The sequence below is a fragment of the Meles meles genome, chromosome 6 (assembly GCF_922984935.1).
Source record: "Meles meles chromosome 6, mMelMel3.1 paternal haplotype, whole genome shotgun sequence".
NCBI classification, from domain to species: Eukaryota; Metazoa; Chordata; class Mammalia; order Carnivora; family Mustelidae; genus Meles; species Meles meles.
This window is the reverse complement of record NC_060071.1, coordinates 55,488,710-55,560,798: the sequence shown is the minus strand read 5'-3', so window position 1 is coordinate 55,560,798 and position 72,089 is coordinate 55,488,710. Positions and strand designations below refer to the sequence as shown.

The 72,089-nt window shown below is 37.0% G+C and overlaps 1 protein-coding gene and 3 pseudogenes across 1 annotated transcript; 1 reads left to right on the top strand and 3 right to left on the bottom strand.

The window, feature by feature from the left end:
* Positions 1–2,220: 2,220 nt before the first annotated feature.
* Positions 2,221–3,253, bottom strand: LOC123944624 (annotated as a pseudogene).
* A 17,319-nt stretch (positions 3,254–20,572) lies between these two features.
* On the bottom strand, positions 20,573–21,514 carry LOC123944303 (olfactory receptor 4L1-like). Its single transcript, XM_046009272.1, has one exon. It carries the CDS (start codon positions 21,509–21,511, stop codon positions 20,573–20,575), a length of 939 nt encoding a protein of 312 aa, XP_045865228.1. The 5' UTR covers positions 21,512–21,514.
* A 9,873-nt stretch (positions 21,515–31,387) lies between these two features.
* Positions 31,388–33,823, bottom strand: LOC123943557 (annotated as a pseudogene).
* A 1,098-nt stretch (positions 33,824–34,921) lies between these two features.
* On the top strand, positions 34,922–35,561 carry LOC123944696 (annotated as a pseudogene).
* Positions 35,562–72,089: the final 36,528 nt, after the last annotated feature.

The following is a 72,089-nucleotide window of genomic DNA, read 5'->3' as shown; positions in this document are numbered from 1 at the left end:
AAATCCAGTATTGGTCTCACTGTGATACAGTCAGGTGGTTTGCAGGACAATGTTCCTTACTGGAAGCTTTGGGTCAGAAACTGCTCCCAGACTCTTGTTGGCTATGGACCAACTTTCATTCCAGGTGGTTGCAGAATAACATCTCTATTTCCTTGCTGATATTTAGTCTGGGGTTATTCTTGTTGTTTAGGCATTGCCCGTATTCACTGGTCATGTCTTCTTCCTCTTCAAAGCCAGAAACAGTGCATTAAAGCCTCAAGTCTTATCCTTCCTGTATTCTTTTTGCTTTCTCTGAATCCCTGAAAAGTTCAATGCTTTTAAATACTCATGCATTAGATTAGTCCACCCAGATTATCCAGGATAATCTCCCCATCTGAAGATTTATGAACAATCATATCTGCAAAGGTCTTTTTGCATGTAAGGTAACATATTCAAAAGTGTCCTAAGGGTGTGGACTTCTTTGGGAGACCATTATTCTGGTTATAACAGCTAATATGCAAGAGTCAGAAGTGCTGTGGCCCATTTCCCTAGGAAAACTAGAGCCATGGAAGTGTAGCTAAGTTTCAGAGTGAGCCACAGAATTACTGAAGATGTCTGGGCTAAGGCGTGTGAGTGTGTGTGTGAGTATGTGTGTGTATATTCTTTTTTGCCCTTTGCTCCTACCTCATGTTAATCTAACAGTGACACTCATTTGTAAGCATCTGGAGGTCAAGTGACCCAGAGTCCTGGAAATGCAGTCTTCATGGATTAGGTAGCCTATGATACAGAGCATATTTTTTTAGAAATGAAAAGAATGGATTGGAAGGAAAATGGACATATGATGGCACACATCATTTCATTATTCAGTCTTTCTGGAATACAAGTGTGGTGTGTGGAATTTCTACAGGCATTTTGTGGCAAATTATTTAAAAAAGAGCATACACACAGGTTTTGGAGTCTCTGGTGAAACCGTGGTACTACTATATCAACATTAGACTAAGATACTATGATTTGTTTTACACTAGAAAATAACCCTCTATCTAATTTAACCATAACACTGTAATCATGGTTGATTACTAGCAGACCAACAATGAGACATAATGAGCACAAAAACCTCATTCTTTGAAGTGGCAGGGTCCTGCCACATTTGTAAAGTATGCTGAGACATCAGCTTAAAAGTTAAAGTATTGCATCTTGTACCTCAATCACTATACCACTAAGAAGAAAACATAATGTCTGGTAGTTCTCTCCAGGTTCTAGAGGCTGTGTATTCTAATGTGTAAATATTACTGACACGAGAGTTCTAGTTTTTGTGAACATAGTTCTGGAAAGGCATGTTAGTAGATATGGTACAGAGTGAAAAGAGCCTTACTACTTAGGGCCATATGTCTGGGTAACTCCTACAGTATTAAAGTCTTACTACCTTTATCAATCAAACCAAAAGAAAGCAGAAAATGTGAAACAACATAAACAAATATAAAACATTTGATAAGAAAACAGACTTTAATGCAATCATATCAATAATCCTGTTACATGTTCCTCATTTTACAGGACCACTGTCATGCATTTACACACACATATATATACACATATGTGTATATATAGATACATGTATGACAGAGGTCCTGTAAAATAAGCAACATATGTACATATACATATATACATGTATATGTATGTGTGTGTGTGTGTAACAAGACATCATAGTATTTTTTGTACTCAGTATTTATATATATCAACATATTTGACAAGCTACTACATTCTTTTTGTGGTCTAGAAACGTACCAGTTTATAAGGTCTTTGTACCCTTATACTGGTCATCCTCTCTTTCTAGAATTTTCTGTCCGCATGTAATGCCATGGCTGTGTCTTTCAAGTTGTCTGGATATCAGCTAACCACTGCTCTAAAAGACCTTGCTTAACAACCGAAAGCAAAGCAACTAGCATCTCCCAGTCAAACTCTATCATAACACTATTTTTTTATTTTCTTCAGAGCATTATCTCTCTTGGATATTATGGCTTGTTTTGAATTTAATAGTTTAAACTATGTTTATCTACCTGAATATAACCCCAAGAGACCTGGAATATTACTGCCTTATTCACATAGCTAGAACAGTGCCTGAAAATTGCAAGTAATAAATATAGTATTTGCTAAAATGCCTGAATGATTCAGTGCATTAATGAATAAGTGATTTAATCAATTCCAGCTGGATTTTCTCTTTTTTGTCCCATTCTTCTATTTCATTCAGCAAACCATATGACGATTCAATAACCTCCTCATGGAAGCTTTCACTTCCTTATTGTGAAAAGCAGAAATCACAGGGTTCATCAGAGGAAAGATGACCATGTGAAAGAGAGAAACAACTTGGTCAGCTGGGAAGCCTCTGAATAGGTGAATATAGATGAAGATGGCAGGTCCAAACATCAGAAACACAATGATAATGTGTGTGGTACATGTGGAAAGAGGCTTATTCTTCCCTTCAGAGGAATCCCTGCGCACAGCAGAGGATGACTGCATAGGAGGCCAGAAGTCCCAGGATATACAGCAGCATGAGCAGGCAACTGCTGGAGACCATCAGGAGCTCGACCACAAAAGTGTCTGTGCAGGCCAGGTCGATGACTTGTGGCACATCACAGAAGAAGTTATCCAGCTTGTTTGGACCACAGAAGGGTAAGTGGAGAATAAGGGCTAATTGTACAATGGAATGAGTGAAACCCCCAAGCCACAGAGCCAACAGCAAGGCATAGTAGACTCTAGGGTTCATGACCGTGGAATAGTGCAAAGGATGATAGGTGGCGATGTCTTGGTCAAAGGTCATCACAAGAAGGAACATTTCCCCCACCCCCAGGAAATGCAAGAAAAAGAGCTGAGTGATGCAGCCTTTGTAGGAGATTATTTTCTTCTTAGAGTGGAAGTCCTCCAGCATCCTCGGAGCCACAGTGAAGGAATAGGATGCATCAAGGAAAGCCATATTGCCCAGAAAGGAAGCAGAGTGGTGCTGTGAGGCCAGGGTCTGATCTGATGGTGATGATCATGAGGAAATTTCCGGGGAGGATGATGAGTTAGAAAACTAAGAGTAACACGACGACTAGGAGTTGAGCCTGTTGAAACTGGGTTAGACTGAGGAGGATGAATTCTGTCACCATTGTGCTGTTCTCCCTCTCCATCTCTCCTCTGTCTGCAGAATAACAAAGTATTATCTGTTATAACCACCTTTTCATCTTTTCCATAGCTCTTCTCCAGGTAAATACATTTACCATATCCAACACTTGTATAGTTGAAAAAAAATGCATGTCCCATAAGTGTCTTGTGTTTTGAGTTGACCCTTCCACTCTCCATTTCTTGATCTATCCCTAAGATTTTTTTTTTTCATAAATCTCATACTCTCATTCCCATTTAACCATGTGCTTTTATATAATTGTGCTCCTCTAGGACTCTGGGCTACTTTGCTTGAAGATAGTGGAAATTTCCTGATGAAAACAGAACTTAACCATTATTAAATTTGTTAGGTGTGTTGTTTTCTCAGCTAGCTGTGGTGCATTGTCTCTAATGTTTAGGTTTGTTGCTGGGTTTTGTTGCTTTTCTTCATTTCCATAGAGTAAAGTACTTTTGCAAGTGCTTCTTTTTTTTTTTTTGGCTCCTCTAGAATCCCTAGTTCTTGTTTGGTATCTCTATGTCTTGTTTTCTAAGTGTGTGCCTTATTTGTTCCTATCATATTGTTCTGTTTTGGTGCCCTTGTGCGCCTTTGTTCCAAACTGGTTTAGGGTCTGTAACAAAAATCTTGTATTCTCCTCACATAGAGGTATTCCCCTAGGTACACCCTTGTTTGGGTCCCAATCCTGAATCTGCTGTACACCCTGTTCTTAATCACTAATGAATACTAATACACTTTTATTTGTTTGCCATGTATCCATAACCTACTTTTCCCTTAGATCTCAGAATGATAGCCAGATGATATCCTGTCCACAAATATTTCCATGTAAAACTTATCAGAATGTATAAAGTATTTTAAATATCTTGACTAATCAAAGCATGGTAGAGCCGAAACTGATCATGTAAAACATACAGTATGACATACTCATTTGACAGATAAGAAAAATAAAGCAACTGCATTTCAGATTCTTAGCTTTGAAATGAGATTTTTTAAATTGTCATTCACAAGTGGTAAGAAAAAATAAGAGGTGTGTATTCTTCATTTTAAACCAATTAGGATATTAATAATCAGCATCCATCCATTGGTGTAATTTTATTTAGATGCTTAAATAGTCATAATATTATTTGCATAAATATTTCCCCTTTTGAGGCTGTAATCTGGTCTGAGGAAGAATTCTACTTAGAATTATATTTGTAGTTATGTTATTGTTTGTTACTATATTACTATATGTGTATTTGTATATTCTTATAATTTAGAGGCATTTTATAAATAAATATTCATATTGTGATACTTGTTCATGTTTGACTATTGGCATGAATTATTTAAAAAATGAAAGATTGCTTATCGTAATGCAGTACTGTAATGGAACATATAACTGTATTTCTCTTTATTTTTAATTACTTACAATAGTTTTTTTTTTAAGCACTATGGATATAATGGAATACAGTCTGGCAGTAAAAAGGAATGACATGTTGTGACATGCTACAAGACGGTTGAACTCAAACATTATTCTATGTGAAAGCAGCCAGTCACAAAGGACCATATCCTGTACAATTCAGTTTATGAAAATCTGTAGACAAGGCAAACTGATAGAGATGAGAAGTAGAAGAGTGAGTGCCTAGGGCTGTAGGTGGAATGGGGAATGACTATAATATGAGTTTTCTTTTTGGGGAATATGAAAATGCTTTAAAATTTATTATGGTAATGTTTATCTATCCCTGAACATACACTTAAAACCCTTGAGCTATATATTTAAAATGGTAAATTTTATATGTTGATTATATTTCAATAAATCTTTTTTTAAAAATTTATTTATTAGAGAGAGATAGAGCAAGGGGAGGGGCAGAGGGAGAGGGAGAATCTCAAGCAGACTCTGTGCTGAGTGTGGAGCCCAATGTGGGGCTTCTTACAACGCTGAGATCATGACCTGAGCCGAAATCAAGAGTCAGACACTTAAAAGACTGAGCAATCCAGGACCCCCAATTTTTTTTTAGTGCCACTAAAAGTGATATGGAAGGGGGCAATTGGGTGGCCAAATCAGTTAAGCTTATGACACTTGATTTCAGCTCAGGTCATAATATCAGGGTCTTGGGATTAAGCCTTAAGTTGAGCTCCCTGCTCAGCAGGGCGTCTCCTTGTCTTGCTCTCCCTCTGCCCCTCTTCCTGCTCGTACTCTCTCTCTCACACACACACATATAAATAAACCTCAAAAGTGACATGGTATAGACACTCTGGAAATGGTATGTAGGTTCCTCAAGAAGATAAAAATAGAGCTACACTATAACCCAGCAATTGCACTACTAGGTATTTACCCTAAAGATACAAATGTAGTGATCCGAAGTGGAACCTGCACCCAGTGTTCATAGCAACAATGTCCACAATAGCCAAACTGTGGAAGGAGCTGGATGTCCATGGACAGATGAATAGGTAAAGAAGATGTAGTATATATATACAATGGAATATTATTCAGCCATCAGAAAGGATGAATACTGACAATTTACATTGATGTGGATGGAATTGGAGATTCCTTTTCTGAGCAAAATAAGTCAGTCAGAGAAAGACAATTATATGGCTTCCCTCATATATGGAACATCAGACCTAGGACAGAGGATCAGAGGGTAGTGGAGGGAAAACTGAAGGGTAAGTCATCAGAGGGAGACAAACCATAAGAGACTCTTTAATAAACAGTAAGGCTTTCTGGAAGGGAAATGAGTGGGGGAGTGGAGTAATTGGGTGATGGGCATTAAGGAGGGCAAGTGATGTGATGAGCACTGGATATTATATATAACTGATAAATTATTGAACACTACACCTGAAGCTAATGTATTATATATTGGCTAATTGAATTTAAATAAAGAAAAAAAAGTGATGTGGAAAACTGGAGAAAGAAAACTTCCAGGTAGACATTTGGCAGAAATTTTTAATAGCATTCCTAGGAGGAGAAGGTAGGAAGAGAAGAAAAAAAAAAAAAAGGAAGACTAAAGAAAAACCAATCTTAAAAAGTCTATAAGAAAACTCATGGGAATTTTAGGCAATATGCTGGTGTTTTAGGGCACACTTATCAGGAAACATCAGAACATATGTTCTGGGGCACCTGGGTGGTTCAGTGGGTTAAGTCTCTGCCTTCTGCTCGGGTCATGATCTCAGGGGATTGAGCCCCGCTTCAGGCTCTCTGCTCAGCAGGGAGCCTGCTTCCCCCTCTCTCTCTACCTGCTTCTCTGCCTACCTGTGGTCTCTCTCTCTCTGTCAAATAAATAAATAAAACATATGTTCTATGTGATTAGTAACATTTGTAACTAGCACCCAAATGTTATGCAAAAGGAATTTATAACACATGGCATATATTTGTGCATGGGGATACTTACTCACATATGTATAAACACACAGATAGTGAGTCTAAGCAAGTTGAAATAGGAAAAATAAATATCTTGAATGCCCTTCAGATTAACTTAGGAGTTTGTTTCTGTCTTTTATCCACAGAGATACTGTTAGGGCCAATTTAATGTTAAATCCTGTTTAACTATTAGGGCCTGCTTAGCCCGAGCAACTCCATACTGCCTAGGTAGCCATATTGTTGTTTACATCCACGGACTTCATTCCGGGAATAAACGCCCCAGTAGTTCCTGGTATGGTTCCAGGCATCGATTCCAGGAGTAAATGCCTTAACAATAGAAGCCACGTACCTTGGGTCTGTGGTTATGCCCTATAAAAACAGCCTGTGAGATCAGGAGGGGGTCGCTCTCTTCCGGCCCTGGCCGGTCAGTCTGACTTCTAACGCTTGGCATAGAATAAAGCTCTACATAACTTTCACTTTGTCTCAGTCTCGTTCCCCTGGCCAGTCAGTCTGACTTCTAATGCTTGGCATAGAATAAGGCTTTGCATAACTTTCACTTTGTCTCAGTCTCATTCCTTTGATAATGGACCCCAACAGATACCTATTGGCCTCTGCATTTCTTTCTTACTCTTCCTATAGAAACCTGCTCTTAGGAAAGAGTCAGTAGCTCATTCTGCCTAATTTTAGGTTTGTTTGTTTTGTTTTGTTTTGTTTTGTTTGTTTTTTTTTGCTTTTTGGGTGCTCACTTACAGTTATTTCATGCTTCTCTGGGTTGACAATTTTAAGCCTCAGGGAGCATTCTGAAAGTTATAGTCTCCTACTCTTCCTCTGCTTTTATTTTTCCAGATCTACCTCTATTCCCTGTTAGTAACAGATGGAGTTACATACCATTCTTTAATCCACTTTCTTCTGTTCTCATTTATATACCTTCTGTTCCTGTGATTCTCAAATTGTGCTCATCACAGAGACTGAGGACAGACATGCATCAGAGGAACATTACTCTGCATAAAATGAATTCCTGGGGAAAAGAACCCCAAAACAATGACTCTCACAGAGACCAGCATTTTGCTTTTGTCACGGCAAAGAAGTATTGTCAATGGCGGCCCAGATCGAGACCTGAATGTTTTCATCATCCCTAACCTTCTTTGTTATGTCAACTGATAGAAAAACACATCTGGCATTGAAGATGCACAGGTGGAGAGGGGGCTCATATCCTCCCCTCTTTCTCAGAGTGCAGACAAATCATCCACAAGGCCACACTGAGGATGCCTAGATTCCAGCTGCCATCAGATCAGCTCCTGGAACCGGGTGTTTAGGGACTGATCACCTTCCTGGTATCTCCTCCTTCATCTCTCCCCATTCATTTCCTCTTGCTTCTTTTTTATTTTTCCCGTTTGCCCATCCTCTTCCTGCTAGTTCTATTTTACACACTCATTTTCTCAGTTACTTTTTACACTTGCTTATCTTTTATTCCTTTATTTTCCTTGCAGCTTCTCTCCAATGACCTTTTGCTTTAACTTCGTCATTGCTCTCCTGCTTGTCATTCTCTCTTTCTCTCATTTACCCACATTCTTTGAGTCTGAATTCATTTTCACTCCGTTTTGTGCATGTATTCTATCATTATATTCAATGCCCATCTTTCCATCAATTCTGAAACAATAGATTGTTTTTCTCCTAGATGAGGAAGCATGGTATGTGCTTCCTAGGTGTTCCATTCTAATGGATTTCTTTAAAACTCAATTAGCCAATTTATAGTGCACATTAATTTCAGCTCTAGAGTTCAGTAATTCATCAGTTCTGTATAACACCCAGTGCAAATGGATTCTTCTACAGATTGGAAAGCATGACTTGCTCTTCACTACTAAGAATTTGTCCTGAACATTACCTTTTTGAAATTTACTTAGTCTCACCTATTCATTAGTTAATTCACATTCTCAAATATTTTGTTTAACTCATATGATAAATATTAAGTGACTTATCTTTGTGCTGAAAAGTAAATCTTAAAACCACCCCTGATGACATGAATCTGTTTAATGAAATTTTGAAAATAAGCATGGTTTCTGATATGATATTGATTCTCCTGTTTTAATTATTAAAATATATTCTTGTCCATTACTATGAGTTTTGAAAATGTGGGTTAAGCTAAAGAACGTAAAAAAAAATTTAATTGATACTACAGTTGAGATCATACACAACTTTATTCACCTATACAAAATTTCACCCAGACAACTAGTTATCAATTCAGTGGAATAGCTAAATTGGATGATGGGAACCTCTATTGTCCTTTAATATTTTACAATTTTGGAAAGTATCATGAATGTTACAGGAAGAACCCTTCTTTGGGAATCATTCCATCTTACTGAAGTCACAGTTCTGCAATTTGTTGTTTAATAAGTGGTTAAGTAGTGTGACAATCTCAGTGATACATGTTAACATCTGTATATTTTGGCTGCAAAAGAGTTAGGTAGAAAGAAAGCATATTATGCTCAAAAAAAGATTTTCAGGAATAACTTTCCTTAAATAGGAGAATTTTAGGGTGTCTTAGAGACTACTTCTTTTAGGGAAGTGCCCTTTGAAAGAAGAAATACTCTATTTGATCTTGATATTTATAGTAACTCACTTTTTTGATATGTAATTCCTGTGTTCTGCCATAGCAAAATAAACGTCTTTCTCTTTTTCAACTAAAGAATATTACATAAAGAAAAAATACTTAGTCATACAAAAATCCATTTAATTTACTTTCTTTGTTATACATTAAAAGGGAAGATGGGATCAATTTGAGTCATAGTAAAATCAAGGTAACAAACAAATTTTACAAAAGAAATACAACATAAAAGTCAAATATACTTCCATTCAAATATGCCCAGTTCAGCCAGAGGTGTAGCAGAAAATGATGAAAATTGAAGAGGTAAATGGATGGAGATAATATTGTTTGCCATTCTCTAGAAGGATATCTCAAATATTCTAAGGAATATGAAAGAAAAATAGAAAAGAGACACAAATCAAATGCTCTCTGGCAGCTAAGTGTTCTTAGATAAGGTGAACAAATCTGTAAGATTCTTGGAGATCCTTTTTTTCAGCCAAGAGTCTACCAGGTATTGTCTCTAGTGTTTCTGAAGATTTGCCAAAGGGGCTTGGAGCCACATCATTGATTTATTCTTTATTCTGAAGTTATTTCTTTCATGAAGTTTCTTCTGTTTTTGCCAGTTGGAGGAACTGGACTTGACCATCCATATTTTCTCTAAAATCTTTTTTTTAAGATTTTGTTTATTTGATAGAGACAGAGAAAAAGAAGGAACATAAGCAGTGTGAGTATGAGAGAGAGCAGGCTTCCTGCTGAGCAGGGGGCCCCATGTGGGGCTAGATCTCAGGACTCTGCAATCATGACCAGAGCCGAAGGCAGATACTTAACGACTGAGCCACAAAGTCATCCCTAAAATCTTTGAAAAGAGATATAAGTATTTCTTCTTAGGATCTCTCTGTCTTCCTGTACTTTAAAATAATCATCTGGTGCTGTCAACATTTTGTCTGCAATATTCTTGAGCCTTAATTTTAAGGAAATTTATACATTTTCCATACTTATTCTAAGGACACTTAAGCAAACATGCATTATATGCAAGGCCCTTCTCTTTTCCATACTTCAGTGTCAAATTCCTCACTTGATACTCTGGCCCCTCTAACTATCTCCTTGCTGACATTCAAAATTCTTTGCTGGTCCCAAAGCTGCTGCCTCATGTTTTGGGTTTGCAGTATCCCAATACAGGTACCTATCCCCATTTGTTACTTATAACTGCAAAAAGATTACTCCATAACCTAGTAGTTTAAAACAATAATTTATTGTTTATTCATGATTCTGGAAATCAGGCTGTGTTTCAGCAGTGTTAACCAAGTCTTCTCCATGTCGTGTTGACTGGATTGGTCAACTGGGCACAAATGATCTAAGATGACTTCAGCCATGTCTTCCATAACAGCTGGTGTATGACTGGGCTTCTTACTCCATGTGCCCTTTCAAACTTCAGGACCTCTCTTTTCATATGACCTCTCATTTCAATGAAGGCTGCATGGGCTTCTGTGCAGCTTGGTGTTCTTGAATGTCTGAGGACATGAAGAACTAGTTTCAGTGACCTTAAGCTTAGAAATTCCAGAATGGTGGTTCCATCACATTCAGTTAATCAAATCAGTCCCAAAGGCAGCCAAACTTCAAGGGAAGGGAGAAATAGAATGCACCTTTTGAATATATACTCCATTGCAAAGAAGCATTCATATAGATGAGAGAAATTTGTAGTACAAAATATTTCTGTTGCATTCCATTGTTCTAATGAAAACATAAAAGCATACTCTACCTTTATGGAAATAGCTTCAAAGAAATGTAGCCATTTTTCCAACTTACTGCAGTTAAATATAGTTTATTCTTGATCTAAAATATTCCTTAGAAAGAATATATAATTGAGTTATTCCACGTTATTTATAATTATTTGTCTTAAGTCTTTTTATTTGGGTGGCAGTTTTCCCAGATATGAAATCTTTGGGTTATGTTTTCTTGCCTAACGTATTCTTTAAGGTTTTATTCCACTGCCATCTGCTATCTGGTTTTCTGGACCAATGCATGAGTAAGCAACTAGATTGCTACCCACTGGGAACTGTGAATCCTAATAATGAAAAACCCCTTTCGCTAGGATCATTTTATTATCTTTTTTCATGTTTTCAACCTTAGTAAAACAAACTACTTAAGTCTGAAATTTAAAAAAAAATGATATCTCAGTTTTGAAAAATAAACTATCTCAATTTTTACAAGATGTAATAGCAAACAGTCTGTCTTTTATCTTCAGTTAACAAAAAGGAATGACTTGATAATGAGATTGTAATATTTTCGGCAAGTCGTAGAGGTCTTGATAGTGTTAAGTCACAGGTTGTGACTTAAAATCTTTTTTTTTTTCAATTTTTTATTTCTTTGACAGAGAGAAATCACAACTAGGCAGAGAGGCAGGCAGAGAGAGAGGAGGAAGCAGGCTCCCTGCCAAGCAGAGGGCCCGATGCGGGGCTCGATCCCAGGACCCTGGGACCATGACCTGAGCTGAAGGCAGAGGCTTTAACCCACTGAGCCACCCAGGCGCCCCAAAATCTTTTTTTTTAAATCATAAATTGCTCATAATGAAAACAGAAGAAATCAATAACTTAGAAAAAAGAAAAAGAGAAGGAGGGAAGAAATCCAAAAAGATTTAAAAAGGCGTCAGAGGAGGCAGGTGAGTTGGTTGGTATGTTTGGTGTTTCACTGGCAGGTTTAGTGGCTGGAGTGGAGGCTTTTACAGGAATATTACAGGAATAGCTTGAGGTTGTTCTCTGATACTGTTTCCCCTAGGTTACTCTACCCTATTAAAACTTCTACTCCAGCCATATCCTCCATGTTTGAGACTTGCTCTCTTCTTTCTAATGTTCCAGGAGTTACCTTCTTTCTTCTATTTTAGCTCCTGAATCCATGTTATTTTGAACTTAGTAATACTTCATTACTTTATAGTTAGGTTTGTTTTTGTTTAGTCCACATGAAAACTTTTAAGAAAATACCCCTGTGTAATACCAGTGCACTGCTTTCAAAAATCATTTCAAGGAATGGTCTCTTTCTAGTAACTTTAACCCTAGTTATATTAAATATAGGGTGATAAAATAAGTAGAAGTCAAGCTTGCTTCAATACAGAGATTTGATGTTAAGGTAACAGGACAAAAATAGATATCATCATTTTATTATTCATGTATATATATTTTTTCTTCTTTTCTCTCCCCTTCCTTCCTTTCTTCCTCTCTTCCTCCCTTCCTCCCTTTCTTTCTTCCTTCCTTTTTATTATATGGATTTTTTTTTAAGATTTTATTTATTTATTTGACAGAGAGAGAGATCACAAGTAGGCAGAGAGGCAGGCAGAGAGAGAGGAGGAAGCAGGCTCCCTGCGGAGCAGAGAGCCCTATTATATGGATGTTTGATCCTATGGAGAAGTCAATTGTTTTATCATTTCTAGGCAAAGAGGAGTCAATTCAAAATTCAGAAATCATAACTTAAAATCAGCCTTCAAGTTCTTGAAATAAAAGCCACTTTGTTATTAAGGAAAGGAACAGATCATCATAGGAGATGATTTAATATAAAAGAAAGAATGCTTTGCATTCCACATTGCACCTTGGGAGGAAAACTAACTTCTCAATTAAAAAATAGAATACTTTTAGATGATTAAGACCTCTGGAATACTTCTTAATAGTCTTCAACTTTATTTCTAATAAAACTACGACAGTAGACAGTAATCTATTTTCCTCAAAATTTTGACACATTACCTTGTCATATAAGACCAAAGCTCTATCTAGTCATGTGAAATGACCTATAACTTTGATGACTGTGTTTCTCAGTTTGAACTGATAAGTTGATATATACACTTAATAGAAAAATGTAGACTAAAAGTCAAATGTTCTAAACTACATTTCTATTTCTAAACTACGGTCGTCTATGCAGGTGTTAGTGCCAGGGAAAAAGAGCTTAGTTAATAAAGAATTTACTAGTAAATCAGATTATTTTGCTGAAAGGACCATATAAACTGGAAGATACTGTTAATTATAGTGTATTGCAAGTTCAATTTTAACACATGAGGTAAAATTAGAAACAAATAGGCCACAAAAATTCAAAAGACTAATTAAAAAATAACAACAACAATGAACAAATAGCAGGATATCTGTTAAGCCCAGCCAACCTAAAATTCCTTTCCCCCAGGCCTACTTTTACCTTGGAGCGTGTAATTAGACATTGGCTATAAGAACTTAACAGTCTGCTAGAGACCCCTCATGGGAGAAAAAAAAAGAGGTTTCCAATAAAGAAACAAAGAAAGATATTGCTCTATAATAATTAATATTATTTCCACAATGTGTCAAAACATTTTCTTTTATTGCTAGTACTGTTGAAAGGATAGCATCCCAATAACTGTTAAATCACATTTTTCATTGTTTTGTTGTTTTTTTTTCTAACATGTTTTTAATTACCTTTATGATATGAGGAATATCTTACAGATAGTAAGATGAACTTACCTTAAATGTATAAATTGAAATTTTTTCCTATGCAAAAATTTATGAAACTACTTCACTTACAAAATTACAAAACATTTATCACACAAAAATTTCCCTTGGGCCCCTTTGCAGTAAGTATTCACTATCAGAGCTAATGACTGTTCTCATTTCCAGGACTACATATCAGTTTTGTCTATTTTTAAATTTTGTTTAAATAAAATCTCACTTTGGGATAAATACCCAGCAGTGTAATTGCAGGGTTATAGGGAAGCTCTATTCTTAATTTCTTGAGGAATCTCCACACTGTTCTCCAAAGTGGCTGTACTAACTTGCATTCCCACCAATAGTGTAAGAGGGTTCCCCTTTCTCCACAACCTCTCCAACACATGTTGTTTCCTGTCTTGCTAATTTTGGCCATTCTAACTGGTGTCAGGTGGTATCTCAATGTAGTTTTAATTTGAATCTCCGTGATGGCTAGTGATGATGAACATTTTTTCATGTGTCTGATAGTCATTTGTATGTCTTCACTGGAGGAGGGTCTGTTCAAATCTTCCCATTTTTTGATATGATTATCTGTTTTGTGTGTGTTGAGTTTGAGGAGTTCTTTATAGATCCTGGATATCAACCTTTTGTCTGTACTGTCATTTGCAAATATCTTCTCCCATTCCGTGGGTTGCCTTTTTGTTTTGTTGACTGTTTCCTTTGCTGTGCAGAAGCTTTTGATCTTGATGAAGCCCCAAAAGTTCATTTTCGCTTTTGTTTCCTTGGCCTTTGGAGACATATCTTGAAAGAAGTTGCTGTGGCTGATATCGAAGAGGTTACTGCCTATGTTCGCCTCTAGGATTCTGATGGATTCCTGTCTCACATTGAGGTCTTTTATCCATTTTGAGTTTATCTTTGTGTATGGTGTAAGAGAATGGTTGAGTTTCATTCTTACCCCAAAGATACAGATGTAGTGAAAGGAAGAGCCATCTGTACCCCAATGTTTATTGCAGCAATGGCCACAGTCGCCAAACTGTGGAAAGAACCAAGATGCCCTTCAACGGATGAATGGATAAGGAAGATGTGGTACATATATACACAATGGAGTATCATGCCTCCATCAGAAAGAATGAATACCCAACTTTTGTAGCAACATGGACAGGACTGGAAGAGATTATGCTGAGTGAAATAAGTCAAGCAGAGAGAGTCAAGTATCATATGGTCTCACTTATTTGTGGAGCATAACAAAGAACACGGAGGACATGGGGAGATGGAGAGGAGAGGGAGTTGAGGGAAACTGGAAGGGGAGATGAACCATGAGAGACTATGGACTCTGAAAAACAACCAGAGGGTTTTGAAGGGGTGGGGGGGGGGTGGGAGGTTTAGGAACCAGGTGGTGGGTAATAGGGAGGGCACATACTGCATGGAGCACTGGGTGTGGTGCAAAAACAATGAACACTGTTACGCTGAAAATAAGCAAATAAAAATATTAAAAAAATAAAATAAAATCTCACTATATGTTTTGTTTTGGTTGTCTTCTGACTAATGTTTTAGAGGTGGATATATATAGTTGCATATACTAGTTTAAAGAATGTTTTAAAATTTTATTACTGTGTAGTATTCTATAGTGAATGTACTCTAATCTTGTCTACGTGTCTCCTCAGATGACCTAAACTAACATAACTGGTACTGGGAGTGATCTGAGAAAACAAGTGATAAATGGGGTTTTGGTTGGTTTATTCACAACCTGATGTGGGAATAGGACTCCATTACAAGTGGTAGATGGGACATACAAGTCCTGCCATAATATAAATGCCTGATTGCTTAAGACTTCAGTGGTGATGGGGCACCTGGCTGGCTTAGTCAGTGAAGCATGCAACTCTTGATCACTTGATCTCAGGGTCATGAGCTCAAGCCTCATGTTGGGAGAAGAGCCTTAATAAAAACAGACAAAAACCCTACAGATTTTAGTGGCTGTGACCTGGGAAAACATCTTGTGGAAAAGCAATGCTATTGCCAGTGAATGATCCAGTTATTTGGAATTTAAGGTGAGAAAAATTTCTGCGAATAGTGGAGTTATTTGCTTATTGCTAAGTGGTATTGGTGCTTTGGAATAAGAAATGGAAGGCCATAACAAGTGGTTATAATTTAAAGATAGGGACTTAAGGAACTCTTTTATAGTTTACAAAGATGTCCTTATCTCTTGTACTAGAAGTACCATAGACAGCAGTAGTGTGAAGATCTCACGGAGTTAACAGCTCCAACAAAATATAAACAGTTAGGCAAAGCATGTGTGTTATGGTAAGGTCAAGGCACTGGAAGGAAAAATCTAGGACCCTGAAATCTGGGATATGTACATCTAGATAAATGCCCCTAAATACACGGGCTCTGCAAATTCCTGCAAATTTTTCCCTCCCCAGGAATAAGCAGGCAGCTTCTTGGCAGTGGTCTTTGTTTTCTCACTCTGTGCTGAGCTTGGTTGGGCTAAGGTATAGGGGAAGTTCTAGAATCTCTTAGACCAAGCTTGTCTACATTCTTTCCTAGCTGCTTAGACTATGTGAGAAGCATCAGAACTTCAGTATTGGTGAGAGAGAAGCTAGTTCTTTGGGAAGCTAAAGAGAAGCTATGGTGTTGGATGCATGGATTATCTCTTATACTCCTCAGGGAAAAGGTGAGAGCTGGAATTTTTTAATGTACCCACTCTGTGTTGAGCAGTGAGGAAGCTCAGTCGAATCTACTATCCCAGGCTATTGACTCTGTTCTCCCTCAGACAACTAGAAGGTGCCAAACATGTCAGAGCTCCAAAGGTGACAAGACAGAATCTAGTCATCAGGAAGTCCCTTATGAAAAGCTGCGCTACTGGAAATCTGAACAAATTCCTTTCTTCCCCTTAGTGAAGCTGGGAGCTAGGGAGTCTCTTCCTATTCATATGATACTGTGACAGGAGCAGGGTCTCTGATGAAAGGGTGTCCTTAGTTTTAAATGCTTCAGTGAGCCTGGTTTTTCATTCTTGTGGAGTGCAGGAGACTTTCAATTAGTTTTTGATTGTTCTCAAAAGGAATTTTCGCATGAATTGTGGATGAATTGATGTGCTTGTGGGGGAAGGAGGGATTTCCTACTCTTCCATGTTGCGGATGTGGCTCTAGCATTAAGTATTGATGCATGCTTCTATGTGGTTGAGTCTTGAAAACATTAGGCTAAAGGAGAGAAGCCAGTCACAAAAGACCTCATCCTTGTTTCCCTCCCCCCACACCTAGGTAACCATTAATCTACTTTGTACCTCTAAAGATTTGCTTATTGTGGAACACTTTATACAAATGGACTCATGCAATTTGTGGTCTTTTGTGCCTCCTTTCTTGAACATTACCTAATTTTTCAAGAGAGTCATGCATGTTATAGCATCTGTCGGTACTTGATTCCTTTTTTTATTGCCAAATAATATTCCATTGTATAGGTATCTCCGCCTTTGGTTTATCCATTCATCAATTGATGAATCCTGTTGTGTTTTTAAAAAATTTTTTTTTACTTTTGTGAATAAAGCTGCTGTAACCATTCATATTCATTCAGTCTTTCGTGTGGGCATGTGTTTTCATTTCTGTTGCATACATATTTGGACTGAAGTTGCTAGGTCACATGGTAACTGTATGTTTAACATTCTGAGGAACCTCTACAATTTACTCTAAAATGGTTGCACCACTTTATATTCCACCAGCAATGTATGAGGGTTCCAACTACTCTGCATACTTCTCCTTTTTGATTATAGCCATTCTAGAGGATATGAAGTGGTATCTTTCTGTGATTTTCATTTGTATACCCTTAAGTGACTAATGATGTTGAGCATATTTTCATGTGCTTATTGTCTGTTTGTATATCTTCTGTGAAGACGTTTTAACTTATTTCCTTTTACCATTTTTTTAATTATTTGTCTTTCAATTCTAGAATTGTGTTCTCTATGTACTCTGGACCCATGTCTCTTAATCAGATTCATGACTTACAAGTGTTTTTTCCCCATTGCAAGCATTGCCATTTCACTTTCTCCAACTGTCATATTTGCTGGGATGTTTTTGTTTGTCTTGTGATTTTTGTTTGTGAGTTTTTTGTAAAACCTTTCTGTGAGAGTTCAGTGTAGTCTGTTTTCAAGGAACATTTTTTTTCCAGTCTGTATTTGTTTAATTTTGCCGAAGGCCTGAGCCTACACCCTTAAGTAGCAAGTTAAAAGAAAATTCTCACACTGTTTGGGAACATACAAAGAATATGATGATAAGCCTAACCATCATGAAAGACCCATTTATTTTTATCTACATCCAGAATCAAGTTTGGTTAATATTTTTTCCTGGCTGTCTGTTTCTGCTAGCCAGATAGTCTTCTAATATTCTCTCTCTCTCTCTCTCTCTCTCTTTTTTCCCCCAGAAAATACGTGCACACAAAGTGGCCTCCAGTCACTCTCTATCCCTGTTAGAACCCAAATCCCAACCCCCAGTACTCTCTCAAATTTGTACGATCTCTAGTCAACAGTATTCTGTAGGTGTTCTCAGAGTGGGCAATGGTTCAGTGCTGGCTTACCCTCCTGGAATGGAACTGAAGTTTCATACAACACTGCAGATGTGATTTGTTTACTTTCTCTTAAAATCTATAATTGATTTTAAAGGTTATTTTAGATGATTCTAGCAGTTTTAGATGCTTGGTTAGCAGAATGGTTTAGGATTTGAGTGTATTATATTGACAGACACAAAAATCTTATGTAATATTTTATCAGTTGGAGTGTAATCCCATCTACCACTGGATGTGTATTTTCTTATAAATGGTTATCATTTGTTTAATATAGGGTGTGTTATAATGTAAGACTGACATTTTATATTTACTGTGTAGAGATAGAGTTAAATATAATCTTCATAGCAAATATTCTCAATTTCCCTTATGTATTTTCTTCCATTTGCCTAAACTTTTAAATTTCTTCCATGTTCCTTTTCTTTAATAACAAGGCTCTAATCCATATAATTCAATTACTAAATATATGAGCAATATATACCTTTATGTACTCTAATTTTTTAACAGATATCTCATAGTAGAAGTGCATGTATTTCTTAGTGGTAGATCAAATTGAATAATATTCTGCTAGAATATAATTATTTCATCTTTACTTTCTTCATTCAGTAAATATGTATGAACTGCTGGGTGCCAATATGTATGCTAGACATTGGAGATACATAGAATTTATAGCAAAAGACAAAGCTGACATTAACCTATAAATGTGAAAATAATTATTGCCATTTTTATGCAAACGATGGAAATTGCAAAATCTATAAACAAGTAAAATGAAATCTAAACTGGCCAAGGACATATAGGAAATGTGTTCTAAAATATAATATTGGATGTGGGTTCTGTACTATAAGAGGAAATTTGCTGGGTGAAGAAGCAATGGAAGATCATTCTAGGTGAAGTATAAACTGAAGGGGAAGAAATAAGAGAGGGAGACAAACCACGAGAGGCTCTTGACTCTGGGAAGCAAATAGGGTTTCAGAAGGGAGAAGGTAGAGGGATGGGTTAGCCAGGTGATGGATATTAAAGAGGGCATATGTTGTGATGAGCACTGGGTGTTATACACAACTAATAAGTCATTGAACTCTACATCAAAAACTAATGATGTACTCTATGTTGGCTAACTGAACATAATAAAAAAGTAAATGGAAGGCAAATATACAGTAAAAAAATAATGAACAGTCTATTTTTAAAAAAAGGAAAAAAATGTCAGTATAAATCTGACATTTTGAAAAAGTAGATTAGAAATGAATTCCAGAAGCAGGTTGGCATTTGAAAGCCCATTAAGGATATGAACCTTCTTCTAAATGCCAGAAAATAGTTTTAGCCATGGAAGAAACATCGAGAATTGCATTTTAATTTCATCACTCTGGATGCTTGTGAAGAATCCATTCAATGGAGGAAAGAACTTATACGATGGTTTAAAATCAATTAGAAAACTGTTGCCTAGGGGCGCCTGGGTGGCTCAGTGGGTTAAGCCGCTGCCTTAGGCTCAGGTCATGATCTCAGGGTCCTGGGATCGAGCCCCACATCCGGCTCTCTGCTCAGCTCAGCAGGGAGCCTGCTTCCCTCTCTCTCTCTCTCTCTCTCTCTGCCTGCCTCTCTATTTACTTGTGATCTCTCTCTGTCAAATAAATAAATAAAATATTTAAAAAAAAAAAAAAAGAAAAAAAAGAAAACTGTTGCCTAGAGAAGACAAGAAATGTTGGTGTCTTGAATTGGGAGAGAGTACCTAAGATTACCATCAATGAGTATGGGATTCCCAATTTACCATGCACTGCCCTCTCTTCAACACACACAATCAAATCAGATTTAACTGATAATTAAAATAAGGATTACAAGCTTATCAGAGGAAAATTTAAGTGTAGTTTTATATAAAGCTCTTGGAATGAATAAATTACATGATATAGTACCAAAAACCAAGAAATATACTTCTGCTTTTATTTATTGAGGTTTGAAAGGCAACTGTGCATCCTTATGATATTTCCTGGAGCACTTGGTTTCAAGACTGCTTTTAGTAGTTCTGCTGAAACTGTCATTGCTTTGGTTCCTTCCCTGTAGTATATTATTCTTTTTATTTTATATTCACTCAACTGTCAAACTTTATTATTATTTTTGTCTCATTGGATCAAGAGATGAGAATGATATCTTTCCTATTGTTCACATTATTTCACTCATGATTTGTACTGATACTTCATGTAAAGATAGTATAAGTTTATGAATCTTGTTAACAATCCACATCTATTAAGATCATTTCTATTAGTATTAACCATATTTTTAATATTTATTTCTTCACTAATAAATATATATTGACTATCTATGGAAAAGCGCTCAATGATTTCAAATGTTTATTTTGCTGTAGGTCACTCATTATCATTATGAACTTTAGCAGTAGTAAATGTGAATTAAAATATTTTATGATGTTCTGCAGAGGTATGGTTCTAGATTAGTCACTCTAACATGAGAAACGTGAAACCATGTATTATATACAATCTATTCAGCTTCTGTTAGCACAGTATTTGAAAGTTGTGTTAATTATATGGTGCTCAAATCTAGAAGTTCTGTATAGAGATAACATGTTGAAACTGTAATTTTCTCATGGCCCCTTGCATTTTCTGATTTCTCAGGGTATAAATAATAGGATTCAGTAAGGGTGTGATAACAGTGTAAAATACAGCAAGGACTTTATTGCCTGCAAAGCTGTTGAATGGCCAGGCATAGATAAAGATACAAGGTCCAAAGAACAGAGTGACCACAATGATGTGTGCAGACAGTGTAGACAGAGCCTTGGAGAGCCCTCCGGATGATCTTTGTTGTACAGTGATCAGGATGACAGTGTAGGAGACAAGGAGGAGGATGAAACAGATGAATGAGAGCAGCCCACTGTCAGCAATGACAAAGAATTCCAGGGTGTATGTGTCCATACAAGCAAGCTTAATCACCAGGGGAAGGTCACAAAATATATTGTCTATGACATTGGGGCCACAGAAAGGCAAGTTTACTGTTAGTACCGTCTGGCTCATGGTGTGTACAAACCCAATTGTCCATGAAAGTATCACAAACCCACTCAGCAGCCTCTGGCTCATGATTGTCCTGTAGTGCAGGGGTTTGCATATGGCTACATATCTGTCAAAGGCCATGGCTATCAAAAGAGTCATCTCAGCACCCCCAAAGAAGTGCATAAAGAACATCTGGGTCATGCAGCCCCATATGGAGATGGTCTTGTGTTCATTGAGTAAGTCTGTGATCATTTTGGGCGTGGTGACAGTGGAGAGACACATGTCCAGAAAAGAGAGGTTTCCAAGGAGAAAGTACATGGGAGAATGAAGAGTGGAACTAAATGTCACTGTGACCATAATGAGAATATTTCCCAACACAGTGGCACTGTAGATTAAGGAGAATGTTACAAAGAAGAGAATCTGAAGTTCCCATCGTCCAGAAAATCCTAGTAAAATAAACTCAGTCACTACAGATCGATTTTTAAGATCCATTTCTTTGACTCAGAAAGGCTCCAGAAGTTCTTTTATACAAAGAGAATAAACAAAAATAAAGCCACAATTAGCACTGATGATTTCCTATTTCTATTTGATAAGTAATAGTTGAACTTATGAAAATATATAATATTAAACATATCAGCATCACTGTCTATAATTTGAAATTAATTTATGTGTCACATCACTTTAAACAATATAGTTATACAGCAATTAAAAAACATTTGAAGGAGTAGAAATTTTATTTTCTATTTTTTTTATTCTGGGAAATGACCATCTTTTATCAATTGATCTTGATTGTTACTAATTTGCTTACGTGGAAAAATTAGATAAGAGTTACATTAGTATTTATTTTGCCTCTTGAGATTATCATACAACAATATATAAGAAATATGCAATTTGAGAGATAAGGAAATTGTATTGTTGTGTATCAGTGAGGTAACTTATTAAGGTCATTCCATGTTTCTAAAATGAAGAAAGAAATGTAAGCACACACACATAGGGCTAATTTATATATGAAAGAAAGTCCTTTAATTCATTAAAATTGTTTTTCTTTTTGGATGCCTGGGTGGCTCAGATGGTTAAGCATCTAATTCTTGGTTTCAGCTTAGGTCATGACCTCAGGATTGTGAGATCGAACCCTGCACAGAGCTCCACATTTATCTGCGTGAGATTCTCTCCCTCTTTCTCCCTCTGCCCGTCTCCCAGCTCACACATTCTAAATAAATAAATAAAATATTTTAAAAAATAAATTTCTTTTTGTTTCTTTTGTGTAGTATACTTAGAATTTCTGGAAGCATGGACTCATCCTTAGTTCTTTATGAGCATGTTTTCTCAATTTCTTGTATTGCTATTGTTCACAGTGAGAAGTTGGTGCGTTTTGTGTAAATGTATGTATCTGATGGTTAAGAAGTAAATAGTGAAATGATTCAACCCAAAATACAGATTTTGCTTCAGTCATAACATGTTATACTAAATTGTCTTGGTGTTTTTATTGTTCATAGGTACAATATGATATAAATGCTATAAAATGACCAGTAACAATTAAGTGATCAGTATGTGCTATACTGTGTTCTAAGTGTTTCACATTTATTAATGCATTTAATGCTCATAGCAATCCCATGAGGGCAGGATTATTATTATTATTATTATTATTATTATTATTATTATTTTGCATATAAGGAAACTAAGGCATAGAAGTATTTAATGACTTATAGTTACCCAGCTAACAAAGGTCAAAGCTGGTATTCAAGCCCAGTCAGTCCGATCCTGAAACTAGGCCCATTCCAATATACATGTCAAACCAAATAAAAACATTAAGTTAGTACATGGGAAGAAGAGAATTCAGAGCAATGAGTAAGAGAAATGGTACCTTTAGAAAAGGGACTGAATGCAGATAGGAAGGTACATAGAGAGTATCTGTTCTCTTTTCTCCAATGACCTGTAACTTTCTCCTTTTTATTTCTACTCAGGTCCTAGTCAAAAATGTCCTACCACCATTCTCCAACCTTAATTCTCTCGACTACTTTATTTTCCTATTTGAGATATTATCAAGAACTGGATAATGCATATAAATTAGGGCAAATAAAGATGAAAGTGATGTTCTTGTCAGTCAACGTCCAGGACTAGACAGAGTGGAGGTTGAATGATAACAGTGGGTCTGGAAGAGGACAGTCACACAGTGCATGGTCTTCAAAGGGCTGTGTTTCATGATTATCAGGTGAGTGAGCAAGAATTGTGCTTTGGAGACCTTTGTGAAAGTAATTTTTTTAAAAGCTTTTATTTTTTTCTTTGTTTGTTTAGAGAGAGCCAGTAGGGGAAGGGGCCAAAGGAGAGGGAGAGAGAGAATCTCAGCTGAGTATGGAGCCTGATGCAGGGCTCCATCTCACCATCCTGAGATCATGACCTAAGCTGAAATCAAGGGTCGGATGCTCACTGACTGATCAGCCAGGTGCCCCAAAAGTAATTTTAATAATTAGATGCTCTTTGGAGAAATGAGAATGAATATGAAATGAATATGCCAACTACAATTTGGGAATACCTTTGCTACATGGAATTTCATGCCCCATGATACAATAGAAAAACTTGCATATGAAATGAAAACAGTGAAGTATAATGCAGTTAATACAAATAAAGCCTATTTTATAGCTTTATTTGCCTTTTCATTTTATTTTAGAGGGAAAACTGGCATTCATTTATGTTGCTAGCTTTCCCAGCATTTGTTTCTCTTATTCCTCTTTTTCCTTTCCTAAGCAAATCTCTAAAACTATTTCTTTAGTTCTACACTTAATATACCTGTTCTTATATGATGAGTGAATAAAGGCAATATAAATGAAAGGAAAGACTGCATATAGTTTAGACAAAAATTCTGTTAGTGAAGAAAATTTTCTTCCTCTCAAATAATCAATTGCTTATTTTATTGTAATTATTTTACTCAATTTATGATGTACTTTGGAGGAAACTAAAGATAGAATAATTATATATTTGACTAGGAAGGAACTTTGAAATCATTTATTCCCCACATCTTCTTTAGTAAATGAAAAATCTAGATCCCCATAAAGAAGTAAATTTCTCAGGTCTTAGACACAGGACTACCCTAAAGAGATGCAGTATTGGGTGAGAGGGTGTATGTGTAGGATTCTGGCCAGGCACAGAATGAGCACCAAGATAGCATGCACTGTATCTGAATCATTCATGTAAATACAGGATTACAAATCAAGAGTTTTCCATGTAAATTCCCATTAGGGAAAGAACAAGCCAAAATTTGTTTTATTAAGTAGTTGGATATGAGCATTTCTGCTCTTCCTCACGTGTATACAATGTATATTACTTAATGTAAGGCTAACTGGTACAAGTAAATATTTCCTCCTTTCATTATAGGCACTTGCAGAGAAAAATAAAAATTTCAGTCTCCACTGATTTTTGTTCTTCAAAATTTATGCATACTTACTGTAAAATACTCAAGGACGTCAAAAACATTAGGCTAAGTAAAATAAGCCTGATACAAAAGGCCACATGTATGATTTTATTTCTATGAAACGTCTTCTAAACAAGTCTATAGAGACAGAAAGTGTCTGTATCACTTTGAGCTAGGGAGTGAGTATAAATGGGCAGTCTTTCCTTTCTGTGATGATAAAATGATTTAAAATAAGACTGTGGTGATGGTTGCATAACTTTGTGAATATAATAATAATCACTGACTATCGTGACTTCTGTGAAATGTATAAACCTGGTGATTCACAGACCTGTACCCCTGGGGCTAATAATACATTATATGTTAATAAAAATTAATCCTCACTGAAATATATATTGAAATCAGGTGAATTTCAAAGTATATGAGTTATACTTGAGTAAAACTGAAACTATATGTTTTTTGCTTTTATCCTTGTTTTAAGTATCATTAATATACTTAGTATTTTTCAATAGTATGTATACTATCCAGCTACTTGTGTTCAAATTTATTGTACTATGAAACAATCAATGACATACTGTATATCTAATATAACTAAGTTTCTAAATTTCTTAATGTCCCCTATTTAGATTATATTTTTGACAGCTTTATGCATTTGGAAACTATTCTCTTTTTGTTTAAAGTTTTTCTTGATATTTTCCTACTATTTAGAATACTCATATGAGTTTCCTGAATTATTCTGTTTCTTTCCTTTCCCTGCATATGAACATCTTGGAAGGACTTCTCCCTCTTTATTCCTAAGATCTCATTTGTATTTATGGTATAATGGTCAGTTTTAGGCAGAGAGAGTCTGCCTATTCAGCTCTGGTCATTAATTCTCTCACCTGCTCCTTCTCCAGCATTCATTATGATGTGCTTATTTACATGTCATGTCAGCACCTGAAATGATGAAATGAAAAATACTGCTATTGTGTAAAAAAAAAAAGAGAGATGAGTTTCTAGCTATTACATTGTTTTCAGTGCTAGTGTGAGTTACCAGGATCCTCACAATTTGCTTTTCTTAATTTTAGTCATCATTTTTAATCACTGACAATTTCCTGTCATGTTTTACTTGTCAATATCATGTTCAGAGCATATATCCTTTAAATTTGTATAAAAATTCTTGGTTCTACATCATTGTGTTACAGTATTTGATCTCCCAGTGAGAGAGGATTTTTTAAAGAGATTTTATTATTTGAGAGAGAGAGAGAGAGAATGTGTGTAAATGGAGGGTGGCAGAGAGAGAGGGATAAGCAGACTCCCTCCTGAGCAGGGAGCCTGATGTGGAGCTAGATCCCAGACTCTGGGATCATGACCTGAGCTGAAGGCAGATGCTTAACTGACTGTGCCACCCAGGCAACCATGTGAGAGGATTTGATGTCCCAAAATCCACAGCCTTTCCTTCTAGCCAACAGAAAATTAATTAAAATACTGTTTTTAGTAAATTAAACCTCTAACAAATTAATTCTCTATGATGTTTCCACTTACCAGTTCTAAAGGCAAAGTATGAAGAACAATATGTTTCACTGGCTTAATCAAAATTAAAAATCTGCTTTGTACTCTCTGCGATGCTCTGTATATGAATATATATACTATCTTCTGCTTCTTTTATAAAGATGTGAATCACTTGGAGGCAGATATGTTGGAGCTCTGGGAATCCAAATTTCAGTGGGAGTTGTTAGCACACAGTGGATGCTGCCCTAGCATGACCAGGAGAGATGTTTACTCTTAATTTCTAGCCTTGCAGCACACTGTGGTTCTCTTGGAATATTGGCTTGATTACAACAGATGTGAGAGTGTTGGTTGGTTAGTTGTGCTATAGGAATTGTAGACATCTTTGAATTAATGGATGCTTATTTTCCCTCATATTACTCCAAGCTATCCTCTTACCTTCTTTATAATAACACTGGATGATTTTTAGATGAATAATCTTCAGACTTCTCTGAGTATAACACTCTTAACATAACAATAGATCTCTGTATGTTATAAATTTACTACTGACAGCATATATTATGTACAACTTATTCAGGAAGTAGAAATTTTAAAAGGGAATGTTAAAATAAATTATGGTAAATAATTTAAAATTTGAAATGATACAACTGTTTTATGGTCACCAAAATTTAATAATTATTTTTTAATGTGTGAGATTTTTCAAGAATACCTATATGGCCCCAAATAGTTTCATAGTCATTATCCCTTTTACTATAAAATGCTACAGTAAATTCTTGTTCCACAAGTATTTCTTTTATAAAATTAATCATAAATAATGATCTTGGTATACTTCACACCACAGGCTTGAAAGTTTATTTCAATAACTTGCCAACAAAAGATGTCACAAATAACTTTCAAATTGGTTGATATCGCTCTCACTTCTATGGTAGTTCTTATATAATTCCAGTCAAATTCACCACTTAACTTATAGGTTAATGTAGTTTTTGTCATAGGTATTGCATTTATTATAGGAGTCATTAGAGTTAGTGAAAGAATATTAGGTACAGATGTTAAAATCATCCATACTTTGTATAATGCAAGACTCCTTGCTGTAAGACAAATCTGATTCTACCACAAATAATTAAACTTGCAAATCATTAGAAATAGTTTTCCTTATAGGTTTTGATATTGTTTGCTGATAAGATATGCATTTTATTTATTGCCATATTGCTTATTTAAGCCATTTTTAAGTGGCCAAAAGAAGAATTATTTTCTCAGTAGATTGTGGCTTTTACACTTTTTGTATTAGTCAAAAACATTCAAGAACACTTTATTATATTTAGTGAAACATTTAAACCATCTATTAGCTGGTGAGTATTAATATTACTTTTTTTAAATTTTTTTTCCCATTTTATTTTTTTCAGCATAACAGTATTCATTGTTTTTGCACAACACCCAGTGCTCCATGCAAAACGTGCCCTCCCTATTACCCACCACCTGTTCCCCCAACCTCCCACCCCTGACCCTTTGAAACCCTCAGGTTGTTTTTCAGAGTCCATAGTCTCTTATGGTTCGCCTCCCCTCCCCAATGTCCATAGCCCCCTCCCCCTCTCCCAATCCCACCTCCCCCCAGCAACCCCCAGATCTCCCTGATATGAGGACATGGAGAAGCAACATGGGGGGTTAGGGGGATAGGAGAAGAATAAATGAAATAAGATGGGATTGGGAGGGAGACAAACCATAAATGACTCTTAATCTCACTTTTTTTTAAATTTTTAAAGATATTTATTTTAGAAAGAGATTAAGAGAGAGAGATAAAGAGAGAGAGTGGCAGGGAGACAAACCATAAATGACTCTTAATCTCACAAAACAAACTGGGGGTTCCTGGGGGGAGGTGGGATTGGGAGAGGGGGAGCGGGCTATGGACATTGGGGAGGGGAGGCGAACCATAAGAGACTATGGACTCTGAAAAACAACCTGAGGGTTTTGAAGGGTCAGGGGTGGGAGGTTGGGGGAACAGGTGGTGGGTAATGGGGAGGGCACGTTTTGCATGGAGCACTGGGTGTTGTGCAAAAAGAATGAATACTGTTACGCTGAAAAAATAAATAAAATGGAAAAAAAAAATTTTGCTTATTGTGATCACTAGCTAATATACCAAGGTACAGTATAGATTGTGAAGTTCATTGTGAATAATAATTGAATTAAATCCATATTGTAAAATAATATTTCTTAATAATTCGGAGAGTTTTAGCTAGTTTGTTGTCAGTTCTGATCGCTTGTTCTTTTACTTTGTGATTTAGCTGGCAAAGAGTTCATATTATGGGTAGAATTGTCAGCTCTACAATTTAGTAATTGTTTATGTGAATTTTAATAAATTTGAATTATCTTCAATGCAGAGTTTATTGGTACAAATCTTTTTAAGCTCCTTACAAAGTTTTGGACGATGAATTAAGTTAAAATAAGACAAAATAATCTTTAAGTACCCTCTTCTTCCAATTTTGGCACACCTAAGCTATAATACATAGCAATGTGTTCAAAGCAAATAACTGCAAAAGGAACTGCTCTAAATCCCTGTCTCTTGGTTAATATACTTTAAGTGACATATGTAAGATGACCAGGTATTATATAGATTAATTTAGAGTACCAAAAATAATCTGACTATTAAATAGGTGATGCTTATTCATTTTTGAAATTTAAAAGATACATAAATAGATGTTCTCATTTTTAACCTACACTTGATCAATTGGCTAGAGACAGCTTAAAATGTATTCACCTTCCTTTGGGACAATGGATTTAAATAACTTTTAATGACTGTTTAATTCAGTCTTCTCTTTTGGTTCAACAACAGATTTGACCCCATTAATACAGGTCCCAACTTTCCACAGTCATAGTTCTTTACTTTTGATTCAGTATTTACCCTAATTACTGAGCAGGGTAAAATTCTGTGATTACTCAAGTATTCCTTTTCTGTCCTCAGATGTTTAATAGTCCCAGTTTCTATTATGTTACTGTATATTCCTTAGTGGCACAGATTGTATTTAGCATTGACCCTTCATCCTTACTTTTAGCTAATTTATTGAGTGAATTTACTTTCTGTTCTCTAATATCTCTAATATCTCTAATATCTAATATTTCTGTTCTCTAATATCTCTAATAACTCTCTAGGTTTTAATATACTGTCCTTTCATTTCCTCTAAAGAATATTCTGGTGTTCTATTTAAATTGGTTTAATAGCAGCATAAGTTCTTACAGTACATATATTGCTCTAAGATATAAGGAAACTTTTTACTACTAGCTCTCAACTGACTAAAATGAGGCCTTGAAATAAGTATTGAACTCAGCAAGTCTCAAACTTCCTTGGGCCCATTTTGTATGTCAGGAACCTATCCTCAAGGATCTCAGAATCTTACTTTTCAATACTGACCCCAAATAACCCATTGCCAAATGTGATGATACAGGTATGCAGTCAGGCAAACCATATTTTATGGAGTTTGCAAATTTCTCCTGAAAGCAGCTTACCTTCCCCAAAGAGGCAACTTTGTCTTTAATGATAGGCATTGATTGGCTGAGAGAGAAGCAAGGAGAAAATTCTAGGCAGAGATAATTACATGTAGGAGGAATGGAAGCATACAGTATTTTGACATATTGTGTGAACAGAAAATAGCTAGTAAGTTTGAAGTATGTGATAGCTTGGGTGGAGAAGAAGGGTGAATTTTTGATGAGGATGGAAAGTTAGGTTAGAATAAGTACTTTGAAGGGTCTTAAGTATCAATCAAAGTAGTTGGTATACTATAATTAACTGAAGATCTCTTGAAATACTAAAAATAGAGACTGAAAAGAATTGAGTTTTCACAGGGCTATGGCAGTAGCGCTGTGAAGTCATTCCTGCATTATTCAAATAATCTAGGTAAGAAATGATAAAAGCCTAGGGCATTGGAGTGGCTCAGTTAGTTAAGCATCTGCCTTTTGCTCAAGTCATGATTCCAGGGTAATGGGATTGATTCCCATGTCAGGCTCCTTGCTTAGTGGGGAGCCTGCTTCTTCATCTCTCCCCAGCTCTTGCTCTCTGTTGCTCGTGCTCACTCTCTCTCTCTCGCTCTCTCTGTCTGTCTCTCTCAAATAAACAAATAAAAATCTTTTAAAAATAAATAGATAAATTCTTTTTAAAAAGAAAGAAATGATGAAAATCTGACCTAATGCCCTCGAGGATAATGAAAAAGAGGTTCAGACCAAATTGTCAGGTAGAATTGTGAAAATTAGGTAACAGAGGGTGTACAAATGATGGCACAAGATGAAGCACAACCTCTATCCAAATATTGTATGAAAAATAAGCAACACCATTGGTGAAGGGGAGGAAAAGTGAGTTGGGGGAAATCAGAGGGGGAGACGAACCATAAGAGACTATGGACTCTAAGAAACAAACTGAGGGTTTTGGAGAGGAGGAGGGTGGGGGGTTGGGAGAGCCTGTTCTATATATTAATCGTGTTCATCACGATACATGTAGTCACCATTTGTCTCCATACAATATTATGCTTGTGCACTGTTGATGGAAATGTAAATTGATGTCACCACTATGGAAAACATTTTCATTTGCTTTTATTATTTGGTGTGGAAATACTACGAGGCATCACAGATAATCACTTTAGTCTCATACATGATCTTCCCTATCCTATTGAGTAACACTAATCATTGTATACCTTGATAATTGGGATCAGTCTTTTCAGCTGTCTTAATAAGTTCTTCTGTTGAATCAGTGGTATTAGAAGACAGGAAATGCTAGTAAGTCTTTATATTCAGATCAATGGGAAATTGTTTTTTCCTCTTGTTGGAAAGAGTTATTTTTTGGGAACATGTAAAGGAAGGCACAAGAAAAAATATATGTATGTTCTTAATGTTTAGAGAGAAAATCTGTTGCAAATGCATAGATTTTGAAGTTAGAGGTAGGATCTGATTCTTGGTCTAGTGCTTAAAATTTCTGTGGCAAACTCATTAAATATTATAATGCTCAATTTTCTACTTAGAATATGTTAATAATATGCTCTATTTTCATTGCTGTAAGGTTAAGAGAAAAATGTGAAGTACCAGATCCGTGGTTAGAACTCAGTGAATACTTACTCAGAATCTCACTTAGTTGATAAGAAGCTGAAAATTACCATATATATGAATGTGATTATATTGGAATGGTTTATATTTAGATGCATAATTCCAGATGTTTGATATCCCAAATGTGACTTACAGTTGATAAAATTCATACACCTCAGTATTTTTGGATGATGATGTCAACAATGATGATGATACTTTTGATGATTATAATGTTTCAATTAAAAGGTTGTTCTACAGGCAGCCCTCTCAGGTCCCGTCCCTCTTCAAGAGCTTTGTACTATCACTTGACTATTGCTCAGTAAAACTTTGCTTTGCTGCTCACCACAAAAACAAACAAACAAACCACACACACACACACACACAGAAAAAAAAAGGAAAGAAAGAAAAAAAAAGGTTGTTCTGGAACTCACTTGCTTGGTTTTTATTTTTCTTACTGCTTTCATGTCTTTATTCCTGAATGTGTAGATGATTCTATTTGAAAGAGGAGTGAAAAATGTGTAATTCATGGAGAAGATTTTACTTCTGGAGACCCTGCTGAATGGTCATATGTAAATAAAGATGCAAGGTCCAAAGAACAGTACCACCACAGTAATGTGGGCTGAAAGAGTGGACAGAGCTTTGGAAGACCCACTGGAGGAGTCATCCTGGACAGTGATCAAAATGATGCTATCAAATATGAACAGAAAGATAAAATACATTAAAGTCAGTGGTCCACTGAATGCAATGACTAATAGCTCCAAGATGTAAGTATCGATACAGGCAAGTCTGATGACTTGAGGCAGATCACACACACACACACACACACACACACACACACACACACAACTATTCACAACATTGGGGCCACATAATAGTAAAGTTACTGTGAACAGTTTTTGGCTTATAGTTTGCACAAAACCAGTGGTCAGGGCACAAGTACAAGTCCGATGCAAACATGATGGCTCATGATAGTTTTGTAATGGAGGGATTTACATATGGCAGTGAATCTATCAGTTGCCATGGCTACAAGCAACATCATCTCACTTCAACCTAAAAGGTAAAGGAAGAACATCTGGACCATGCAACATTCTTAAAAGATAGCCTTATAATCAGTAATTAGGTCACAGATCATTTTAGGAGTAGCAAAGGAGGCCAAGGATGTATCAATAAAGGAGAGTTTGGCCCATAAGAAGTACATGGGAGAGTTCAAGTGAGGGTCCAGTTTTACCCCAAAGATAATGAGTTTACCTAATACATGCCTATATAGATAATTGAAAAGAAACAATGAAAAAACAAATCTGTAACTCATGAAACTCTGTGACTCCCAGGAAAATAAACTCAAGACACCATGAAGTTGATTTTGTTTCTCCATTTGTTGGACTATTGGCATATGTTACCTAACAGAAAACAAAACAAAACTAAAATAGAATAAAGTCTGTGAATTGAAGTTGAGAGAGGAAATACATATTCAGTTAACTTTATTCTTAAAATCCACTGGAATGTGCAAAAAGAATTGAAAGTGTTGAACAATATTGAGTCCAAAAGTTTTGAAAAAAGGAATGCAAGTTGGTGCAACCGCTTTGGAAAACAGTGTGGGGAATCCTTAGGAAATTAAATACAGAGCTACCCTATGACCCTGCAATTGCACTACTGGGTATTTACCCCAAAGATACATATGTAGTGAAAAGAAGGGCCATCTGTACCCCAGTGTTCATAGCAGCAATAGCTACAGTCGCCAAACACTGGAAAGAACCAAGATGCCCTTCAACAGACGAATGGATAAAGAAGATATGGTCCATATATACTATGGAGAATTATGCCTCCATCAGAAAGGATGAATACCCAACTTTTGTATCAACATGGATGGAACTAGAAGAGATAATGCTGAGTAAAAAAAGTCAAGCAGAGAGAGTCAATTATCATATGGTTTCGCTTATTTAAGGAGCATAAGGAATAACACAGAGGACATGGGGAGATGGAGAGGAGAAGTGAGTTGGGGGAAATTGGAGGGGGAGATGAACCATGGGCTCTGAGAAAGAAACTCAAGGTTTTGGAGGGGAGGGGATTGGGAATTTGGGTGAGCCTGGTGGTGAGTATTATGGAGAGCACGTATTGCATGGGGCACTGGATGTGGTGCATAAACGATAATTCTGGAACTGAAAAGAAACTTAAAAAATAAATAAAAATCAAGAAAAGTTATTGCTAAATATTTAAAAAAAATCTTATCAAAGGTTATGGGGGATTTCTGCCCAAAATGGAGACATTTGAACAAGATTGAAGCCAGCAATACCTAACTCATATCTGCACTAATCTTGAGAAAATGGTATCTGAGTTGGTGAAAGAATTTAGAAATACCTTGCCCCCTTTTAAGAGGATAAGGTGTAGTTTTATCGGTCATCCATGGGCAAAAAAGAGGTTTCATCTTGAAATCTATTTCTATGCTGCAAAAGAGTAAGGGGCATATCATTGAAGGAGAGGCTAAATGGTTTTCTAACTAAAAAGCAGGACCAAGAAAAATGAAATTAAGTGGATGAAATATAGAATATGGAGAATCTAGGAGTCAGTTCTGTAGTGGCTGCTGAAAGTCAGATGAGCATCAATAAGAAACACTATGAATTTTAGACAGTTGAGTCTATGGTTGGCCAAATTAAGATGGCTTCTCACCTTTTTCCATAAGGTGGAGAAATGGCTCAGATGTTTGGGTGTTCTCCCATAGGCTCTAACTTAACCTCCAAGCCTATATGAAGTTAGTAGATAGGAAGGTATTGTGCTCAGGTATGGCACAAATAAATGCTGCTAGCTTCCTACTGCCTTGGTTAAGTTACCTTCCTTGTCAAGTGGCTAAACATCCTAATGGATTTGGTATAACTTTCATATTATTTGCAAGAGAGTATGTTATAGAGTTCTGATAAACAAAGGAGCATCTGTAGGGAATAGAGCCATGTGCTTCTAGATGACTAAGGCAGACCCACGTGGAATGACATCCATTTAAACGTGAATGATGCCAGCCAGAATTTTTTTTTTGAGAAAGCGAATGAAAGTTTATTGATTAACAAGGAAAATAGTTCATGATATATTATGAAATAAAAAAGGCAAGTTATAGTGCAGTTTATACAAGTTGATCCCTTTTTTGGTGAGCAAAAGAAATGTCTCTGTGCATAGGAAAATGGTCTGGAAGTGTGCATACCAAACTGATGACATAGATTATATTTGGGAGGTAGAATTATGGGTAATTATAACTTTCTTATTTATGCTTGTATGCCTCTTCCATTTTGATAGCAAGGATCTATTAGTTTGGTAATTAAAAAAATAAAATAAATCATTTGATGGGGCTCCTGCTATTCAAATTATGAACCTAAGAAATTGCAAATAAATGGACTGAACATTCTTTTTGATGAAGAATAAGGTGCTCAATGTAAACACGAAGAGCTGGACACACAGCTTTATGGGGATAGAATCAGTCATACCCAGGTAAGGACTGATGAGAAATCCACGGAGTAGAGATGGTCCCTTCGCCCCAGGGGTCCTCAGCCTTCATTTAGCCAGGAGAGCTTGTTACAATACAGAGTGCTGAGCCTTGGCCCCAGAATTTATGATTCTGTGGGTATGGGGTGAGGTGGAGAGTTTGTATTTCTAGTAAGTTCCCTACTGCTTGTTTGAGAACCAGCCACACTTAGGAGCCCCAGCCCCAGCTGGAAGTTAATACAGAATAATATGTTCACATGGCATGGCTACTATACAGCTATTATTTGAAAATTTGAAAGAACCTGGCTCATAAAGCCATTTAGGCCCAGAGCTTTTGAGGACTGTTACTCAGACTTGATTTGTCATGCTATAGTTTCCTCAAACCAGCCAAAAATTTTGAAGCAAAGTATCAAGAAGATAGGACAGGGACCCTTGCATTTCTCCCTCTAACTCGGGTTTGACTTAAAACCCCCCTGGAGAAGATGACTGTCCCAGCAGAGTCTGGCTTGTGCCAGCAGGTGCAATGCTTTAGTACAACTGTGGTCAGGCCATTTTCCAAGTTCATGTGGCCACCTGTTCAGGTATATGATATCGAAGGTCACTATGCCACTGCTCCTTATTCTGCTGCATCTAAACCAAATAAACTGGAACAAGTAGAGAAATAATTGTTGAGAGTAGCACAAATCTTGAAGGAACCCAAAATGTCTGCTTCCATTATGAATCCCTATATAAAGTGTTCCGTGAAAGTGAGAAGCCTAAATGACAAGAGCACAAAAGAAAGGTTCTCTCCTCTCACATCCAACCTGATCAATGTGCTTGCTGAGAATGGTCACTTGGACAAAACCCCTAGAGTCATTTCTGCTTTTCAAACATGATGAGCATCCACCAGGGAGAAGTACCATGCACAGTGACCACCACACCTCCTTTAGATGAAGCCACTCTTACTTAATTAAAAACAGTCCTGAAGAGCTTCCTAAGTAAAGCCAAGTCTTGAAATTGGAAGTTAAGACTGATCTGTCAATCATGGGTGGAATGAATGTCCCTCCTGGGGAAAGATACACTGATATGTTTGTGAAAACCAAGATTCAGAGGCTGAGCAGGGCCATGCGAGGGGTTTTCTGAAAGTGTTGATTTTCTGTCAGTGAAAATTCCTAAACTTAGGCAATGATAAAATGCTTCCTGAACAGAAAAAAAGAAAAAGAAGATAGGATGGATATCTACAAAGAGATAGTAATAACAGAACAAAATTTTGAGACTTAAGAAAAATGTGAGATCTGAAAAAATGAAAAAATATGAAAAAAAAAGAAGGAGTTTATATCTGACCAAAGATCTCATTCATGGAAATAGACATAATGTAATTTTAAAATATTTTGAAATGTCTTAAGAATTTAGAGAAGTATAAGAACAACATAATTAAGATACCATACTATTATTCATAATTAAGAAATATTTGTATTTATATCTTTTTACATCACAATTTAAAATAAAAACTACTGGCATGGGTAAAGTTCATTTATCCCCTTACTATTTTGGATGTGGCTTATAAAAATAAATAAATTCTATTATAACAAGATTCTGTGAATAAAATGTTTATTTTTACTAAAGAATTGCTACTATAAAATAATGCAAGCATCAGTTTGTTTTCTGTATTTGTAGATCTCATTCTGCTTTGTTTTTTATTCATTTGTTTAGTTTTTTAGATTCCACATATCAAAGAACACATTGATGGCTGCCAGAGAGGTGGGGTGGGAGGGTGAGCAAAATGGGTGAAGGGGAGTGGGAGACATAGGATTCCAGTTATGGAATAAAAAAGTCATGGGAGAATAAAAGGTACAGTATAAGGCCTATAGTCAATGGTATTGTAATAGGGTTGCATGGTGACAGATGGTAGCTACACTTGAGGTGATCGTAGCATAATGTATAGATTTGTGCAATGACTAGGTTGTATGCCTGAAACTAAGGTAATATACTTAGTGTGAAATTACTCAACTTTTTAAAAATGGCACAATTAGTGTAATGTACATGTTTATTTACATGTGAAAGACTTTTTCAAGACTATATCCCTATAAGTAGAATTACTAGGTCATTTTCAAGTAGTCTAATAATGTCAAATTCACATAAAAGAGTCGTACAAGTTTTTCCAGTCACTTCCTTACAAATCTTTGTGTTTTGTTAGCTCTTATTCTAACCACTATTTTTTATTGAAGGAAGCAAAAATGGTTCAATATTAGGAAATATCTAATTAGTGATATTAAAGATAAGGTAAACAAAAATTTTTTTAAGTGTCAAAAAATAAACATCCTCAGGGCACCTGGGTGGCTCAGTGGGTTAAAGCCTCTGCCTTCAGCTCAGGTCATGATCCCAGGGTCCTGGGATAGAGCCCCACATCTGGCTCTCTGCTCTGCAGGGAGCCTGCTTCCTCCTCTCTCTCTGCCTGCCTCTCTGCCTACTTGTGATTTCTCTCTGTCAAATAAATAAAATATTTTAAAAAAATAAAAATAAATAAATAAACATCCTCCTATTTATTTTTTCATTTCTATTTCTTTGAAAGATTTTATTTATTTATTTGACAGAGATCACAAGTAGGCAGAGAGGCAGGCAGAGAGAGAGGAGGAAGCAGGCTCCCCGCTGAGCAGAAAGCCCGCTGCAGGGCTCGATCCCAGGACCCTGGGATCATGACTGGAGCCGAAGGCAGAGGCTTTAACCCACTGAGCCACCCAGGTGCCCCCATTTCTATTTTTTAATTAGGCTCCACATCCAGCATGGAGGGGAGCTCAATGCAGGGCTTGAACTCTACCTTGAGATCAGGACCTGAGGTGGACTAAGAGTCAGATACTTAACTGAAAGATTCACCCAGGCACCCCAGGATTTAATGTCTTTATTTAATACAAAAATATTTTTTAAGTAGGCTTCATGCCCTCGTGGAGACAGCCAAATGAGGGGCTTGAATTCTCAACCCTGAGATCAAGACCTGAGCTGAGGTCAAGAGTCAGACACTCAACCAAGTGAGCCACCCAGGTAACCCTTGGCAATAAAATAAACATCTAATAAGTAGATATATTAGGTTTATAGATTTCAATTTTGTAATTATCTTTAAATTCTGGTAATATTCAGCATACTCCCTATGTGAATTCAAGGTGAATTTCTGAGATTGACAACTTTATTTTAAAATGTATATGGAACCAGGTGGTGGGTAATAGGGAGGGCACGTATTGCATGGAGCACTGGGTGTTGTGCAAAAGCAATGAATACTGTTATGCTGAAAAAAATAAATAAATTTATAAAAAATAAAATAAAATAAAATAAAATGTATATGGAAATGCAAAAGGCCAAGATGAGCCAAAGCAGTTTTGACAAACAAAGCTAGAGGATTTATACTATAATATAGCAAGACCCCCTATAAAGCCATAGAACAAAAGAGTTTGATGTTGGTGCAGGAACTTAAAAATAAACCAGTTTAACTGAAAATATCAGAAAAGCTCTACTTGCTGAAGACAGCCACAAATAACAGTAAACCACATTTGTGGAAAGATAAGCAGTACTGTTCACTGTTTGTGCCAGGATGGTTGTGCTGAAATATTTAATGGGTGCTGGTGGTCCTTCTTTAGAAAAGAGGCTCTTCCTGATACCAGAATTCTACAATATCAGTAAATGCCAGCAGTTGGCTTTATCATATTCTCCTAAAAAGCTAACTTTAAAATTCATATTGCTTAACTTCTAAGGCTTGACATTTTAATATTTTCCTCTGAGTTTGTTGTCAGTTTTGCCTGATTCAAAGGTAGACTGGGGAATAGGTGAGATCACCTTCCCAGGACATAATAAAAGCCTGCATGTAGCAGTGACTCAGCTGTTCTGTGCTTTTCCATGAAATGATGAAAGAAGAGATGAACCTTGCCAATGTTTTACTTATGAGCTTTCCTATTAAATTCTGCCTTTTTGACTTGTGACTCTACCATGTAACATAGTGATGTTTACCTTCATGAACTACTTACTCTACAATATTTAGAGGCACAGCATTTCAAAGAATGAGGAGCCAACAGAGGGAGAAAAAGCAAAATATAATAGAAAGTATTCTCCAGACCTATGAATGAATTCATATATAACCATGACATATGTAACAGAAATAGAATTTGGGGTCAGCAAGGAAAATATTCAGTAAATGATAATGGGGCAATTAATTCACAATCAGGGATGAAGAGATCAGATTCCCAGGCTCAGTTTTCAAAATCCTTGAGGAGAATGCAGGCAGCAACCTCTTCGACCTCAGCCGCAGCAACATCTTCCTAGGAACAACGGCAAAGGCAAGGGAAGCAAGGGCAAAAATGAACTATTGGGATTTCATCAAGATCAAAAGCTTTTGCACAGCAAAGGAAACAGTTAACAAAACCAAAAGACAGCTGACAGAATGGGAGAAGATATTTGCAAACGACATATCAGATAAAGGGCTAGTATCCAAAATCTATAAGGAACTTAGCAAACTCAACACCCAAAGAACAAACAATCCAATCAAGAAATGGGCAGAGGACATGAACAGACATTTCTGCAAAGAAGACATCCAGATGGCCAACAGACACATGAAAAAGTGCTCCACGTCACTCGGCATCAGGGAAATACAATTCATTTGAAAATAAACTAGAGAGGTGTAAAAGATTTAGCTCTGTAAAAATAAAACTACAAAATGAGCAAAAAAGCAAACACAGGTAAATGTTTCAACATAATGTTGATGATAAAACATTTTTGATATGTAAAAATTAGAATCCATGGAGTAAAGACTCAGAGTTGAGTTTCTGAAAGTGAAAAAATAAAAGGAGTGAACATAAAGTAAGAGATAAGATAAGAATATATTTTCAACAAGTGAATCAAAATGCTCTTATCTCTGATTAGTAGGAAAAGGTTAAGAAACTATGGAAAAGTGGGGAAATCATTTGGATTGGCAATTCACAGAGAAAACTACAAATATCTTTAAGCACAAAAGTAATCAACCCTTGTGTGCTAAATGAGAAAAATATGCAACCAAGAATACTTTATCTAGATAGGATGTCATTGAAAATAAAAGGGGAGGTGAACCATAAGAGACTATGGACTCTGAAAAACAACCTGAGGGTTTTGAAGGGTCGGGGGTGGGAGGTTGGGGAACAGGTGGTGGGTAATAGGGAGGGCACGTATTGCATGGAGCACTGGGTGTTGTGCAAAAACAATGAATACTGTTACGCTGAAAAAATAAATTTAAATACTGAAAGAAAAAAAAAAGAAAATAAAAGGAGTGATTAAAAAGCTTCCAGGACAAAGAGAAATTAAAAGAGTTTGTGATCACCAAAGTAGCCCTATAAGAAATATTGAAAGAGGTCCTCTAAGCCAAGAGAGCCCAAAAGTAATAGACCAGAAAGAAACATAGACAATATACAGTAGCAGTCCATTCACAGGCAATACAATGGCATTAAATTCATATCTCTCAAAGGATATCCTGAATATAAATGGGCCAAATGCCCCAATCAAAAGACACAGGATATCAGATTGGATACAAAGGCAGGACCCATCAATATGTTATCTGTAGAAGACTCATTTTAGACCCAAAGACACCTTGAGATTTAAAGTGAGGTGGTGGAAACCGTTTATCTCACTAATGGATGTCAAAAGAAAGCTGGAGTGGCAATCCTTATATTGGACAAATTATATTTCAAAACAAAGAATGTAATAAGATGAGAAGGGACCTTATGCCATACTTAAAAGGTATATCCAACAAGAAGATCTAACAATTGTATATATTTATGCCCTTAACATGGGAACAGCCAATTATGTAAGCCAGTTAATAACAAAATCAAAGAAGCATATTGTCAATAATACAATAGTAGTAGGGGACTTTAACACCCCCTCACTGCAAAGCACAGATCATTTAAGCAGGAGATTAAGAAGAAAATAAGGGCTTTGAATGACACACTGGACCGGATGGATTTCACACATACATTCAGAATATTTTATCCCAAAACAACAGAATACACTTTCTTCTCAAGTACACATGAAATATTCTCCAGTATAGATCACATCCTGGGTCACAAATCTGGTGTCAGCTGGTACCAAAAGATTGGGATCATTCCCTGCATATTTTTGAACCACAGTGCATTGAAAGTGCAACTCAAACACAAGAACAATGTTGGAAAGAACTAAAATATGTGTAGGGTAAAGAGCATCCTACTAAATAATGAATGAGTCGACCAGGAAATTAAAGAAGAATTTTAAAAATCATGGAAACAAATGAAAATGAAAACACAACCATTCCAAAACCTTTGGGATGCATCAAAGTGGTCCTAAAAGGAAGTATATAGCAATGCAAGCCTTTCTCAAGAAACAAGAAATTTCTCAAATACACAACCTAATCCTATATGAAAAGGAGCTAGAGAAAGAATAGCAAATGAAGCCCTAACCCCAATAGGGGAAGAGAAATAATAAACATTAGAGCAGAAATCGGTGAATAGAAACCAAAAGAACAGTAGAACAGATCAAGGAAACTAGGACCTGGTTCTTTGAAAGAATTTATAAGATTGGTAAACCACTGACCAGATTTACCAAAAAGAAAAGAGAAAGGACCCAAATAAATAAAATTATGAATGAAAGAGGAGAGATCAAAACCAACACTGAAGAAATACAAACAATTATAAGAACATATTCTGAGCAACTATATGCCAAAAAATTAGACAGTCTGGAAGAAATGAATGCATTCCTAGAGATGTATAGACTACCAAAACTGAACCGGGAAGAAATACAAAACCTGAACAAACCCATAACCACAAAGGAAATTGAAGCACCAATCAAAAATCTCCCAACAAACAAGAGCTCAGGGTCAGATGACTTCCCAGAGGAATTCTACCAAACATTTAATGAAGAATTAATACCTATTTTTGAAGCTGTTTTAAAAAATAGAAATGGGAGGAAAACTTCCAAACTCTCTTTATGAGGCCAGCATTAGCTTGAACCCAAAGCCAGGCAAAGACCCCACCAAAACGGAGAATTACAGACCAATATCCCTGGTGAACATGGATGCCAAAATCCCCAAGGAAATACTAGCCAGTAGGATCCAACAGTACATTAAAAGGATTATTCACAATCAAGAGGGATTTATTTTTGGGCTACAAGTTGGTTCAACATCCACAAATGAATCAATTTAATACACTACATTAACAAAAGAACAATCATATGATCCTCTCAATAGATGCAGAAAAATCATTTGACAAAGCATAGAATCCTCTCTTGATTAAAACTCTTCACAGTGTAGGTAAAAGGGTACATATATGACTATCATAAAAGCCATCTATGAAAAACTCACAGCAAATATCATTCTCAATGGGGAATAACTGAGAGCTTTTCCCATAAGGTCAGGAACATGGCAGGAATGTCCACTATCAGTACTGCTGTTCAACATAGTACTAGAAGTACTAGGCTCAGCATTTACATAACAAAAAGAAATAAATGGCATTTGAATCAGCAAAAAATAAGTCACAGTCTCAGTATTTGCAGATGGCATGATACTTTATGTGGAAAACCCGAAAGTCTCCACCCCAAAATTGCTAGAACTCAGATAAGAATTAGTAAAGTGGCAGGATATGAAATCAGTCCACATAAATCAGTTTCATTTCTATACAGCAACAATGAGACAAAAGAAAGAGAAATTAAGGAATCAATCGCATTTACAATTTCACCTCAATCCATAAGATACCTAGGAATAAACCTAATCAAAGAGGCAAAGGATCTGTTTTCAGAAAATTATAGAATACTCAAGAAAGACATTGAGGAAGACAAGAAGAAATGGAAAAATGTTCCATGCTCATGGATTAGAAGACCAAATACTGTTAAATGTCTATACTACCTCAGGCAATCTATACATTCAGTGCAATCCATATTAAAATACCATCAACGTTTTTCACAGAACTGGAACAAATAACCCTAAAATTTATATGGAACCAAAGAAGACCCTGAATAGCCAAAGGAATGTTGAAAAAGAAAACCAGCTGGTGACATCACAATTTCTGACTTCAAGGTCTATTACAAAGCTGTAATCATCAAGACAATATGGTACAGGTACAAAAACAGACACATAGATCAATGGAACAGAGTAGAGAACCCAGAATAGACCCACAACTCTATGGTCACCTAATCTTCAACAAAGCAGGAAATAATATCTGATGGAAAAAAGACAGTCTCTTTAACAAACTGTGTTGGAAAAATTGGACAGCCATATGCAGAAGAATGAAACTGGACTATTTCCTACATCATACAAAAAATAGACTCAAAATGGATGAAAGACCTTAATGTGACAGGAATTCACCAAAATCCTTGAGGAGAAGACAGGAAACAACCTCTTCAACTTTGACCACAACAATTTCTTGCTGGACATGTCTCCAAAGACAAGGAAAACAAAAGCAAAGTAAACTATTGGGACTTCATCAAGACAACATCTTTGCACAGCAAACAAAACAGCCAACAAAAGTAAAAGGCAACCTACAGAATAGGAGAAGATACTTGCGAATGACATATCAAATAATAGGCTAATATCCAAAATCTTTAAAGAACTTATCAAACTCAACACCCAGATAACAAATAATCCAGTCAAGAAATGGGCAGAAGACATGAACAGACATTTCTCTGAAGAAGACATCCACATGGCCAACACATACATGAAAAAGTGCTCAACATCACTTCAAATCAGGGAAATACAGATCGACACCACAATGAGATACCACCTTACACCAGTCAGAGTGGCTAAAATTAACAAGTTAAGAAATGACAGGTGTTGGCAAGGATGTGGAGAAAAGGGAACCCTCCTACACTGTTGGTGGCAATGCAAGCTGGTGCAGCCACTCTGGAAAACAGTATGGAGGTTCCTCAAAAAGTTAAAAATAGAGCTACCCTGCAATCCAGCAATTGTACTACAGTGTATATACCCCAAGGATACAAATGTAGTGATCTGAAGGGGCACCTGCACCCTAATGTTTATAGCAGCAATGTCCATAGTAGCCAAACTAAGGAAAGAGCTCAATGTCCATTGACAGGTGAATGGATAAAGGTGTGATATATATATACAATGGAATATTACTGAGACATCAAAACAAATGAAATCTTGCCATTTGCAACAACATGGATGGAACTAGAGAGTATTATGCTAAGCAAAATAAGCCAATCAGGGAAAGACAATTATTATATGATCTCACTGATATGTGGAATTTAAAAAAAAAAAGGTACAGGATCATAGGAGAAGAGAGAAAAAAAAATGAAACAGAACAAAACCAGAGATAGAGACAAACCATAAGAGACTCCTAATCTTGGGAAACAAACTGAGGGCTGTTGGAGGGATGGGGATGGTGGGATGGGATAATTGAGTGAAGGGCATTGGGGAGGGTATGTGTTCTAATGAGCACTGGTTATGATATAAAACTGATGGCTCAGAGATCTATACCCCTGAAACAAATAATATATGTTAATTAATTGAATTTAAATTAAAAAATACTCAACCCTCTTGATAATTAAGGAAATATAAGTAAGAATAACAAAATACATAATTTTATTCATCACATTAAAACAGTAAATTTAATTTGGGTAAAAATGGGAGTTTAAGAATTGTTAGATACTACTTTTTGTATTTTGGTACAATATTTTTCGAAGGAAATTTGGCATTTTTTTCAGGTGTTTACTTAAATTCTAGTTAGTTAACATACAGTTTAATATTAGTTTTAGATATAGAATTTAGTGATTCATCACTTATATACCACACCCAGTGCCCATCACAAGTGCTGCCCTTAATATCCATGCCCTATCTAACCCATCACCCCCACCATCTTCCCTCCAGTAACCCTCAGTATTTTCTCTATAGTTGTCTGTTTCCTGTTGACCTCTTCCTCCCCCATGCACTGTGTTCATCTGTTTCATTCCTTAAATTCCACATACAAGCAAAATCATATGGTACTTGTCTTTTTCTGAGTGATTTATCTTACTTTGCGTAATACCTCGATGTCATTGCCAATGGCAATATTTCATTCTTTTGGGGGGCTGAGTAATATTCCATTGCATATATACACCATTTCCTCTTTATCTCTTCATCAGTCAGTCAGGACATTTGGGCTATCCATGACTGGCTATTGTTGATAATACTGGTATAAACATTTGGGTGCATGTATGGCTTTGAATTCAATTTTTTGTGTCTTTTGGGTAAATACATTGTAGTACAATCACTGGATCCTATGTTAGGTCTATTTTTAAATTTTTGAGGATCCCCCATAGCGTTTTCCAGAGTGGCTGCACCACCTTGCATTCCTACCAACAGTGTAGCAGTGTTCCCTTTTCTCCACCTCACTCATCTTTAGGGAAGTACATATCAAAACTACAGTGAGATATCACCGCACACCTGTCAGGATGGCTAAAATTAACAACATAGGAAACAAAAAATTGTGGCATGGCATTATATTTTTATTTCACTTGGCAACATTTTAAAAAAGAACCCTCAATTCTGTGATTTATAGTAAGATTTTTCACAGGGAAATGGTCAAATGCTTATTGTACTATTGGCTTTAATAAGTAATATTTGGAAAGCTCCTCCAAAGCCTGTAATTAATAGAATGATTTAAAATGGAAATCTATATGGGCTCATATGGAAAAATATGTTATATATGTTATTAAATTTCAAAATGTCATTATATTTTAAATCGGTTGTTAATCACATTTTATGAAAAATATGCACCCATATACAAATTTCAGAAAATCTCAGAGAAACATAGATTCATTGAAGTATCAAGAGTGCTTACCTCTGGTCTGTTAGTTTCTAGGGTTAATGCAGTTTCTAATTTTTATAAGTCACGTTCTGTAAAATGTAATAAAGTTAAATTAGATTCTAGATAAAAAATCAGGGGTTCCCAAAATATAGTTGGTATTTAGCTAGGGACTTCAAATCAGAAAATCATTTATGTTACATATAGCTGTAAAGGAACTTACAAAAGAATCTGTAAATAACTTGCAGCTTGTGATAGCAACAGGCTAGGCTGGTTTATCACCTACTTATAAAACATTTAGAGTTGCAGCAGCACTCAGGTTGATATTATGGATTTGGCAATCTATTACAGGTAGCCAGAATCAGAAATACATTCTATGTCTGTGACAAAGCAACTTCACCAAGAAAGGTAGGATGATGTCTTCTGCTGTCTTTTCCCACCAGCCTCTCCAAAGGGTCCTCTGAAAATTCCCAGGAAAATTCTTGAAAAGAAGAGCAATGAGGGAGACAAATCTATTGATATTAAACTGGGGAAGGAGACAAACCATGAGAGACTCTTAATCTCAAGAAACAAACTGAGGGTTGCTGGGGGGTGGTGTGGGAAGGATAGGGTGGCTGGGTTATGGACACTGCGAAGGGTATGTGCTATGGTGAGTGCTGTGAATTTTGTAAGACTGATGATTCACAGACCTATACCCCTAAAGTAAATAATACATTATACATTATATATAAATAATGTTATATATAAATAAACAAATAAATGAAATAATCTGAGACACACACACAAAATGTGTTAGAAAGGAGAGCAATAAATGATTCTTTATTTATCTTCCTAAGAACATAGAATAATAAGTAGATGTAAGAAACTGGATTCTTTAGTATAAGAGTTTTATATAGGAAGAGTCAATACGGTGGGGAAGTAGGAGGAGGCGTCGTTTCAACCTGTACCGTAAAGTGAGCAGATTACCTACCAAAGAACTCCAATCACCCATGAAATCAGACTGAGATCAGAATTATACACCTCTGGATCTCTACAGGAGCAGAAGATGCCAGTGGGCAGGTAAAGAAGAGTGGGAACCTCGGACTGATATTGGAAGATAAACAAAAGGGGGAGGGAGCCACCAGAGGAGACCGATTGGAAAGTAATACCCCAATAAGAGAGTGCCCTGCGTCTGGGGACCAGCATTAGCTTGGAATCTGGATGAAAGCACTCAAAAAAAAGAGCAAAGGATCGCAGGGGGAAATTGTGGGAATTGGGGCAGTTAGGGACAGGGGCTTAAATCTCCGGAAACAGGACAGCCTCCCCTGGCGCTGAGCCAGAGAGATTGCAGCGGAGAAACCGGGTCTTGGTCCCTGAGCCACCAGCATGCCTGAGCCTCCAGTGCGCCCAAGAACATGTGGGGTCTGGCTCCTGTGAGGGGCTGGGAGCCTCGCCAGATGGCGTTCCTGAGATGCGCATGCCCCACACCCTCCCTGAGAGAGGTGCGGGCAGGCATTAGCCTGGCACTCTTAGACCCGCGCCAATGTATCAGAGCCTGAGACACGCGCATCACACGCCCTCCCCTGGGAGAGGTGCTCACAGGCGCTAGCCGGGAGCTCTGATACCCAGAAGAAAAAGGCACTCCTAGCTGGGGCCAGTGGGGAAATCTCAGTGTGCAATTGCTATTTGGAACCTCTCTGGTGGTCTGAAGCTGTCCAGACAGCCGCCACTGCCATGGTTTTGGGTACAAGGAGGAAATCCTGCATCCCCAGGGACTGTGACTCAGAACCTACTCTGCCAGCAGCTCTGCAGAGCATTCTGAGGCTTCTCTCTGAGAGGGAGGTCGGGGTGCAGTTTGCTCTCCTCTAAACCTCCAAAAACAACCAAAATCTGTCAAAGCAAGAGAAAACAGATGAACAAACCTAAAAACCTCCAGAGAACAAAAGCCTGAAAAAAACAGTTAACAAATAACATGGAGAACAGGGGGAGATGGAGAGGAGAGGGAGTTGAGGGAAACTGGAAAGGGAGATGAACCATGAGAGACTATGGACTCTGAAAAACAACCAGAGGGTTTTGAAGGGGCAGGGGGGGTGGGAGGTTGAGGAACTAGGTGGTGGGTAATAGGGAGGGCACGTACTGCATGGAGCACTGGGTGTGATGCCAAAACAATGAACACTGTTATGCTGTAAATAAACAAACAAATAAAAAAAAAAGAAAACCAAAAAAAAAAAAACCAGTTTCCTCAGAGCCCACCCCCTTGAGAGGAGCAGGAGGACTAACCTCAGGAAACATCATCGACTGAAAACCCATGTGGCAGGCCCCTCCCCCAGAAAACCAACCAGGAGAGAAAAAAAAAAAAAAGACAATAAGAGAACAACCACCACTACTTCATAGATACAATTTTTATTTTTAACTCGTTACCACTATTCTGGTTCATTTTTTTATACATATAAAATATTTTTTAACCTATTTACCATCACAGTGAGATGTCCAATACATCAAATTCCTTCATAACCTTCCAACCTGAACTTTTTGATACATACACCCGTGTTTTTCTTTTGCTTTTCTATTTTTTAATTTTTTTTAAATTTTAGTTTAGTTTAGTCTAGTTTATTCTTTTTTAATTTTTATTTTCTAATATGCATATAGAGTTAAACTTCAAGGTAATCCCCTTTCCCCAATCAATGCTACCCCTATAGGTAAAAAAATTTTTAATCCCCCTTTATTTTAGGAAAGTTGAGTCCTTTAATAAAGACATCAAGATACAACAAGTAAGAATCAAAATAACCTTCCTCGCCCACACTGAGAATTTATAACCACTCTCCCATCTTTCCTTCCACCAGTGTTTCTGTCTATGTGTGTTTGTCCTGATAGTATATAAATCTTATACTTGGGGTTCTTTTTGATGAGCTTCTTCCTTTTTTTTGCTTTTATATATATATATATATATATATATATATATATATATATATATATATATTTCTCTCGTCATATACTTTTTTTGTCTGTTTTTGTTTGTATATTTCATAACTCTTACCTTGGGGCCCATTTGGGCTGAGCCTTCTCCTTTATCTTCCCTTTTTTTTCCTCTCTCTCTCTCTCTTTTTCTTTTTCTTTTTCCTTTCTTTTTTCTCTCATATGGGTGGGGAATCCTGATTGCTCAGAAGCATTCCAGAGTGCACCATGACTACACCACAGTCAATACATCCAGCTACATCTGTTCAGTCATCTCTCACCAAAATGACTAGGAGGAGGAATTCTCAACAGAAGAAAAATACAGAGGATGGACCTTCTGCAACAGAGCTAATGGCTATCAACATAGACAATATGTTGGAAAAGGAATTCAGGCTAACAATTACCCAGGCAATAGCTAGGTTGGAGAAAGCCATGGATGACCAAATGGAATTGATTAGGGCAGAACTGAAAGCCACCAGGAATGATGTTCACAATGCTCCCAATGAGTTCCAATCTAATCTAAATTCTCTAAAAGCTAGGGTAACTTAGACATAAGATAGAATTAGTGATCTGGAGGACAAACAGATAGAGAGAAAGGATCAGGAGGAAGACTGAACAAACAGCTCAGATGCCACGAAAACAGAATCAGGGAAATAAATGATGCCATGAAATGTTCCAGTGTCAGAATTATTGGAATCCCTGAAGCGGAGGAAAAAGAAAGAAGTCTAGAAGATAGTGGAACAATTTGTCTATGAAAATTTTCCCAATCTCATGAATGGAAACAGCATTCATATATTAGAGGCAGAACAGTTTCCCCCCAAGATTATAGATTCTCGAAAGTCCTCGTGACACCTGATAGTAAGAATGAAGAATTACAATTGCAGGCAGACGCACTTGAAAGCAGCTAGGACAAAGAAGCTCCTTACATACAGAGGAAAGCCCATTAGAATAATGTCAGACCTGTCCACAGAGACATGGCAAGCCAGGAAGGGCTGGCAAAATATATTCAGAGAACTAAATGATAAGAACATACAGCCAAGAATACTTTATCCAGCAAGACTGACATTCAAAATGGATGGAGAGATAAAGAGTTTCCAAGACCAGCAAGGCTTAAAAGACTATGCAAACACCAAGCCGACACTACAGGAAATATTAAGAGGGGTTCTATAAAGGAGAAAAAATCCTACGAATATCATTGAACAGAAATATAGAGACAATCTACAGAAATAAAGACTTCAAAGGTAAAACGATGTCAATCAAAACGTATCTATCAATAATCACTCTCAATGTGAATGGCCTAAATGCGCCCATAAAATGACACAGGGTTGCAGATTGGATAAAACGACAGGACGCATCCATATGTTGTCTACAAGAGACCCATTTTGAACCTAAAGACACACCCAGACTGGAAGTGAAGGGATGGAGAAGCATCTTTCATGCCAATGGACCTCAAAAGAAGGCTGGGATAGTGATTCTCATATCAGATAAATTAGATTTTAAACTAAAGACTGTAGTCAGAGACACAGAAGGACACTACATAATTCTTAAAGGGAATATCCACCAAGATGATCTAACAATTGTAAATATCTATGCCCCCAATATGGGAGCAGCCAGTTACATAAGAAAACCATTAATCAAGATAAAGAGTCATATTGATATGAATACATTAATAGTAGGAGATCTTAATATGCCACTTTCAGTAATAGACAGATCATCAAAGCAGAAAATCAATAAAGAAATAAGCATTGAATGAAACATTGGACCAGATGGACCTTATAGATATATACAGAACACTCCATGCTAAAACAACAGAATACTCATTCTTGTCAAGTGCACATGGAACCTTCTCCAGAATAGACTACATACTCGGTCACAAAGCAGGACTCAACTGATACCAAAAGACGGACATTATTCCCTGCATATTCTCAGATCACAATGCTTTGAAACTGGAGCTCAATCACAAGGAAAAGTTTGGAAGGAATTCAAACACCTGGAAGCTAAAGACGACCTTGCTTAAGAATGCTTGGATCAACCAGGAGATCAAAGAAGAACTTAAACAATTCATAGAAACCAATGAGAATCAAGTCACTTCGGTTCAAAACCTATAGGATACAGCAAAGGGGTTCTAAGGGGGAAATACATAGCCATCCAAGCCTCCCTCAAAAACATTGAAACATCCAGAATACACCAGCTGTCTCTACACCTTAAAGAACTGGAGAATCAACAACAAATCAAACCAACTCCACACACAAGAAGGGAAATAATCAAGATTAGAGCAGAGATCAATGAGGTAGAAACGAGAGATACAGTAGAACATATCAATGAAACTAGAAGCTGGTTTTTTGAAAGAATCAATAAGATCAATAAACCATTGGCCACACTAATCCAAAAGAAAAGAGAGAAAGCCCAAATTAATAAAATTATGAATGAAAAGGGAGAGATCACAACTAACACCAAGGAAGTAGAAACAATCATCAGAAATTATTACCAACAGTTATATGCCAATAAGCTAAGCAACCTAGATGAAATGGATGCATTCTTGGAAAACTATAAACTCCCAAAATTGAACCAGGAAGAAATTGACAACCTGCATAGACCGATATCTAGTAAAGAGATTGAAGCAGTGATCAAAAACCTCCCAGAAAACAAGAGCCCAAGACCTGACGGATTCCCTGGGGAATTCTACCAAACTTTCAAAGAAGAAATAACACCAATTCTCCTGAAGCTGATCCAAAAAATTGAAGCAGAAGGAAAACTTCCAGAATCTTTTTATGAAGCCACAATTGCCCTGATCCCCAAACCAGGCAAAGACCTTACCAAAAAGGAGAATTTCAGACCAATATCACTGATGAATATGGATGCAAAGATTCTCAACAAGAGCCTAGCAAACAGGATCCAGCAACACATTAAAAAGATTATCCACCATGACCAGGTGGGATTCATCCCTGGATTACAAGGATGATTCAACATTCGCAAATCAATCAATGTGATAGAAGAGAAGAGAGAAGAGAGAAGAACCACATGGTCCTCTCATTTGATGCAGAAAAAGCATTTGACAAAATCCCACATCCGTTCCTGATGAAAACGCTTCAAAGTATAGGGATAGAGGGAACATTCCTGAACTTCATAAAATCTATCTATGAAAAACCCATGGCAAATATCATCCTCAATGGGAAAAAGCTTGCAGCCTTCCTGTTGAGATCAGGAACATGACAAGGATGGCCACTCTCACCACGCTTGTTCAACATAGTATTAGAAGTCCTCGCAACAGCAATCAGATAACAAAGAGAAATTATAAGTATCCAAATTGGCAAGGAAGAAGTCAAACTCTCTCTCTCTTTGCAGATGACATGATTCTTTATATGGAAAACCCCAAAGACTCCACCTCCAAACTACTAGAACTCATACAGCAATTCAGTAACATGGCAGGATACAAAGTCAATGTACAGAAATCAGTGGCTTTCTTATACACTAACAATGAAAATACAGAAAGGGAAATTAGAGAATCGATTTCATTGACAATAGCACCAAGAACCATAAGACACCTGGGAATAAACCTAACCAAAGAGGTAAAGGATATGTAGCCGAGGAACTACAGAACACTCATGAAAGAAATTGAAGAAGACACAAAAAGATGGAAGACCGTTCCATGCTCTAGGATTGGAAGAATAAACATTGTTAAAATGTCTATACTGCCTAGAGCAATCTATACTTTTAATGCCATTCCGATCAAAATGCCACTGGTATTTTTCAAAGAGCTCGAGAAAATAATCTTAAAATTTGTATGGAATCAGAAGAGACCCCGAATTGCTAAGGAAATGTTGAAAAACATAAATAAAACTGGCTGCATCGCATTACCTGTTTTCAAGCTTTACTACAAAGCTGTGATCACCAAGACAGCGTGGTACTGGCATAAAAACAGAAATATAGACCAGTGGAACAGAGTGGAGAGCCCAGATATGGACCCTCAACTCTATGGTCAAATAATCTTCGACAAAACAGGAAAAAATATACAGTGTAAAAAAGATAGTCTCTTCAATAAATGGTGCTGGGAAAACTGGACAGCTATATGTAGAAGAATGAAACTCGACTATTCTCTTACACCATACACAAAGATAAACTCGAAATTGATAAAAAACCTCAGTGTGAGACAGGAATCCATCAGAATCCTAGAGGAGAACATAGGCAGTAACCTCTTCGATATCAGCCACAGCAACTTCTTTCAAGATATGTCTCCAAAGGCAAAGGAAACAAAGCAAAAATGAACTTTGGGACTTCGTCAAGATCAAAAGCTTCTGCACAGCAAAGGAAACAGTCAACAGAATGAAAAGGCAACCCACAGAATGGGAGAAGATATTTGCAAATGACAGTACAGACAAAAGGTTGATATCCAGGATCTATAAAGAACTCAAACTCAACACACACAAAACAGATAATCATATCAAAAAATGGGCAGAAGCTATGAACAGACACTTCTCCAATGAAGACATACAAATGGCTATCAGACACATGAAAAAATGCTCATCATCACTAGCCATCAGGGAGATTCAAATTAAAACCACATTGAGATACCACTTGACACCAGTTAGAATGGCCAAAATTAGCAGGACAGGAAACAACGTGTGTTGGAGAGGATGTGGAGAAAGGGGAACCCTCTTACACTGTTGGTGGGAATGCAAGTTGGTGCAGCCACTTTGGAGAACAGTGTGGAGATTCCTCAAGAAATTAATAGAGCTTCCCTATGACCCTGCAATTGTACTGCTGGGTATTTACCCCAAAGATACAGATGTAGTGAAAAGAAGGGCCATCTGTATCCCAATGTTTATAGCAGCAGTGGTCTCGGTCACCAAACGGTGGAAAGAACCAAGATGCCCTTCAACAGTTGAATGGATAAGGAAGATGTGGTCCATATACACGATGGAGTATTATGCCTCCATCAGAAAAGATGAATACCCAACTTTTGTAGCAACATGGATGGTTCTGGAAGAGATTATGCTGAGTGAAATAAGTCAAGCAGAGAGAGTCAAGGATCATATGGTTTCACTTATTTGTGGAGCATAAGAAATAACATGGAGGACATGGGGAGATGGAGAGGAGAAGGGAGTTGAGGGAAATTGGAAGGGGAGATGAACCATGAGAGACTATGGACTCTGAAAAACAACCTGAGGGTTTTGAAGGGGCGGGGGGTCAGAGGTTGGGAAACCAGGTGGTAGGTAATAGGGAGGGCACGTATTGCATGGAGCACTGAGTGTGGTGCAAAAACAATGAATACTGTTACGCTGAAAAGAAATAAAAAAATAAGAGTTTTATATAAAAAATATTCTATTTAGGATAAAGTTGTAGTTATTTGGCAATAAATAGGCTGGTGAGTTACACAGTCTTAAAAATGAATTTAGTACTTTATATTCATAACAGTTCAAGAAATAAATGTAATATATAAGCAAATTAATGCTTTGTTGTAGTTTATAATATTGGCTTAGGATCACAACAAAGGCAGAAATCACAGAAGTTAAATTTAATAGATTTTTTTAAAGATTTTATTTATTTTACAGAGAAATCCCAATCAGGCAGAGAGCAGCAGGAGGAGAGAGAGGGGGAAGCAGACTCCCCGCTGAGCAGAAAGACAGATGGATGCAGGGCTCAATCCCAGGACCCTGAGATCATGACCCAAGCCAAAGGCAGAGGCTTAATCCACTGAACCATCGAGGTGCCCTGAAGTTAACAGATTTTATTCAGTGAAAATAAGGAAGCTCTCTATTACCTCAAAAACCTATTAAAAATTCTAAGAGGTAGATGCCGAACTGGAGAAAAAATATCCAAGTATAAAAATAAGTTCTTAATATCAAATTCTTATAAGTTGATATGGAAAATTTGAAGAACCCTAAATAAAAACAAGTCAAGGGGGGCACCTGGGTGGCTCGGTGGGTTGGGCCTCTGCCTTCGGCTTGGGTTGTGATCCCAGGGTTCTGGGATTGAGCCCCACATCGGGCTCTCTGCTGGGCGGAGAGCCTGCTTCTCCCTCTCTATCTGCCTGCCTCTCTGCCTATTTCTGCCTACTTGTGATTTCTCTCTCTTTCAAATAAATAAATAAATAAATAAATAATCTTTAAAAAGTTGTTTAAAATTTTTTAAAAAATTTTAAAAAGTCAAGGTAAAACACAAAATGTTTAAGAAAATATCTAAATAATAGTTGAATATGTAAAAAAGAGTTTAATTTCAGTAAAATATAGCTCAAGGTCACACACATCAAAGTGTTTTAGTGCTTTATTTTGGGTGGTATAGTTATATATACTTGGTCATATTATTCTGTATTTCTTGATTTATCACAAATATTCTGTGTTAAACATGTTTTACATTTCAAATTTGATATTTGATAAATTATTTAATAAAACATAAGCATAAAAATACTTTTCTTCTGTTTACCTTTTTCTTGCTTTGGGAGTTATGACTGAAAGTCACTGAAACTCAGGAGCTTTTCACTTGCCCCCACTTTCTTCCATGTTCTTTTTGTATGTCCCATTTTTTTGTTTTTTGTTTTGTTTTTATATTATGTTAGTCACCATACAGGACATCATTAGTTTTTGATGTAGTGTTACATGACCTACTGTTTCTGAATAACCCTCAGTGCTCCATGCAAGACCCGCCCTCCTTAATACCCAACACCAGGTTAACCCATCCCCCCACCCCCTCCCCTCTAAAACCCTTAGTTTGTTTTCCGAAGTCCATAGTCTTTCATGGTTCGTCTCCCCGGCTGATTCTCCCCCCCTTCATTTTCCCCCTCTTTCTCCTAATGTCCTCCACGCTATTCCTTATATTCCATAAATAAATGAAACAATATAATAATTGACTTTCTCTACTTGAGTTATTTCACTTAGCATAATCTCCATTTCTGCCCATGTTGATGCAAAAATTGGATATTTATCCTTTCTGATGGCTTAATGAAGAGAACTCCCTTTTACTTTGAAACCACAGAAGACATGAGGAATTTGTCAATTAATGACCCTGGGAAAATCTTGCATCTTATAAATGAATTCCCTCAGCAATTAAAAGCCATATATTTGGCAAGCTAGATTATTCAGAATCTCTCATTAGTATGTAGTTTTTCACCATCAAAAAGAGACAGAAAGAAGGTATTACTGGCCAAACAACATAATCGTGTTTCCATGAACAGACATACAAACTGAGTGTCTCTTTAAAATGTAGATAAATTTGAATTTTCAAAAATGCCCAAAGTAACAAGAATTTAGAAAGTTAAGAGATAAGTTTCATTGTATTATATTTCACTTTATGATAGGAAATTTCTTATAAATGATGCTCATAAAAATCTCTTTCATTAATCCTATTGTCTGAATAAAGGTGAAGAGAAGAATCTCATTTACTTGGAAATAGCTGATTCCTAAGAGTCACATCTCTCCGATACCTTTCTAATTTTCCTCTATAATTAGTTCCTCTTGGATTTGTGAGCTCAGTTGCTATTGCATTGTGCCAGAATATCTCATGATTAAAATGAAAGCAATTTGTCTTTCTTTAATTCATCTCTTCTTTTTTAAGCAATAACTAATTTCTTCCTTCTCACATTGGATTTCCAGTGTTTATTAAGTCAATGAATGGCCTATCCAAACAACTATTTTGTCTAATTGTGTTAGTATTTCAGTGAACACCTTGTTCAGCAATATCTAAAACTACTTTATTGTTGTCATCTCTGAGTTGATTATTTCATCCATTGATTACTTCATACATTTCTAGCTTAGACACTTAAGAAAATAACATATTTATTAGTGGGGTTCATGTATTATCTCCAGAGCTGCCATAGTCATTCTTATATATTTCCTATGGGCATAATCACTTACTTGTCTTAGACATATACTTTGGAGTGGAATTACTGGATCTAGGGTAGGCATGTCTTTTAGAAAGTGCCAGAGAGTTGCAATGTGGTTGTACTGATTTGCACTTCTACCCGCAGTGTAAAGAATTCTATTTGTCCTACATCCTTACCAGACTTTGATATTCTTAAGCCTTTTTAACTTCAGTAGTCTTGTTGTGTACATTGCAATCCTCATTGTGGCTTAATTTATATTTTTGTGATTATACATGAAGTAGAACACCTTCTCATATGGTTATTAATTTTTTGAATATTCCTGATTATTTAGTATCTGTTTACCTCTTTGTGTCCAAATTTTATCAGTACTTGACAGCTTAGAAAGCTGAAAATTCCTTGAAATCACAAGTTACACTGGAAAAAGAAGAAAAAAAGTGGATCTTGTGTATATGTTAAAGAAATTAAAACTATTATTAAAATATTCCCCATAAAAAAACAAGGTTGGCTTCATTTATTAATTTTCCCCAGTGTTCAAGAATGAAGTAAGATAGGGACACCTGGGTGCCTCAGTTGGTTAAGTGGCTGCCTTCAGCTTGGGTCATGATCCCAGAGTCCTGGGATCGAGTCCTACATCGGGCTATTTGCTCAGTGGGGAGCCTGCTTCTTTCTCTGTCTCTGCCTGCCATTCTGGCTACTTCTGCTCTCTCTCTGACAAAAATAAATAAATAAAATCTTTAAAAAAAAAAGAATGCAGTAAGATAAATTCTCAGAAAAAGAATGAACACCTCAAAAACAGTTGGATTCATCCATTGTAAGTCTGATATGAAACCTAACAGGGACATGAAAATCTTAAGACATGAAAAATACAGGAATATTAGAGTAAAAAGTTACAAGGAAAATACAAAGAAATCAAATATATAAGATATATCATGACCAAGTTCACTTCACATTTGAAAAGCAATCGCTATAATTTATCACATTAGCAGTAAAGGATAATAATGTATCATCAGAGTAATTGAGGCCTAAAAATCAGTTACAAACTGAATGTGTCTCCTCCAAATTCCCTGGTTGAAGCTTTAATCTCCAACCTGATGTTTTTTGGAGTTAGGGCCTTTGGGAGAATTGGATGAGGTTGATGAGGATGAGGCTCCATGAAAAGATTAGTGTTCTCAGGAGGAGAGGAAGAGACCAGAGCCAACTCTCTCACCACCATGGGATGACACAGCAAGAAGGCAGCCATCTGCAAGCCAGGAAGAGGACTCTCACCAGACCTGGACCTTGCTGATACCCTAATCATGGCCTTACCAGCCTTTATGATGGTGAAAGGTAAATGTCTGTTGTTTTAATACCGCCAGTGTATGGTATTTTGTTACAGCAGTCATAGCTTTGCTGACTAAGAAATTAACTGAAATTAAGTTTTCTGAATTGAAGATAAACATCCTAAAATTAATTATAACAATGATATACAAAAGATGTGGAAGACCTGTCATTTGAAAACTGAAACATTGCTAAACAGAATTAAAGAAAAGTTAAATGGAGAAATATACTAGATTTATGGATCAGAAGGCTCAATATTATCCAGCAAATAATATCCCCCTCTTCTTATTACTCTATAGACTTAGCGCATTTCCCTTAAAATTTTAGCAGACTTTTTTGTGATAACTGACAAAGAAATCATGAAATACATATAAAAATGCAAAGGACCTTAAATAGCCTGTACTGAAGAAGAATAAGGTTGAGTGATTTACGCTATCAGATTTCAATATTTTTTAGAAATCCATAGTAATTAAGATAGTGTGGTTTTGGCATAAGGATAGACAAATAGACATACTAAAGACGTACTCCATAAATTGTCTCACATGGATACAATCACTTAAGATATGATAAAATGGTACTGGAATTCAGTGGAAGGAAAGATGGCCTTTAAAATAAATTGTGCTAGAGCCATTAGCTATTCATGTGGAAAAATAAAAGTTTCCTGTTTTCTACCTCCTGTCATATACAAAATATTGATTCAAGACATAACACACACCTAACTTCAAAGGTGAAATAAAAATCGTGAAATACATATAAAAATGCAAAGGACCTTAAATAGCCTGTACTAGAATATAATATTTTATATATATATATATATATTTATATATATATATATATAAATCTAGAACACAATGAACTTAACAATAAATCCAACTTCATAGTCTTAATTTCTTTTTTTTTTAAGATTTTATTTATTTATTTGACAGATAGAGATCACAAGTAGGGAGAGAGGCAGGCAGAGAGAGAGAGAGAGAGGAGGAAGCAGGCTCCCCCTGGGATCATGACCTGAGCGAAAGGCAGAGGCTTTAACCCACTGAGCCACCCAGGTGCCCCCATAGTCTTAATTTCTTAACACAACATACCTCACCATACAACAAAAAAGAAAAAAAGACGCATTGGATTTCATTAAATTAAAAAATTTGTCTAATGGATGAAACCATTAAGAAAATAAAAAGTTGACATATTCTAGAGAAGATATTTCAAATACATACTTCCAACAACGTTCTTATTTTGAAATATACAAAAAATTGCAATAATGTAATATTCATAATATGTGGCAGTATTTCTTGACCTTGGCACTATTGACATTTTAGGCTGGTAATTCTTTTTCATGGGAGGTTGCCTTGTTCATTGTACGTTATTTAGCTGCATTCCTCATCTCTGTCATTACATGCCAGTAGTAGTCCCCATGTGTGACACATAAAAAGGTCCCCAGATGCTAAAATCCCTTGTTGAGAACCACTGATACATCCCATTGGATCAATAATAAATACAAATGTAAACAGATAGTAGATATAAAAATTTAACCAAAATTTAAATATGAAATATTAATACAATTGAAAGAAAAATTGAGATATGACCTATAACGAGAAAAAAATAATCAAACCACATTAAGAAATACTTGGATGATGGAATTTTAAATATTCTAAATATAGGAATTTTGAAATAATTGGAAATTTATAGGAAAACATATACATGAGAGAAGAAATATAAGTTATAAAAAAGGAATCAAGTGGAATTTTTAGGGCTATAAAATACAATATAGAAACAGAAATTCCATTTCAAAGACAAAAGAACATCGACAACAAAAATAGAGGGGCACCTGGGTAGTTCAGTTGGTTAAACATCTGCCTTCTGCTGGGGTTATAATCCGCAAGTCCTGGGATCTGCCCCACTTTAGGCTGGTTGCTCAGTAGGGAGTCTGCTTCTCCCTCTCTCTCTGCCTCTCCCTTCCCTCATTCCCTCACAAATAAATAAATTCTTTTTAAAAAATTCCTGGATATAAAATAGAAACCATTTAAGCTAAAGCAATAGCTGAAAAAATTGTGGAAAAAAAATTAACAGAGCCCATTGACCTATGATTCAGGGATGACAGAAAACCTATTTGAAGAAATAATGTTTTAAAAGAAAAAATGTTTTAAAATCACAGAATAAAATCAGGTTTGAATTCTTCATGAAAAAATCACTTCAAGACATACAATAAATGCTGAAATTGAGCAATTTATAAAATCTTAATATCTGTCAGAGGAGAAAAAGATATATACAGAAGAACAAGATATTGACAACTCTAGACTAGTTTCAGAAACTATGCCCACTATTTTTTTTATTTATTCATTTGATAGACAGAGATCACAAGTAGGAAGAGAGGCAGGCAGAGAGAGAAAGGGAAGCAGGCTCCCTGCCAAGCAGAGAGCCCAACGTGGGTCTCGATCCCAGACCCTGAGATCATGACCTGAACTGAAGGCAGAGGCTTAACCCACTGAGCCACCAGGTGCCCCTATGCCCACTATTTTTAAAATAGGAAAAGGAAAAAAAAAAAACTCAAAGTAGAATTCTATACCAAAATTATCTTCTCAAACTTAAAGGTTAAAAAAAAAACATTTTTGAGTGAATAACAGATTAAATATTTCATGGCCATCAGAAATGTTAAATGAAGCTTAATGACTATTACAATTATAATATGTGCAAATAAAAGTATGACATGGCAATATAGTACGAAGGAGGTTAGAGGGTAGAGAAATTCAGTATAGGTGAAACGGTATAATATTTAAAGGTACTAGAATGTGACTTTAAAATTGCATAATATAAATTCTAGAAGAACCAAGGAAAAGAGGAAATGGGACTGGAATGACAGAATAACAGAATGAAAGAAGGAGGAAGGAAGGAGGAGAAAAAGGAAGAAAGGGAGGAGAGGAGGAGGGAAAGAACAAAAGAAGAGAAAAAAAGAAAGGAAAAGTAATTTCTTAAAATAACCATGTATGTCTAATGGCTACTAATCTGGACATATCCCAGGTTTAAACTACTTGGCCCTTTCCTGATTAAATCAAAACATGCTCTTTGGTTATGGACGTAGTTTCCATAATGAAAGCTGTTGTTCGGGCGCCTGGGTGGCTCAGTGGGTTAAGCCGCTGCTTTCGGCTCAGGTCATGATCTCAGGGTCCTGGGATCGAGTCCCGCATCGGGCTCTCTGCTCGGCGGGGAGCCTGCTTCCCTCTCTCTCTGCCTGCCTGCCTCTCTGTCTACTTGTGATCTCTCTCTGTCAAATAAATAAATAAAATCTTTAAAAAAAAAAAAAAAAAAAAAGAAAGCTGTTGTTCTTCATAAATCAGCCACAGTAAATCCTGAAGACAGTCAAACTCTGATGAAGAAGGAAAGGGGAAGGGGAGGAGTTAAGATGGCGGAGAAGTAGCAGCCTGAGACTACATCAGGTAACAGGAGATCAGCTCGATAGCTTATCTAAACATTGCAAACACCTACAAATCCAATGGGAGAGCGAAGAGAAGAAGAACAGCAACTCTAGAAACAGAAAATCAACCACTTTCTGAAAGGTAGGACTGGCGGAGAAGTGAATCTAAAACGACGGGAAGATAGACCGCGGGGGAAGGGGCCAGCTCCCGGCAAGCGGCGGAGCAACGGAGCACAAAATCAGGACTTTTAAGTCTGTTCCACTGAGGGACATTGCTCCAGAGGCTAAACCAGGGTGAAGCCCACGCGGGGCCACCGTGGCCCCAGGCCCCGCAGGGTCACAGAAGGATCGGGGTGTTGGAGTGTCGGAGAGCTCGCAGGTATTAGAACGGAGAAGCCGGCTGCAGAGACAGAGCCGAGGACTGAACTCTCAGCTCGGGGTTACCTTGAACTGGTCGCGGGCTGGGTGAGCTCGGAGCGCGGCTAGAGGCTGGGGTTACAGGAGTGATTGAGTGCTGTCCTCTGGGGGCGCACTGAGGAGTGGGGCCCCGGGCTCTCGGCTCCTCCGGGCCGGAGACTAGGAGGCCACCATTTTCATTCCCGTCCTCCGGAACTCTACGGAAAGCGTTCAGGGAACAGAAGCTCCCAAAAGCGAACCCGAGCCGATTACTTAGTCCGGCCGCCGGTAAGGGCGGTGCAATCCCGCCTCGGGCAAAGACACTTGAGAGTCACTACAACAGGCCCCTCCCCCAGAAGATCAACAAAATATCCAGCCAGGACGAAGTTCATCTATCAAGGAGAAAGCAGATTCAATTCCTAAGACAGCAGAGCAATTCCAGAGGAGGAGAAAGCAAAGCACGGAACTCATGGCTTTCTCCCCATGATTCTTTAGTCTTGCGGTTACTTCAATTTTTTTTTCTTTTTTCAATTTTTTTTTCTTTTTTCAATTTTTTTTTCTTTTTTCTTTTTTCTTCTTCTGCTAAATTTTTTAAAACTTTTACCCTTTTCTTTTTTAACGTTTTTTTTTTTTAAATATTTTATTTATTTGACAGAGAGAAATCACAACTAGGCAGAGAGGCAGGCAGAGAGAGAGGAGGAAGCAGGCTCTCCGCGGAGCAGAGAGCCCGATGTGGGGCTCGATCCCAGGACCCTGGGATCATGACCCGAGCCGAAGGCAGAGGCTTTAACCCACTGAGCCATCCAGGCGCCCCTTTTTTAACGTTTTTTGACTAGTTCATCTAAATATATATATTTTTTCTTTCTTTTTTATATTTTTTTATTTGTTTTATTTTTTAAATTTTTTTCTTTTTCTTTTTTTTTTTTTTCAGAACCTGTTTTTATCCCCTTTCTCCCCCCCACAATTTGGGGTCTCTGCTGATTTGGTTACAGCGCATTTTTCCGGGGTCTTTGCCACCCTTTTAGTAGTTTATTTGCTCCTTCATACCCTCTTATCTGGACAAAATGACAAGGCGGAAAAAATCACCACAAACAAAAGAAAAAGACACAGTACCAAAGGCTAGGGACCTAATCAACACAGACATTGGTAATATGTCAGATCAAGAGTTCAGAATGACGATTCTGAACATTCTAGCCGGGCTCGAAAAAGGCATGGAAGATATTAGAGAAACCCTCTCTGGAGATATTAAAGCCCTTTCTGGAGAAATTAAAGAACTAAAATCTAACCAAGTTGAAATCAAAAAAGCTATTAATGAGGTGCAATCAAAAATGGAGGCTCTCACTGCTAGGATAAATGAGGCAGAAGAAAGAATTAGTGATATCGAAGACCAAATGACAGAGAATAAGGAAGCCGAGCAAAAGAGGGACAAACAGCTAATGGACCATGAGGGGAGAATTCGAGAGATAAGTGACACCATAAGACGAAACAACATTAGAATAATTGGGATTCCAGAAGAAGAAGAAACAGAGAGGGGAGCAGAAGGTCTATTGGAGAGAATCATTGGAGAGAATTTCCCTAATATGGCAAAGGGAACAAGCATCAAAATCCAGGAGATGCAGAGAACCCCCCTCAAAGTCAACAAGAATAGGTCCACACCCCGTCACCTAATAGTAAAATTTACAAGTCTTAGTGACAAAGAGAAAATCCTGAAAGCAGCCCGAGAAAAGAAGTCTGTGACATACAATGGTAAAAATATTAGATTGGCGGCAGACTTATCCACAGAGACCTGGCAGGCCAGAAAGAGCTGGCATGATATATTCAGAGCACTCAACGAGAAAAACATGCAGCCAAGAATACTCTATCCAGCTAGGCTATCATTGAAAATAGAAGGAGAGATCAAAAGCTTCCAGGACAAACGAAAACTGAAAGAATTTGCAAACACCAAACCAGCTCTACAGGAAATATTGAAAGGGGTCCTCTAAGCAAAGAGAGAGCCTAAAAGTAGTAGATCAGAAAGGTACAGAGACAATATACAGTAACAGTCACCTTACAGGCTAATAATGGCACTAAATTCATATCTCTCAATAGTTACCCTGAATGTTAATGGGCTAAATGCCCCAATCAAAAGACACAGGGTATCAGAATGCATAAAAAAACAAAACCCATCAGTATGTTGCCTACAAGAAACTCATTTTAGACGCGAAGACACCTCCAGATTGAAAGTGAGGGGGTGGAAAACAATTTACCATGCTAATGGGCATCAGAAGAAAGCTGGGGTGGCAATCCTTATATCAGATCAATTAGATTTTAAGCCAAAGACGATAATAAGAGATGAGGAAGGACACTATATCCTACTCAAAGGGTCTGTCCAACAAGAAGATCTAACCATTTTAAATATCTATGCCCCTAACGTGGGAGCAGCCAACTATATCAACCAATTAATAACAAAATTAAAGAAACACATCAATAATAATACAATAATAGTAGGGGACTTGAACACTCCCCTCACTGAAATGGACAGATCATCCAAGTAAAAGATCAACAAGGAAATAAAGGCCTTAAATGACACACTGGACCAGATGGACATCACAGATATATTCAGAACATTTCATCCCAAAGCAACAGAATACACATTCTTCTCTAGTGCACATGGAACCTTCTCCAGAATAGATCACATCCTGGGTCACAAATCAGGTCTCAACCAGTATCAAAAGATTAGGATCATTCCCTGCATATTTTCAGACCACAATGCTCTGAAGCTAGAACTCAATCACAAGAGGAAAGCTGGAAAGAACCCAAATACATGGAGACTAGACAGCATCCTTCTAAAGAATGAATGGGTTAACCAGGAAATTAAAGAAGAATTGAAAAAATTCATGGAAACAAATGATAATGAAAACACAACAGTTCAAAATCTGTGGGACACAGCAAAGGCAGTCCTGAGAGGAAAATATATAGCAGTACAAGCCTTTCTCAAGAAACAAGAAAGGTCCCAAGTACACAACCTAACCCTACGCATAAAGGAGCTGGAGAAAGAACAAGAAAGAAACCCTAAACCCAGCAGGAGAAGAGAAATCATAAAGATCAGAGCAGAAATCAATGAAATAGAAACCAAAAAAACAATAGAAAAAAATCAATGAAACTAGGAGCTGGTTCTTTGAAAAAATCAATAAGATTGATAAACCCCTGGCCAGACTCATCAAAAAGAAAAGAGAAAGGACCCAAATCAATAAAATCATGAATGAAAGAGGAGAGATCACAACTAACACCAAAGAAATACAGACAATTATAAGAACATACTATGAGCAACTCTACGCCAACAAATTGGACAATCTGGAAGAAATGGATGCATTCCTAGAGACATATAAACTACCACAACTGAACCAGGAAGAAATAGAAAACCTGAACAGGCCCATAACCAGTAAGGAGATTGAAACAGTCATCAAAAATCTCCAAACAAACAAAAGCCCAGGGCCAGACGGCTTCCCAGGGGAATTCTACCAAACATTTAAAGAAGAACTAATTTCTATTCTCCTGAAACTGTTCCAAAAAATAGAAATGGAAGGAAAACTTCCAAACTCATTTTATGAGGCCAGCATCACCTTGATTCCCAAACCAGACAAGGATCCCACCAAAAAAGAGAACTACAGACCAATATCCTTGATGAACACAGACGCAAAAATTCTCGCCAAAATACTAGCCAATAGGATTCAACAGTACATTGAAAGGATTATTCACCATGATCAAGTGGGATTTATTCCAGGGCTGCAGGGTTGGTTCAACATCCGCAAATCAATCAATGTGATAGAAAACATTAATAAAAGAAAGAACAAGAACCATATGATACTCTCAATAGATGCTGAAAAAGCATTTGACAAAGTACAGCATCCTTTCCTGATCAAAACTCTTCAAAGTGTGGGGATAGAGGGCACATACCTCAATATTATCAAAGCCATCTATGAAAAACCCACCGCAAATATCATTCTCAATGGAGAAAAACTGAAAGCTTTTCCGTTAAGGTCAGGAACATGGCAGGGATGTGCATTATCACCACTGCTATTCAACATAGTATTAGAAGTCCTAGCCTCAGCAATCAGACAACCAAAAGAAATTAAAGGCATCCAAATTGGTAAAGAAGAAGTCAAACTATCACTCTTCGCAGATGATATGATACTATATGTGGAAAACCCAAAAGACTCCACTCCAAAACTGCTAGAACTTGTCCAGGAATTCAGTAAAGTGTCAGGATATAAAATCAATGCACAGAAATCAGTTGCATTTCTGTACACCAACAACAAGACTGAAGAAAGAGAAATTAAGGAGTCAATCCCATTTACAATTGTACCCAAAACTATAAGATACCTAGGAATAAACCTAACCAAAGAGACTAAGAATCTATACACAGAAAATTATAAAGTACTCATGAAAGAAATTGAGGAAGACACAAAAAAATGGAAAAATGTTCCATGCTCCTGGATTCGAAGAATAAATATTGTGAAAATGTCTATGCTACCTAAAGCAATCTACACATTTAATGCAATCCCTATCAAAATATCATCCATTTTTTTTCAAAGAAATGGAACAAATAATCCTAAAATTTATATGGAACCAGAAAAGACCTCGAATAGCCAAGGAATATTGAAGAACAAAGCCAAAGTGGGTGGCATCACAATTCCGGACTTCAAGCTCTATTACAAAGCTGTCATCATCAAGACAGCATGGTACTGGCACAAAAACAGACACATCGATCAGTGGAACAGAATAGAGAGCCCAGAAATCGACCCTCAACTCTATGGTCAACTAATCTTCGACAAAGCAGGAAAGAATGTCCAATGGAAAAAAGACAGCCTCTTCAATAAATGGTGCTGGGAATATTGGACAGCCACATGCAGAAAAATGAAATTGGACCACTTCCTTACACCACAACACGAAAATGGACTCAAAATGGATGAAGGACCTCAATGTGAGAAAGGAATCCATCAAAATCCTTGAGGAGAATGCAGGCAGCAACCTCTTCGACCTCAGCCGTAGCAACATCTTCCTAGGAACAACGGCAAAGGCAAGGGAAGCAAGGGCAAAAATGAACTATTGGGATTTCATCAAGATCAAATCTTTTGCACAGCAAAGGAAACAGTTAACAAAACCAAAAGACAACTGACAGAATGGGAGAAGATATTTGCAAACGACATATCAGATAAAGGGCTAGTATCCAAAATCTATAAGGAACTTAGCAAACTCAACACCCAAAGAACAAACAATCCAATCAAGAAATGGGCAGAGGACATGAACAGACATTTCTGCAAAGAAGACATCCAGATGGCCAACAGACACATGAAAAAGTGCTCCACGTCACTCGGCATCAGGGAAATACAAATCAAAACCACACTGAGATATCACCTCACACCAGTCAGAATGGCTAAAATTAACAAGTCAGGAAATGACAGATGCTGGAGAGGATGTGGAGAAAGGGGAACCCTCCTCCACTGTTGGTGGGAATGCAAGCTGGTGCAACCACTCTGGAAAACAACATGGAGGTTCCTCAAAATGTTGAAAATAGAACTACCCTATGACCCAGCAATTGCACTACTGGGTATTTACCCTAAAGATACAAACATAGTGATCCGAAGGGGCACGTGTACCCGAATGTTTATAGCAGCAATGTCTACAATAGCCAAACTATGGAAAGAACCTAGATGTCCATCAACAGATGAATGGATAAAGAAGATGTGGTATATATACACAATGGAATACTATGCAGCCATCAAAAGAAATGAAATCTTGCCATTTGCGATGACGTGGATGGAACTAGAGCGTATCATGCTTAGTGAAATAAGTCAATCGGAGAAAGACAACTATCATATGATCTCCCTGATATGAGGACATGGAGAAGCAACATGGGGGGGTAGGGGGATAGGAGAAGAATAAATGAAACAAGATGGGATTGGGAGGGAGACAAACCATAAATGACTCTTAATCTCACAAAACAAACTGGGGGTTGCTGGGGGGAGGTGGGATTGGGAGAGGGGGAGCAGGCTATGGACATTGGGGAGGGGAGGCGAACCATAAGAGACAATGGACTCTGAAAAACAACCTGAGGGTTTTGAAGGGTCAGGGGTGGGAGGTTGGGGAAACCTGAGGGTTTTGAAGGGTCAAGGGTGGGAGATTGGGGGAACAGGTGGTGGGTAATGGGGAGGGCACGTTTTGCATGGAGCACTGGGTGTTGTGCAAAAAGAATGAATACTGTTATGCTGAAAAAATAAATAAAATGGAAAAAAATGTGCAAAAAAAAAAAAAAAAAAAAAAGAAGGTAAGGGGTGATCTGTGTGATGGACACTGTCAAGTGCCCCTTACTTCATATTGCAGAAGTAATTAGGCTCATGGATCAATAATCCTTTAGATGTTGATAGTCACTTAAGCCAGGGAATCTTGCTGTACAGGCTTGTAAATTGGCCATAGGTAATTGGAAACTAAAACCACTCTCATTTCAAGCATTCAGTCACGCGCACATTTATGGGAACTTAGAGGAAGATTAAAATAAGTCATGTAGAAACCACCCAAGAAAGACATGGTACTGAGGCAGGAGATTAGAATGATAAGATTTTTGTCAGATGCTTTAGGGATTCCTGAGCCAACTATTGGAGATAATGAAATAAAATGACATGGAAACATCCAAGAAGAGAAAAAGTGGACATACTTCTCTCTTACCCACCAAAGCCGTTAGTCTGAACACTATGGACTTGACTCAGTGTTCATAGGAAAACTGTCATATGACAATTTTAGGCAGATTTCTCTGGAGACAAGATTTCTCTGGAAATCTGAAGGCAGAGTTCTCTGCACAGAAACAGCAAATGGATCATACTGGACTCCTTCCAGAAGTCCCAGTGGTCTAAAAATGGGAATTCAATGGAACTGACACCTATTCAGTTCTAGGCTTTGCTAATCCTCTTGTTAGCAAGCCTACTTGCTCAACTCTGGACCCCAGCAGTTACCTCTTATGACTGAAACACCCCAACCTCTAGATCAAAAAAGCCCTATCTCATAGCAATGGAATGCCTAGAAGAACACCACCCACAGGTCCTCTTCCCTGGACATGATCAGGGAGTAAAAACACATACCGACCCTCACCTGTGATCATGTACTCCTTGCCAGCTGTCTTGCAGGTACTTCCCTAAACCTCTCCTAGAAAACTTTAGGTGTCTATCTTACAGGCAGAGAGGTCTGTTGTAGGGCTGGAGCTTGCCACCTCAGCCAGCTTCAGGCATCTGAACTAAAATTTTCCCTCTTTTCCAAACCCTTGTCTTTTGAGTTATTGGCTTCTCTTGCCATGAGTTTAATCTGGATTTGTTTGGCAAGTGTTGCCAAACCCAACCAGGAGCTATGCTCTCAATTTATGTGGCCCCCTCAAGGTTCCCTGAAACAGCAGTTGTCCCTAGTGGCACATCAGGGTTCACCTGCTCATTTCCTGAGTTAGCGGCTGTGATACATGGTTCTATAATAGTCTTTAAAAAGCAGTCACCAAGAATACAATGAAAGGTTTATAACATTGGAGAGACTATCAGTGTATTTCATGTGGAGCAATTCCTCTGATCAAAAAAGGAACTCAACTGTTACTAATCTACAAAAAGAATTGAAGAAGCATTGGATTACATAGCTGTATCACATTTCTTTCTTTTTGAGATCTTATGTATCTATTTAGAGAGAGAGAAATCATGAGTGGGGGCAAGGGCAGAGGGAGAGAGAAAACTTTAAGTTGATTTTTGCTCTGAGTGTGGAGCTGGTTGGCAGAGTTTCATCCCACTACCCTGAGATCATGACCAGAGCCAAAATCAAGAGTTGAAATTAAGAATTGCTCCCACCCACAACTGACTGAGCCACCCAGGCTCTCCTATATCACTTTTCCTTCACTCTTGGGTCAGTGGTCTCATTGAAAATGGTAATAAACAATTCAAAGTTACTTCAAACTGGAGTGGAGAGGCATGAAGATCTGACTAATATTTTTGAGTAAATATATTTTTCAATTGGATATGGAAGACAGACAATGGGATATTCCACAGGAAACATTTCCTAAATCTGAGGGGTAGAATAAGGAAGTGGTGAGACTACAATTCCCCAGCTTGATATCTTTATATCTTCTGTTTTGATAGGTCCATTTATGCTTAAAATAGTGCCAAGCTTAAGATTAGTATACAGTAAATGATATCATGTGTTTGTAATTGGCCTTTTTTAGTATTCTTCAAGTAAGTTTTCATGTTAGCACACTCCAGACCTGATAGTGGTTTTATATTTCCTTGGTTAAAAAATATCAATTTCAGTAAGTAGGCAATGCCAGGAAAAGTTTTCTCTGTTGTAACTCAGGGAAAACAACATGGCATCTTTAATAATTCCCATTGGTATTTAATCATCAGTTGGGTATTGTTAGGTCTCAAAATTATGTCACTTTTTTATCACCACACTCTAAATATATATGACTCTTAAGTAAAATGCTCATATTTGTCATTATTTTAGGGAAATACTATTATTTTTGGAAGGAGAAGCTCTCCAGGTTTTAATGTGTCTGACTCAAGTAATGTTCTGAAACACTGTAGAACTGGTAAGTCATAGGGGAAGCTTTAACATCCATTAAAACAATATAGAAACATTTTAGATATGGGCTTTTAATTTCTTTTTTCCTAGGTAGAATGAAATGTTGGAAGTCCTTTAGGAGCTGAACACTATGACAACATTAGAGAGTTCTAGAAGGCATTATCATTCTAGTTATATAGACACACAGCATATTCTCATTGTAAGTGTGGCAACGTGGGGCAAATAAGTGAACGCACTTTAATGCACTTCAGGTGATTTTATTTTCCATCTGCTAAAGAGTTTCCATGTCAAACTTCATGATGTCAATATCTTTACAAATAAACATTCAAGAGCATTTTCAATCTGTGCCAAACACTGCCTCCTCAGGAAGTAAGTGACTGAATGAAATCTTTCCTTTTGTTTTCAAACAAACGTGTCATTCCTTGTGCTTATAGACCTAACACTTCGTTTTATGCTGTTCTGGTCCACAAGCAGACAAACAAAAATCAGCAAAGTTGGCTGGTATCATGTGGACAAGAGCATGATTTTTGCCCAATCTGACCTAAGTCATAATTGCTTTTATCTCATATTCTTCTGTTTTAAGATTTCAAGTACTTTAAAAAAATACATTTTAATAGAATGAATCACTCCTATATTCTCAGGTAGTTGGACAGACTGTTCTCTGTAGATCAGGCAAAGAGTACATTAACCACTGTTTTTCTTTTCTCTTCATAATTTGATGTCTATGATCTCCTGTGAGTAAATCTCTACTTCTAATACTCAACCATATTCTCTGCATGTGAATCTATGTATGCATTAGAATTAAAATGTTGATTTCAAAGTTTATTTTTCTTTTCTCCTCAGCCATTTTAGAATAGCCAGAAAGTTGTTTATGATAAAGAGAAAGCTAAGGAATTCTGTTTCTGTGGTAAGGGGGAGATGCTGGGCAGATAATCAAAAGATTCCTCTGAAAACCAACTTTTTCTCTTTCCTCTGTTGTTCCTTGGCCCCATCCTTACTTTTAGGGATTTTGTGGAAGAATGTGTGTGTGTGTGTGTGTGTGTGTGTGTCTATGGTTTAGTTAAAAACTTATATGTGAAAATGTGCTTTAGGGGAAAGTTATAGATTAGTGCAAGTTATACTATCAAAACAGAAAAAAAAGTTTAAAAATTTTATGATTTTCAATAAATCTATCTACTCCAACACAGTTATATATCACTAAAGTACTAAAGTACTAAAAAATCCAAAAAGTTTTTATTTTTAAATATCTGACAGTTTTCACTCACTTCATCAGCGTCTCTATTGGTAGTCTTTATAGCATGTATTATGGAGAATAAAAGAGTAATTTGTCTATTTTCAAGGAGCTTAAAATGATCTGGGGAAAGAGGAATCATAGCACTAGAAATAAGAGACCTTGGACTAGAACACATTTGCCTAGCTCTTGTTCTAGTCTTCCTTCAATTTCAGAATATTAATACCTAATCACACAGTATACCTGGAAAATATGTAAATGGTAGATCACATGAGATGGACCATAGTACAGTGGAAATTGTTGTGGGTTTTGTACTGGGGAAAGTTTCATTAAACAGAAGAAAAGCCTCAAGGTGTCCTGAAAGATATGGTCATTTGGACAGAAGAATTTGTCTACCTAAAATGATGGAAACATGTAGGGATAGAAAAAAAAAATGTTTTGCGAATGCAGAAAACAATGAATTTGCTTTTACCAAAACAGAAGTTGTATTTTGGCACTGTTAGAAAATAGTATCGGAGGGGCGCCTGGGTGGCTCAGTGGGTTAAAGCCTCTGCCTTCGGCTCAGGTCATGATCTCAGGGTCCTGGGATCGAGCCCCGCATCAGGTTCTCTGCTCAGCAGGGAGCCTGCTTCCTCCTCTCTCTCTCTGCCTGCCTCTCTACCTACTTGAAATCTCTGTCTGTCAAATAAATAAATAAAATCTTTAAAAAAAAAATAGTATCGGATATTTAGAGTGGATGAGAGGCTGATTGTGAAGGCCCAGGTCAACTTGGGGTTTGTAATTGTTGTTTTTTTTTTAAAAGAAGACAATGATGTGATGACAGCAGAATTCTTGCGTGTAATGTTCATTTCTAAAAAATAAACTCTATTTGTGGGGGAATTAGGATTATGTATCATCAAAGAAATGGAATTCTGTATAGTGATGAAATGTGGATTTTCATGTGCTATTAGGAATTTTTTTTAATGTATTGACAAACCCAAGGAAAATAACTATGCAAAAGAATATTATTATCTCAATAAATAGTATTGAACATTATTGTCATAATAAAAAGCATATAAATGTAAATAGATACTAATACCCACACCACACACACACACACACACACGGAACACACACACTGTGCTAATGCGTATTACTTTTCTCAAAGGCTATCCAGGAGACAAACTGTTAAGAGCTACATGTGGCATTTTTCTTTTCCATTCATGTAAGC

Bases quoted from the DNA above. Each gene is read 5' to 3' on its own strand.
- LOC123944303 (XM_046009272.1), bottom strand. From the start codon at position 21,511: ATGGATCTTAAAAATCGATCTGTAGTGACTGAGTTTATTTTACTAGGA.